The sequence below is a fragment of the Hibiscus syriacus genome, unplaced genomic scaffold, assembly GCF_006381635.1.
Source record: "Hibiscus syriacus cultivar Baekdansim isolate YM2019G1 unplaced genomic scaffold, ASM638163v2 tig00112131_pilon, whole genome shotgun sequence".
Lineage (NCBI taxonomy): Eukaryota > Viridiplantae > Streptophyta > Magnoliopsida > Malvales > Malvaceae > Hibiscus > Hibiscus syriacus.
This window is the reverse complement of record NW_024063261.1, coordinates 608,642-671,647: the sequence shown is the minus strand read 5'-3', so window position 1 is coordinate 671,647 and position 63,006 is coordinate 608,642. Positions and strand designations below refer to the sequence as shown.

General features: G+C 35.0%; 6 protein-coding genes, 1 long non-coding RNA gene, 1 other non-coding gene and 1 pseudogene across 8 annotated transcripts; 6 read left to right on the top strand and 3 right to left on the bottom strand.

Annotated features, from left to right (window-relative positions):
• The first annotated feature begins 12,997 nt into the window (after window positions 1–12,997).
• On the top strand, window positions 12,998–13,855 carry LOC120174944 (osmotin-like protein). Its single transcript, XM_039181672.1, has one exon. It carries the CDS (start codon window positions 13,000–13,002, stop codon window positions 13,750–13,752), a length of 753 nt encoding a protein of 250 aa, XP_039037603.1. The 5' UTR covers window positions 12,998–12,999; the 3' UTR covers window positions 13,753–13,855.
• A 3,758-nt stretch (window positions 13,856–17,613) lies between these two features.
• LOC120174965 (actin-depolymerizing factor 2-like) lies at window positions 17,614–19,544 on the top strand. Its single transcript, XM_039181687.1, has 3 exons — window positions 17,614–17,698; window positions 18,831–19,096; window positions 19,197–19,544. The coding sequence occupies exons 1-3, from the start codon at window positions 17,696–17,698 to the stop codon at window positions 19,345–19,347; spliced, it is 420 nt and encodes a 139-aa protein (XP_039037618.1). The 5' UTR covers window positions 17,614–17,695; the 3' UTR covers window positions 19,348–19,544.
• Window positions 19,545–19,936: 392 nt separating this feature from the next.
• Window positions 19,937–23,015, bottom strand: LOC120174983 (putative pentatricopeptide repeat-containing protein At5g59900). Its single transcript, XM_039181700.1, is given in 2 exon segments — window positions 19,937–21,675; window positions 21,678–23,015. Coding segments are annotated over 2 exon segments (2,736 nt in total). The 5' UTR covers window positions 22,906–23,015; the 3' UTR covers window positions 19,937–20,167.
• Window positions 23,016–29,051: 6,036 nt separating this feature from the next.
• LOC120174926 (probable histone H2B.1) lies at window positions 29,052–29,756 on the top strand. The gene has a single exon (XM_039181651.1). The coding sequence runs from the start codon at window positions 29,147–29,149 to the stop codon at window positions 29,588–29,590; it is 444 nt and encodes a 147-aa protein (XP_039037582.1). The 5' UTR covers window positions 29,052–29,146; the 3' UTR covers window positions 29,591–29,756.
• A 2,384-nt stretch (window positions 29,757–32,140) lies between these two features.
• On the bottom strand, window positions 32,141–32,214 carry TRNAV-AAC. The gene has a single exon. It is a non-coding gene; the product is annotated as a tRNA-Val (tRNA).
• A 120-nt stretch (window positions 32,215–32,334) lies between these two features.
• On the top strand, window positions 32,335–34,384 carry LOC120174981 (THO complex subunit 4A-like). Its single transcript, XM_039181699.1, has 5 exons — window positions 32,335–32,616; window positions 32,721–32,867; window positions 33,185–33,253; window positions 33,351–33,541; window positions 33,967–34,384. Exons 1-5 carry the CDS (start codon window positions 32,455–32,457, stop codon window positions 34,130–34,132), a joined length of 735 nt encoding a protein of 244 aa, XP_039037630.1. The 5' UTR covers window positions 32,335–32,454; the 3' UTR covers window positions 34,133–34,384.
• A 6-nt stretch (window positions 34,385–34,390) lies between these two features.
• LOC120174982 lies at window positions 34,391–35,025 on the top strand. The gene is made up of 2 exons (XR_005521214.1): window positions 34,391–34,555; window positions 34,736–35,025. It is a non-coding gene; the product is annotated as an uncharacterized LOC120174982 (long non-coding RNA).
• Window positions 35,026–36,449: 1,424 nt separating this feature from the next.
• LOC120174980 lies at window positions 36,450–41,264 on the bottom strand (annotated as a pseudogene).
• A 7,555-nt stretch (window positions 41,265–48,819) lies between these two features.
• LOC120174957 lies at window positions 48,820–49,308 on the top strand. Its single transcript, XM_039181680.1, has 2 exons — window positions 48,820–48,991; window positions 49,040–49,308. Exons 1-2 carry the CDS (start codon window positions 48,820–48,822, stop codon window positions 49,306–49,308), a joined length of 441 nt encoding a protein of 146 aa, XP_039037611.1.
• The last annotated feature ends 13,698 nt before the right edge of the window (window positions 49,309–63,006 follow it).

Here is a 63,006-nt window from a genome sequence, read left to right as displayed (position 1 = left end):
TCCCAGATGCTTTCATGGACTTTGTGGGTTCATTTGTATAGAAATCTAAAATCAAGGTCTGCTGGTATAAAAAAGCACAAATGGACATACTGGAAGGCTGTAAAGGCTTATCGGGAAGTGGATTTCAATAAGCATATAAATGTTTAAGACTTGTTTTGCCTCAGTGTGCTCAAACACTAGAAGATGTCGGGTTTGAAAGATGGTCAAGAGTACATCAACTGGAGCAAGATATGGTTTCATGACGTCTAATAGTGCAGAATCAATTAACGCTCTAAGTCGTCATTCCCGGAAATTACCCATTACTATGTTAATGGAGTTTTTCGAGCCTCTATTCAACAGTGGTACTACAAGAAAAGAACCATGCAGGTATTATTTCTTTGAATTACAGGAACATTGGGATATTTTACTAAGTATATTTATTTAAATTTACAGGAACATTGGAACATCGTGTTACACCATGGACTGAAAAAAGATAACGAAACGTGTTGTGAAGTCAACGTCATGGAGAGTTGAACCATGTTCAAACACTTTGTTTGAAGTACTGGATAATAACTTAAATGGGCTTGTCGATCTAAATGCAAGGACGTGTAGTTGTATGAATGGCAAACATCTGGTTATCCATGCGGCCATGTTAAAAGTTGCTCTTCATCTAAACCAAGATGATTCAAGCACATACGCTATGGATTGCTACACTACAGAAGTATATCGACAGACTTATGCCGAGATTGTCTACCCTATTTCACATCCTTCTGAGTGGGACATACCAGATGACTTACAAACAGTTTTGCCACCAACCATGGACAGAAGGCTACCTGGCCGACCAAAAAGTCACGATCGTATACCGTCTAAGGGTGAAGAGAAGAAGAGATCGACATGTAGTCGGTGCAAGGAAAGTGGTCATACAAGGTTGACATGGGATCACCAGTGCCATCACAATCATCTTTTCCTCTACCAAATATGGATCATCATCAAAATCCAAAGCTCATATGGTGTCAAGAAAAAGGCAATCAAAATCGCAATCATCTTTAAAATCCCAATCACAACTGGCTTCACCTTTTGGGTCTGTAACTTAGGTGATTTTTAAATGCAAACGTGTATTATGTAGATTTTGTGTGAACTGTTAACATTTCAGTTAGGCATGTATTAGTAACTTGAGTTTGAAAATTGCTATGATCTGTTCCAGTTGTTATCACTTAATAGGCAATCATCTTAATGTCCATCGCAACGCGGAAATTACTATCGCAATGCGAAATGAAAATCGCAACGCGAATTTAATTTCGCGTTGCGATTTTCATTTTCGCGTTGCGATTCTCTCGTTGCGATTTTCATTTCGCATTGCGATAGTACTTTTTGCCTTCAACATAATGCATATGAAATCAACAAAATCAACCATTACATTTCAATCAATTAAACAAGCACAAATAAGAATTATGTTAACATCAATTAAACAAATCAACTTTTACAAATCACCTTTTACAAATCAATTAAACAATCAAAAAATAAGCAATAATTATTAGAGAAAATAACACTTCTACTATTGAATCAACTTTTGCAGCCATACATTTTCACGCAGCTCACTTCTGAGATTAACCTGCATAAACCAAACATTTGCTCAAACAACACTTTCTACACATCTAAAACCTACAAACAGCAAATTATTGAATTCTAGGTACTTAACCAAACATTTTCAAACCACAAGCCTATAAACATACCAATTGTTTATGGACATTTTTATAACGCGGATGCAGGTAGGCAGCGTCTCGTATATATCGATCTAGCCATATAATGTCAAAACCACAAGCCTACTGCAGCTCTATCTATATCGGTGGGAGGTAGATACTTTATACTTCTGTGATCAAACGGTCCAACGCCAAGCATACGAGAGGACCACAATCCCTCTGGGTCCTTTCGTTTGTTGTGGTGCGGTCTCGTCTCTGCTAACTGTAATATTGAGCTTCTTTGGCTTCTTGTTTCCAGAACGAGTCCAATAATTTATCGCATCCAAGTATTTAGCCAAATAAGAGCTCCATCCCTTAATAATATCTCTTAAATCAGCCAATGATATGTAATTTATCATGCTATCATATACTATTGCCTTAAGGGATGGGATCTGAAGCTCGACGAGAAGCCAATGGTTACGTTCCAAAACAGGGATAAACACCTGCAATCATAAGTAATAATTCATTCATTTGCGCACTTATTTATGAATACCTTAAACTCAATCTAAAATAAACACTAACCTTATCGACCTCCCACCATGCAGGATAAAGTTTAGCTTGTCCATGCCCAACGCAAATGATTCATCTCGTTGATTCTTCAAGTGAACTGCGTTAAAAGCCGTCGGCATTATTGTATACCGTGTATTCTTTTATTTTCCTTAAGTTTCCTAATTATTAGTAGACGTGACACCCACGCATCGATATGCTGTTTTACAAAAAAATACATATATTAGTGAATTACATTAATTTTTAAACAAATTAATCAAATGAAAATATAAGAAAAAATAAGACTTACCCCTCCATCGAAATAGCCATTGTCTTCGACCCCTAATAATACGCCTACCAAGACGATCAAGCAACAAATAGATCATCATTGAGCTTGCATATGTCAGTGAAACACCCCTGGCTTCGCTCGTGTAGATAAAAATCAACTGCGGTCTTAGCCCAAAGGGGTATCCAGAATTGTGTCCGGTAGTTGTTTCCTCCTCTTCAGATACGGTATGGTACTGGCCGGTAACTCATACGAGAGCCAACTTGAATCCATCATGTCCGGCACGTCAGAGGGTTTCTCAAGAATCCTACATATGACGCCATGTGAATCGGGCTCTTGAATGGTGGGAGGGACATCTTCAACGATGACAGTGGCCTCTTGAACGGTGGGAGGGGACTCTCGAGGAATGATAGGGGCCTCTTCAACGATAGGAGTGGACTCTTGATGGATGATAGGCGAGTCGGGCTTCTTCTTGCGGTGTCTTCGCACTATTGGGGATACGGAGACTTAATAGCACGTGCACGCCGTCTGATGCGTGAACTCTGTCGTGCAAGAAAAACCCGACGTAAGCATCCACCTTATCGGTCCGCTAAATAAAAATACAAATATCAGTAAAAAACAGACATGATATTTAAACAGTGAAAACAAAGATAAATATATTTCAAACTTTCAAACAAGACAAAACAAAGACAAATACTAACTTCACAGTGTTAAAGTAAAAAGTTTAGCAGTTTTGGCAGCAACCGAATAAATTTACCAAGCAATCTAATGAAATGGTTAATTTAAGTGAAATTACGAGTAAATTTATCATCAAGTTAAATATGGAAAATCTTAAACTTACCTCGTTGCGTAGAGTATGAACCTCATTCTGCAACGATACTACCATCTCACGTAGAGCGGCAACCTCACCACGTAAAGTAGACACCTCCACACGCCATGCACCATCGTTATCGCGTAGAGTACCGATCTCCTCACGCAAGGCATTGACCTCATCACGTAACTCCCTTGACTCATCCCGTGGAGGTGGAGAACAGGGAGATAGAAGTCGTGGCATCTTTGTCGGTCGCCTATCATGAGGTGATGGTGGAGAAGAGACTCGATGATGTGACGGGATAGGTGATGGCTCTCGTTGTAGAGGTGTATAGTCGGGTCGATCAGGTGATGGCTCTGGGTGAGGTGATGGCTCTCGAAGTGGAGGAAGTGGAGGCTGCTCATCATTCGTGCCATCAAAAAAACGCTGACTAGCTTGCCACCAATCAGTGGCAAGCTCAGCCTCGTGGGTGTCAGTCTCATTAATGGAGTGTTGGCCTCCTAATAATATAAAAACTAAAACAAAGTTAAACGTCTACTATTAATAACTTGTTTATATATGATAGTATTTGTGTTAACTTACATTATTTATTGTCGCATATGGTATTAAGTCTTCCCAATCCAACATACGTTTCCTCTTCCAGGAAATAGCCCTAGGAATATCATCTGAGGATTTTAATGCATATGTCCGCATGCTGGGGAAAGCCTCGAATATCCAAATCTACAAACAATATAATAACAAACATAGTAATTGTTAAATAATTAATTATAATTTTGAAAACATTATATAGAAATTCTTACCTTAAAGGCCCAAACAAGCCTGACAAAGTGTATTTCGACCATCGCCCCGCAAACTTTTGCGGTCATCAAAGGCAGACGACAACTTAGTCCAGGTAGTTTTCCATATATACGAACCCCACGGAAACAGATTCCATGCATTTAGGTCCTCTACCAATAATATTAGCTCCTGAGGAATAGGTTGTCTGGCCTCTCTGCCTAGAAAGTCGGCATACAAAAGTAGTAGAAGGCATACTCGGACAACATCGACGTCATTCATCCGAGTAAAACCATCTTTCTTATTAAACAATTTCTTCATGTCGTCGACGTGTAAGTTCGGCTTCTCTATTGACTCATCAGGAAAAACCCTGGATAACCATGATGGGCGGGTGATATGACGAGTGTACCGGCCTACATCATCGTGTCCGAATCGTAGACCAGTGATTAAGCAGAACTCCTTCCGCCCAAAACAAGTATACACCGGTGGAAATGAAACCATATCTCTTCCTCACCACGTTGTATACTGTCAGGTAGATCGCTAGTCATGGTCTGAAGCCACAAATGGTCAAACTAGCATCTCCCCGGATGCTGTACTCTCAGCCATGGCCCGAAGCAGGTTTTCTTCAAACAATTTTCTTTGTGCAGGTGAAAGCTTCGAAGCAATTGTAGTGGCTAGGCTAACTTTATTCCTTAATGTCAATGAAGCCGAAAAAAATTTCTACAAAAAAACAATAAACATACCAAGTTAGATATACCAAAAATTACACTGTCAAGATATACCAAAAACAAACAATAAACATAAATAGTAGTTTATTCTTGAAACTAAAATTGCAACATTGTTTTGTCTTTTGGTTGAAATGAAATCGCAACGAGATAATGAGAATTGCAACGCGGAAATGACTATCGCAATGAGAGAATCACAACGCGAAATGACTATCGCGACGAGAGAATCGCAACGCGAAATGAAAATCGCAACGCGAAATGAAAATCGCAACGCGAAATGAAAATCGCAATGCGATTTTGGTTTCGCGTTGCGATTTTATTTCGCGTTGCGATAGTTATTTCCGCTTTGCGATTTCATTCTCGAAACTATTCTTCTTCTGCATTACTTCAACCAAAAGACAAAACAAAGACAAATACTAACTTCACAGGCTAAACAGTTTAGCAGTATTGGCAGCAATCGAATGAATTTAATAAGAAATCTAAGTGAAATGGTTAATCTATTATTGAAATTACAGTAAACTTATCATCAATCTCAATATGAAAAACCTAAAATAATGCAAAAATTTCAAAATAAAAATAAAAAAACTAACCCTCGGAGGTTGATTTTCCTTTCTGAATGATTGTGAGGGATTTTTGACTGTGAATGGTTGTGAGGGATTTCGCCGGCGATGGGGACGGAAATCTTCGGAGATGGGGACGGATTTCGCCGTAGAGAGTGAAAGATGGAGATGGGACTGAGTGTTGTGTGTTTGGGTTTGAGGTTATTAGTTGCGTGCGATTACTGTGGACGGTTCATTTTCCGATTTATTAAGAAAAAATATGTGTTTGGAATTTGAAAAAAAAATACGCGTTAATACGAATGGCGCTAAGTAAATCGCGTTGCGAAAGTCAGTATCGCGTTGCGAAAGTAAGTATCTCGTTGCGATTTTTTATTATCGCATTGCGATAGTCAGTATCGCATTGCGATTTTCCCAATTCGCGTTGCGATTTACTTATTCGCATTGCGAATTTCCCAATTCGCGTTGCGATTTACTTATTCGCATTGCGAATTGGGAAAATCGCAACGATACTGTAGACCATCGCAACGCGATTTTCAACTATCGCATTGCGAAAATGCAACGCGTGATTGCGATAATGGAGATCGCGTTGCGAATTAGCGATCGCATTGTGATTTTGTTGGTCATTTTGGCAAATCCGGAAAAAGTTGGTTAAAATCGTATATTATATGGGATTTTTGGTCACTGAGGTTATTTTCTCATTTAAAATTGTTACTGATTGGGTATAGAAACAAAAATTAAGCTTTAGGGTGCTATTGGCTCGTAGGATTTTTCTGATTTGATAGGCTTAAATTGTGTTTTGTTATTCAAGGTCGGGTTTCGCTAATCCTACATAATTGTTTGGTCTTTGGTGTCCATTTTTGGAACTACCTTAGCAAAAGCCATTGACGATTCTGAATTTGTAATTTACGACTAAATCTATATACTTGTCTGACACAGTTAGGTTGGTATTCGCTTATAATATCCGATTATAATGTGTTTTAATTGCATTTTTCGATTATAATCTGTACAGGCCTAGTGCCAACCACTAGTGAGACCCAAAAATTGGCCTAAAGATATGAGCCCAAAACCAACCCCACTATAGCTAAGACTGAATATTCATTTTGGTTAAGCCCCATCCAACAAGCTGTATAATAAGCTTGCATGCTACCTTAGTGCTTTCAATCAGCCCGTTCTAGAGTAGTCCAACAAGTTTGATCAGCCTTGGCCCAAAATCTACATCCGACATATTGGATTCTTACATGCCCATACTCGAGACCAGAGCTATAGCCCAGATGGCCTTAGCTCTATGGAGTTGACCCACCTGACTAGATGTCTTGGACCCATTTAACTGATCAAAATTTGATCCATGATCTGATCCAGTTCTGATCCAACACCATTCGATTGACTCGTTTCACTGACCCATTTGATCAATCTAACGCGTTTACTCATTACCCTATCCGACCTATTGGCCTAACTCGTTGGTCGTTAATCGTTCACCATTGATCGTGGTTGTTGACTCTAATCATTGATTTTGACTTTAACTTATTGACTTCAAATTTCAATATTATTTTATTCGATTTTGACTCAAATGTCTCATATTTTAACCGATTCAATTGTTTTTGGTCTTTCTAAAAGTATAATTTGACATTATAGTGTCTATGCGACTTAATTTGGCCTATCGACTGTTCCGATAATTAAATAAAAGTTAGGAAATCGATGAACCGTAAGAAAGGATTAAACTCCTAATATCAAACAATAAATAAGTGTAATGATTCAATAGATTTCATATATTGAAAAAGGAGAGTTAATGATAGAAATTTTTTCATTATAGTCAGACTTAATCTTAAGTAAAGTTAGTATTTTGTGTGTGTGTAGGTTCTGGCTATGTTGAATATAGTATCATTGACGATAGAGAGAGAACCCCCGTTTCACATTTCAAAAATCCATAAACATTTAAATATGTGTATTATACTCGTGTTAAATCATTTTTCTCACTTTATATGAATTTTATGCATTTTGTTGCATGTTATATTAATCTGTATGTATGATTTATTTTGTGATAACATGACATGATGTTCATGTTATTCTTTGATAGCATAACTTGTATTGATAGCATCACTTTATATGTATGATCGATAAGCACATTTACTTAACTCGTACGTCTAGTAAATATGTCTGTTTAACATGTAAGTCTGACTAATATAATTGTTCAATATGTTTGACTAATAAGAATATATATTTAATATGTATGTGTGTATATTCTTGTATTTGTCATATGGAGAACCTGATAAATCTAAACATAATTGTATGTCATATTGCATTCTACATGAGATTTGTATGTAAGGAGGAAGTTATTAATTATGTAGTACGCATCATACTATTGAATGTTTTTGTAATGCAATTACGTCTATTTCTATAATATTATTATTATGAATTATTGTCTGTTAGAGAAATAATATGATATTGAGTTCGGAGAACTATAACTATATCTACGGTGAATTAATGAATATATGTATAGATAGTGACTTACTAATATATGCCTGCATCTATCTTGTTTATATATTTTGTGAATTAATTTTTATATGTGACATGTTTTATGGTTAAATTTTATAACTTTACTTTTTTATATTTAAAAACTACACTAAATTTCCTATCTTAATCTTTGTTTCCACCTGTGTGATGAATTCTAATTAGAAAATATTTTAATTTGGAAAAAAAATCTAGAATCCAATTTGAGTAAGTGGAGGTAATGGGGTCTGACTTTATATGACCAGAGTTCAGAAAAACGTCAAAACTCAAAAGCAGTCCAATTAGAAGCAAATCAAGTTCAAACCCAATAGAGATATTTAATGGGCATCAATCATCATGACGTGGAATAAATTTATTGGCTGTATAATCCACCGTAAGAAATGCGCGCCCAGGTTCCCTTGGTGGCCATAAAGTGAAGGATAATTCAAAGAACAAAAAAGTACAGTCTCTGCCAATCCATAACCTCATCTCTATATCTCCCGCACTCATGACTCACTGAAAAACACCCCACCCGTCAAAAAATCTTTCATCAAGCAAAATCCATGGCGAGAACTCTAATTCCATCACAGCCGTTCATCGGCTCACCATTTCCATCATCAGAAATATTTCGCCATGGTGATCTCTATATGCTCCCTATACGTAGACTTGCCTCCACCAGAGTCCGACTAAGCTTCAGCGAAATCCCTCCTATTACTTCACTGAACTCTTCCGTCGATTTCCATGCACTTTTTACCAAAACAGAGAGCTTCCTATACACTCTCGCCGACGCTGCTGTTGCGGCCGATCCGAATATTTAGCTCCTGAATTGCTGAGTTTTTTTTGTTGTTGTTGTTTTAGAACCAAATTAATGTATGTTGTTACTTTGCAAATTTACTCCTATTGTGCTCTGAAATTTTTTGAAGACTTAGTTTAGTAGGTAAGCTAAGCATACTTTTGTTAATTGGTTCATGTCAGTAGTTTAGTAAGTCAGTCTTCAAATTTCTCTATTTTATAAATTACAAATGTCCGTGGATTAACGTTTTAACAAGTAAAATTTTGATTGAATTTCATGGACACTAGTTTAGGAATGAAATGGTACGTACCGACAACCGAAGTATCTACTAAATGCCATCAGTTTGGCATTAAAGAAGGCGCGTTTACCGACGCATGCATCCTATCATGAAGCGTCATCATGATTCCATTTTGAGCACACAAGGTTAATACCAACATAATCAGAGATGAATACAAAATTTAATGTTATGATGCAATTTTATAAATGTTTAGAAGATAAAATTATATTGTTAATAAAATATAAAGTTAAACTATATGAAGATTTAATTTTTTCTTAATTGACATCTAACAAGATGGAGTTCAGAACAATATATCCAAAGCCTCTTTCATTATTTGCAAAATGGTATCTTGTTTTATAACAAGAAATGAAAAGGTTGAGATGTGCTTCTTGGAGTCTAAATTAATCAATTTATTCAGTTTTCTTAATTGACATCTAACAAGATTGAGTTCCGAGTTTATATCCAAAACCATTTTTCCTTATTTTAATAAGAAATTAAAATAATGAAACTGATAACTTATAAAGAGATTTCCAATCACTGTAACTTATAAAGATTATTCTACAAAATAGAAAACACTCGACGCTTTAATGCAAATTCTTTTTTCTACCCTCTCATTTTAACAATTAAATTTAACTTTTTTTATTAATAACAATTAAATTTAATGTGCAGGGTTTGGACCTTTGGCCTCAAGGAATTCGTGACTAGATATTCAAATACCAAAAGAAGTCCTTAATTTCACCATATTATTTAAATAACAACCCCAATATTTCTTTTATGCTTAAAGAAAAATTTAACCTCTGCGTTTTACCTTAGTAAGCCCTTATTTCAGGATTAAGGTTGGTTTATATCAAGTGATTATTTGAGTATAATAAAAAAGGTTACAAACTTCTTTGGGTGGAAGCTAAATGTAAGGGGTTATTAGATTACAAGTTAATATGCTAAGAGTTTATTTAAGTATACAGAAAGCAAGACTTATTAAATAGAATAGAAAAAAGTAGAGACTATCTTAGTCGTCGTATTTGTATATCCACATCTAATTGGATGTAATTATAGAATTGTTTGAAAAATTATTATAATTTATGGATATTAAATTAAATATAATTAGACATTCCAATTATTCTCTACAACTTTTAGGAAGAGATAAGAATTAATATAATTATGTGTGATTATAATCTTTATTTTTTATAGACGTTATATTATTGTGTTATTATTATTACTATTACCAGGATCGTATAACAAATAATAATATTTTTACGGTGCATACAATGATGGATTGAAAGAAGATAGAGATAACAATTATCCTCCTACAAATTTTAAATTCGCATATATTTTAGATATATTTTTTTATTTATAATATATTTAAGCTCCTTAAAATTTTATAAATTCATCCCTCCTAAATATTTTAAAAATTCACCGCTAATATAAAATTACATATATACATAACTAACTCACAATTTATTATTAATACAACTACAAACCAGAATTTTTTTATAATATATTATATTAAACCATAATGATTTTTTCACTAATTTTATTAGGTCTAAAGATGCCTCAAAATTATGGATGACAATTTAATTTAAAATAGATGGGTTATGATCCGATTTAATTTAATAGGTCATATTTTAGTTTTAAAAAATTGAGTTCAGATCGAGTCGGATTTTATAAAGGAATAAGGTTGAGTTCAGGTGAAGGGTGAAAAAACTCCGAATCGACCTGACCTGAAGGTAATAAAGTAATTTTTTTAAATAAATTTATAGGTAACTGTTATAATGGCGCCTCTCTATTATTTTTTATTTAAATCTTTTTTTATTAGGTCATATTGAGTTAGATTATAATTTAAAAATTTAAATCAGGTCAAGTAAAATATAAATATTTTTTAAATCAAATTAGATTCAAATGAAATATATATATTTTTGAGACACATCGAATTGATAAAAAATAAACTCGACCTGTTGCGATACCTACTTAAAATGTTGAAAGAAGCTATCGTATCATAATAGTTTTGGAATTTTGGGTTTCGCTGGAGAGTTAGCGGTTAGCCTCGTCTCTTTCTTCTCCTCCGGAGTGACTGTCTTTTGACATCTGTTTCCATCGTGAAATAGACTTTGCACAGAAAAGCGTGACCATCAAACAGGAGAAATGAATTATCTTTAACTTTTCTTTTTGCAAATAAACCCACAATGATCTCATGCACGGAGTTAATTGCGTGACTTTATCTTTTTCCCACAAGCTTCTCCTTTTTTGTTTATTAACAAATATTTATGCATAATTAACATAATACTTTTACTGAATTTTGAAGTTAATTACCTCATACATTCCGAGATCCAAGTTTTAAATAAGTCAAAAAATTTAAAATTTTAAATCATTAGTATTGTATTAGTTACATTTTTTTATTAAAATGTGTTTTAGTGTTTATTACTAAATTTTAATTTTAATTTGATGTAAAACGTATTTATAGTACATGTATATTAGTATATAATTTTAAATCCATTACAAGGATAAAATAAATCTAACGCGTTAAATAACAATGCCATTAAAATTTAATAATTTTATTTTTAAATATAGTAATTAAATTAATTATCAACGTCGTAAATAATACATAATTTGCGAATTAAGTAAACTGAATTGATAGGGTCATCTTCGCCTCTGCAATATAGATCCGGATTAGTTAATTAACAGATCGAATATTGGTGGCTATACCAAAATATGATCAATTTTATATTTGTATTAATATTTAAAGTCTAAATTGACTAATAGAAAACTCTTTTGATATTTTAAGGATTGAATTAAAATATTTTAGAATTAAAATTAATTTATATAATTAGATAAAGTGTTCTTTTATTCTTTTTAAAGCTGTTGCAGTTTATTTTCAAAAAAAAAAAAAAAAAAGCTGTTGGAGTTCAATTTTAGGAGGCCAACTTAAATTAAAGAGAGATATCTTTGTTATTAAGAAAGCAAACATAAGGTTATCTCAAAACATGGACGATGAAGGTAAAAAGTGATGATGTGTAAAGCAACCTTTGAATGTCCAAAATATTTTTTAAAGTGGTCCTATTCATGAAAGTTAAGTGATCCGATAATGATGATTATTTTGTCTCAAAAAAATGTGTAAAATTATATTTTATAAAATTTTATTGATAATAATTATGGATAGAATGATAAAAACTATGTATAATGTAAGATATTTAGAAATGTAAGATATTTTAAAAATAAAAATATAAAAAATAAAATATTGATATTAATATTACTTATATCTTAAAATAAAAATATTTATATTTTTTAATTAAATTAATATCTGATCAATTCATGATCTTAAATTTAAAATTCTATTTAATAATATAAATATATATTTACATTTGATAATATCTACTAAAATCATTTCGTTTTCAGCAAACTGGAATACCATGGTCCTTAGAATTCGAAGAATTTATTGCTTGATTCTAAAAAATATATATACCGAAAATAATTAATACTATCACCTAGAACAAGCATAGTAAAACCGAGGTCAAAATCCTCCTAATCACATCTGAATACATTTTTATTTTTATATAATTTACGTATGAATTATAGTTTATGTTAGAGATATGTGCTGTTTTCTTTTTTCCAAAATATCTTTTTTTGAGATTCAAATATACTTTTTATTAAAAATATAAAATATCTTACTATTAAACCAAATGATTATTTAAATAAAAAGATTAAAAAACTAAAAAAAAGCTAGGTTTAGCTTATCCCTTAAGCAGTCGTATTGATGCCTGACCTTTATCCTTAGGTTTGTAAAATATGGTGCAAAAATATAATTTAAAATTTTTGAACCAACATTGGGACTGTTGGACTAATTTTATCGGTAGCCTAATTTAAGACCAGTAAAGAGGTAACTAAAAATGTAAAGAAAAAATATTAATATTTTTAGTTAAGCGTAACTTAAAATATTATTTTTTTTATTTTTTTGTTGAAGTCGAAAATGTTTTGAAGAATATAATTTTTTCAATTGCCAACTAAGGGTATTTCAGTATTTTCACTGTTGTAATTGTATATATAAGAACCGCTACCTAAATTCGACCTATTCTTGATGCACTCAAACGATGGCTTCTTCCTTTTTCTTTTGTGCGACTGTTTTTCTTTTGTGCACCTTTGCTAAAGCTACTCAGCCACCTGGTCTCACTTTAACAGTTGTCAACAACTGTCCCTTCACCATTTACCCAGCTATCCAACCCAACGCCGGTCACCCTGTCCTCGAAAAAGGCGGTTTCTCCCTTCAAACCTTGACCCACCGTTCCTTCCCCGCACCCACAGCCCACTGGTCCGGTCGTATCTGGGCTCGAACAGGTTGCACCAACTCCAACGGCCAATTCTATTGCGCCACCGGAGATTGCGGCCACCGCATAGAGTGCAATGGCCTGGGTGGCGCAACCCCAGTGACGCTGGCGCAGTTCAGCCTCCACCACGGAGGCGAAAAAGACCTCTCTTCCTACGAAGTCAGCCTCGTCGACGGTTTTAACCTCCCTATGACAGTGACCCCACATGAAGGCAAAGGCGTTTGCCCCGTCGTCGGGTGTAGGGCTAATCTGCTCGCCACGTGTCCAAACGAGTTACAATTCAGGTGGCCGATGGGTAAAGGCCCGGTGGTGGGTTGCAAGAGTGGGTGCGGAGCCTTTGGTACGGACGAGCTTTGTTGTAGGAACCATTACAATAGTCCAGAGACGTGTAAGGGTTCGAGTTATTCAGAATTTTTCAAGCACGCTTGCCCCGCCACGTTTACGTATGCGCATGATAGCCCATCGCTCATGCACGACTGTTCTTCCCCACGTGAACTTAAGGTTATCTTTTGTCACTAGCTTAGCTACAAGGCAACACAAAGATGAAATAAAACTTTTAGACCCATATATGTGTGTGTTATGTTTGTTTTTAAGTTGGATTGAAGAATCAATGGTGTTGAACTGTAATAGGTAGGGTATGCTTCAGTTTAAATGAAATACTTGTTTGTTTCTTTGTTTAGATGTGTGCTTAAGCTTTATTGATATTAAAAAGAAGATTATAGAAGGTTGATTTTCATTCAAAAGTAAAGATGAGAATCACTTTTTGAAAATGCAAAATGGCTCCTTATTCTCTCTTTTCTTTATTATTTGCTGTTTTAATACGATCTTTCATAAATGTGTTACAAAACTTTCATTTATTTCTCATTTATGTTTGATTTACCTTTTGTTTAATTGTATCCATTTAATTTTGTCAAATATTTTTAATGAAATTAACGCAAAGCGGGAAATAAATAAGTACAATCTTAAATCTGAATGAATTTCGACTCACATCACATGCCCTCAACAACTAATTTCAAAAAAGAAAGAAACGAGAAAAAAATCATTAAAAAATGAGCTTGAATATACACCATAAAAATGAGAAATAAAACAATCTACGCATTTGGAGTTAAACTCAAATAAATAAGTGAACAATACAAATGATAAACTACACGCATCCCCCTTCCATAGATCTATTAAATTGTTTTTTCACCAAGCACAAGCGTTTCACTTAAGTTTGATAGAGCTAGAATTTACAGTATTTCCAGTAGTGTCGACGAGATTGCTTTGAAACACCGATGCATCCATATTGAGACATTCCAGCCAGCATCAGGCCCCTTCCATTGCTCGATTACAAGTTGCCTTCATTTCAAACTTTGTTGTATAGGTAGTGCTTGTTCCATGCAAGAATCCTTTGAAAGACAACATCAATGTGATCACCAACCCTCTTTTTTAAATTTTTTAGCTTCCAAATTTGTCACGAAAGAGAAGCGAAAACGATTTTCCAAAGGATCTCATTGGGCAATAAAGAAAAGTTAGAAATTTTCGTCGATATCCATTCTTGAATTGCAGCCGATAACAACATCTTTTATTATTGATACTGTTTAATGAGTTTCTCATTCGTTTCGTTATCGATCGATCTTTAATTGTTAATTGTAAGAGATTAGAAAGTAAAACTAACTTGAATGTTATTTTAATAACCAAAATTCAAAAGCTATCCTTTTAAAACACTAGTCCCTATGTAAATCACCTCTAAAATATCAATCCCAATTTAATATTTTAACCTAATTCATTTTAATTTGTATGGAAAATGTAGGTGCCAGAGAAAGTGCCATAGTCCATAGTAACTAAGAGAATGAAGTAGAAATCAACATCTGAATTAACGGGAACGTCACTAAATTATAGATTAATAAATTTATGCTATAAGATGACAACAAATAATGGTAGTATAAACAAAATAATTAAATTTTTACTGATAGAAAAAAATCACATAAAAATAATTTCATTAATATAAAAAATAAAATGATATAAAAGAATTTATATTTTTTACACATCAGATTAACTTCAAATTTTTGTACGTATTTTACCACGAAATAATAATTATATAATTTTTCTTTTTTATATAATAATCTATATGAATTATATTATTTTATAACAAACTTTGTCTAATAAAATTAGGGTAAACTATATAAATGGTTATCAAGCTTTTAAGACGCTTGCACTTTCGTCCCTCAACTTTTTAAACATACAATACAATCACTAAACTTTTAGTTCATTTTCAGTAAGGTCCCTAACTTTATCTCCCGTTAGTTCTATCTAACGTGTCATGTTACCTCCCGAAAGAATGATGTATTATTTTATCGTTAGATTGAGATTAGAGAAGGCTAAAAGTTAAAAAATATATATTTGATAAATTGAAGAATGAGATTTGAAAAATAGAGAAAAATATAATTTAATTTAATTTGGTATTAAATGAACAAATACAAGAGATGAAAGAAGATGAACGAAAATTAAAAGTTTTATGAAATTAAAAAAAAAGACCCAAATTATAAATATAAAAATTGAGGGCATGAGCAGTAACTTAAGATGCTCCCCTTAGAACTGGCCCTAGATACGATTAAAAGAATTATTGATGATGTTTGAAATATACGAATTCAACATATCTCACGTAAACGAAATCAAGTGACAGACGCATTGGAAAAAATAACTTGTAAACAACTCATAGGAGAAGAGTTATTTGATGTACCTCTAATGTAACAACTATTGTGGCTCATAAGATGATTTAATAGAAGTATTTTTCTAGTAAAAAAAGTTACTGTGCATTCATTTATACCTTGGATTAAATTAGGGGTGTAAATTAATCGAGCTTAAACGAATAATATTGTGCTCGTATTTGTTTATTTATTTTTGAAGGTGTTTGTGTTCGTTTGTTTTGTGTTCGCGAACATGTTAGTTTAATGTTTGTTAACATGTTCGTTTATATATTCGCAAACATTTTGTTTAGCGTTATCGAATATGTTCGTTTAATATTTGTTTAGTATTCGATTATATATTCACAAACATGTTCATTTGTAAGCTAAAATTGATAAAATTACACTACTAGTGCTTAAACTCCTTAAATTTCATAGTTTAAACTCAAAATTTCACCAGGTGTTCGATTTACACCCTATATTCACTAATATTTAAAATGTAAAAAAAAAATTAAACGAGTCAATAAATGAGCTTGTTCGTGAACATAAACTAACCGAACACATCTCTATTCATGTTCATTCGTTTATTTATATAAATTTTTTGTTCATACTCATTTTAAGTTAATAAAATGAACATAAACAAATATTAAACGAAATGTTCACGAACAATTCACAAGCGCTTTATTCATTTACGACCTAGATTAAATCAGACTGCCACTATAAGAAAAGTTTATTTGGGTTTGATCAACATGTTATGTATGCATGCATGTATGTATGTATATATATATATATATATAAAAGTTCGATTAATACAATTATGGATATAAATTTTATTATTAATTAATTTGTTTTTTTATCAAATTAATCAAACTGAATCATTCAAAATACATTGATTTAATCAATTAATTTGATTTTTAACTGAATTTTAGGAACCCTACTGGTACTTTTCAAAGAAAAATTAAAGAAAAAAAGGAAAAACTTCGGTTTCGATCAATGCCGTATGCCAATGTTTTAAAGGGTATATATTGGGCTTGCTTTCCAAGTTTCGTTATCATATTTGTATTGGGCTCGGTTTTTCATATCAGGGGATTACATCCATCTCTGTCGGGGAAAACCGAGCGACCGACCGCGAAAATGACCCTGCGTTAGGAGCATATCGGCAATTCCTATAAATCACGTGTCTTTGTATCATTGGACAGACTATTAAGTCTTTTGTGGTCTAGCACCGCGAAAAGGTGCCTTCGAATTTTTTAACCGCTTGCTTTTTTTTAATGAATTAAATCTTATTAATTATTAAATTTTATTTTTTATAATATTATTATCACATGACATATTATAGTTTTATCAGTGTCATTTGTAGTTATTTTAAAAGAAAAAATATTAAAATTTTAAATTTATTAAGAAATTAATAAAATTTTAAGATATTACATAAATATCATAATATAACACGTACCGCCAATTAATCTAAAATTTTATTATATAATTATTACTATCGATAAATAAAATATAAAAATTTAATTTTGATGAAAAATATCTAGATAATTAATTAATAGCGTTTAGAAGTTAAAGGAATTTGAACAGCTTAAAACTTAAATAAATAAAATGAAACACTAAAGTATCTCACTCAGCGAGAACAGAACAGAAAATGGAAGAGAAATTTTATTTATTTATTTTAAAAAGAAAACTATTATCTCGCAAGGTTTCATTGAGAGAGCCAAATAATTCCCTCTTCCATTTTCATTTTTGGGTACTTTTGTTGCCCTATATTTTCTCTCCCTAAACTACCAAGAGAAGCCATGGTGAGTGTTTTTTTTCTTCTTCTTATTTTTTGGCTGTTATTTTCTTTTCCATTTTCACTTAAAGTCTTTGTTTCGATCTATCATTCCTTGACTTGCTTAGAGCATTTAATTTACTTTAGATCTGATTTATCATGTATGTTGAACATGGAGCTCCATGTTTCGGCTGATCAACGTAGTCTGAATCTTTGAAAAAAAAATTCATTGCTGGATTTGCATTTTGTTTTACTTTTTTTCCTCTAATGGATGATTTTTATGAAAGTAATTTCATTCTTCGATTATTGTTTGATCTCCCGCTTGATGCTGTATTGGCGTTTTGGATTGTTACACTTTGAATGGAATTTGAAGAATTTATTATGGATAAAAAGATTGCTGAACTTAATCTTCGCTGATCAGTCATTTCGATTCCTCTGAAAAGTCGTGTTTTTGGATTGACATATTAATAAACATTGTGAATCACAATGTTTAACTAACTATAGATCGTATTGAATGTAATTTTATTAATCTGTTACACTTTTTGGCTTTTGTTTCAGAATGGGATTCTTTTTTATCAATTTTCTAGTATCCGTAGTTTATAAATGGTGTTTTCTGAATTTCGTTGTATTGTTTAATTATTTTTTTATCCCAACAAACGTATGTGCATCACTGCTGAATCGATTTCCTGTTTCTGACCAATGACATGCCTTCTCAACTACCTTTATTATCGTTGTTGTTGCTGCTTAACTTTATCACAAAGGAAGTAATTAGGTTCATCTTTCTGAGTGGTTGGTCCCAGTTAATTAGTACTCTTAAGATTGGAATATTGCATTTAAACCTGTTAAATGTTTAAGAAGTTTGTGTAATTTCAAATTTATGGTTCATTGTCAAAAGTCAAAACCCGGGGGGAAATGTGGGATTGGATCTATGGGGTTGACCTGGTTGTTTTGAGTCATTGACCTATCTTTTTGTTCTTTTTTAAATGAGAGATTGAGAATGTGTGTTGTTTTTAATCAGCCTGTTTAGTATTTCATTTCTCAGGAATGGTTAGAGAAGGTTAAATAAAAAAAGTGAAGCTGATGGATTATTGGTCATATATAATTTGAAGGGGTCATTGTTGTATGAAAGCTTATGTATTCTATGAACTATTCCTTTACAGGCTAATGCAGCTTCTGGAATGGCTGTCCATGATGACTGCAAGTTGAAATTTCTGGAGTTGAAGGCTAAAAGAACTTATCGTTTCATAATATTCAAGATCGAGGAGAAACAAAAGCAGGTTGTCGTGGAAAAGCTTGGCGAGCCAACTCAAAGCTACGAAGATTTCACTGCAAGCCTCCCTGCTGATGAATGTCGATATGCTGTATATGATTTCGACTTTGTGACAGCTGAGAATTGCCAGAAAAGCAGGATTTTCTTCATTGCATGGTATATATTACATGCTTAAAACTATTAGTACTTTTTTATTATTCTCAAGCTGTATACATTCTAATCTTTGCTGTTTATGTTTTTTGTTGTATATTTCAAGGTCTCCAGACTCATCAAGGGTGAGAAGTAAGATGATTTATGCAAGCTCGAAGGACCATTTCAAGAGAGAGTTGGACGGTATTCAAGCAGAGCTGCAGGCAACTGACCCGACCGAGATGGGACTCGATGTTATTAGAAGCCGCTCCAATTAAATCGGAGTCTCCAAGCAAGAATAATGGAGGTAGTGAAATGTTAATAGGTGGTGGTTGGGGTGTATGATTTTGGTTTGTTGTTCAAATATTACTTTCGAGTCTGTCTAGAACAATTTTAGCGATTTCCATTTAAATCTTATGATTTTGTTATGCATGCGTGAGGTTGACGGAATTTCTTACAGTTGGGTATCTAATACTCTTTTTTTAGGGTTTTTCCCTCATTGCAACTATTCATAATGGATGTTGGTTACTTATATAAATCTTGGTCAAATTACAATTTTGGTCCCTCCATATTTATGTTTGAATTTTATTTTTATATTTAATTTAACATAGATTTATCCTTTTATTTTTATAATGTTATAAATATATTCAAATAGTTATACAATTATTCCAGTTAAAATATTGGCCTAAATTTTCAACAAGAGCGCGTTGCCTTGGTGAAAGCTTATTACCAATTGCCAATAATCTTTTTCTATGGCAATTCATTTTCATTGAAGGTATATGAGGCTCTTTTTGTCGTGTTTGCTACTCTTACATATGAAAAATATGATCTAAAGAATGGCAATGTTTTCATTATCATTGAATGAATGGTGAGGCTTCCGGTGAACCCTTTGCCATCCATCACCCAAAGCCCCACAATCTTCTCAGTTCACAAGGTACACCACACAAAAAGAAATCTAGTGTACTATCTTTTCGAGCTATATAAGACCGAGTCTTCGCCTAAACTTCATGCAGTCGTCTTCTGCTCGGCAAAGAATTAACTTGGTTCTCATCCTGTAAAATGGCGTATCATTCAAAATGAACATGTTTTTCATGCAGTCTACTTGTCAATGTTCGAATATGAATACTTCAAACGAGTTCCACGAACAAGAGTATCATGCGTAGCCTTGTTTGGCTTAACGCCTCTTCTAAACATGTCGTCGCGTAATTCAAAAGCCTTATTCAATTCTCCAGCAACGCAACAACCATATATCAGAAAATTATATGCCAGTGTATCTGGCATTATACCCTTATTTAGCATCGAGTCCCACAACCGAATAGCTTCGTGTAAACTACCTCTTCTAGAGTGCTCATAAATTATAGTTGAATAAGTAATACAATCTGGGAAAATACCGTTGTCAGCCATTCCATCTAAAAGCTCCATGGCCTCCTCAAGTCTTCCTAACTTGCAAAAGCCACGGATAAGTATGTTGTAAGTGACTGTGTTAGCTAAAACCCCTGTAACAATTGCGTTGTGAAGATCTACAGCTTTCTCCATATTCCCTTCCTTAGTGACACGATCGATGAAACATCCATATGTTATCTGGTTCGGAAGCAAATTACTGACCAGCATTTCTTTACAAAGAAGCTCAGCTTTATCGATGAAACCTGCCTTACATAAGCCATTTATCAGAGCAGTATATGTCACAACATTAGGGATGCATCCTTCACCAATCATAATATCCCAAAGCCCAAAAGCCTCCCTAAGATTTCCGGTTTTCCCATTTGCATCAATCATGCTCGTGTATATCACATTGTCAGGGCTCAATCCTTGATCATTCATCTCCTTTAAAAGGTCAAGTAACCTTCTTGTGTCGTGCCGTTTTAGAGTTCCATCAATAAGTATGCCGTAGCATACAAGATCCATATCAATGCCTCGTTCAACCATGTCACGACAAGCACTCAATGCATCCTCTATTTTCCCTTCCTTGCAATAACCATGTAGCAGTGCACTATAACACATCTCATTTAACTTACGTTGATCTCTATGAAGACCATCCATGAACTCTTTGGCTTCGGACACTCTACCAACAGAACAAAGACCACTTATTAAAGGTCTATAAGTATATGTATCAGGCACAAGACCTTTTTCTACCATTTCGCTGAACAATTCAAAGGCTTTTACCATGTTACCATCCCTGCAGTATCCCTCGATCAAAACATTGTATGTCACCTCATTTGGCATAATGTTTCTCTCTACCATTTGACCAAACAATCTAATTGCCTCATCCATCATATTTGCCCGACAAAGGCCAGATATAAGAGCAGTAAATGTATACGTGTTTGGAGCAATTGCCTTCTCTGTCATCTCATGGTATAGCCTAAACGCCTTACACAATTTTCCTTCATTGCAATATCCACTTACCAATGATGTGTAAGTTATCACAGTTGGCTGCAATCCTTCGCTAATCATCTCATAGAGAAAAGACTCTGCCAAATTCAAATATCCCAACTTGCAGTACCCACTGATCAAAGAATTGTAGGGATAAACTGTTGCTTTTATTCCTGCCCCGCTCATTTTACAAAGAAAGCTAAGTGCAACATCCATTTCACCTCTTCTACAAATGAATCAATCAAAATAGAAAAAGTAACATCATTTGGATGCAAGCCCCTTCTTCCCATTTCATTGAAAAGCAACTTTGCTTCGTTAAATTTCCCTTTTTTGCACAATGAATTGATCAATGCATTGTAAACAAACAAATTAGGTGCTAATCCAACTTCCCCTACTTTTTTTACCAAACTAAGAGCATTCTCAAGTTTCCCCTTTCTCCTCAACCCGTCAACTAGACTCGTAACCACAGCTTCACTTGGAACAAAACCAAACTTTAGCATCTCGTTCATCAACTCTACGGCAACATCAAAGTGATCCACTCTGCATAAGCCAAGGACTAATGTATTATACGTGATAACATCTGCTTTCAATCCCCTTTTAACCAATCCATTCTTAATCTCAACTGCCTCCCACACCCTAAGATTCTTACAGAGCCCATGAATGAGCACATTATACACCGCCACATTCAACTCGGTACCATTCGACTCCATTAGATGAATCATTTCTTTAGCTCTAACAAAATCCTTCAATTCGCAAAAACTGCCAATCACCACTGTGTTTATGAAAATATCAGGCCTAACACCAGCTTTCACAATCTCATCAAACACTTCCAAAATAATGCCGAACTGCCTAATTTTTGCTAAGTCGTTCAAAAGAGCACTTAGAGTCCTAATTTGAGGTAGCAAATAACTATTAAACTTCCTCGTTAATCTAAATATCATTAAAGCATCAAGAGCTCTCTTATTCTGCACATAATTTTGGATCAACAAATCAAAACCCAAACCCAAACTCGAAGGAAACTTACATTTCTCATGAGCCTTCGAAAGAGCCTCAAAAACCTCACTCGGACTCAACCCACGAAGCAAAAGCGTTTGTAAAAGCGATGACGCGGGCCAGAAGAGGTTAAAGTTAAGTAAAGCGTGAATCAAGACGCAAAACGACTCGGGTGAGTGGTGGAAGTTTTTGTGGAGTCCCAGGAAGTTAAAGAACCTTAAAGCTAACCTCGGGTCGTCCAAGGTTTGGATCAAGACTTCCTCGACGTGGTGAGTCTTCAGGAAATCGGTGTCGTTTAATGCGACCTTCCAGCTTTGTCTTCCACGTAAAATGAGTTTGAGATTGGAAATAATTTGGGTGTCTTTGGCTTTTTCATCATTATCTTGAACGGGAACTTTTAGTGCAGAACAAAATCTCCGTTTTGAGAACAAATTACGGATTTTGAGAGGTCGATAAGAGGGATTTAAATTCATTTCATAAGGTTCAAAAGAGAGTTTTTCTCTTGGGTTTCAACCATGGATTTGGGGGATTGCAGAGAGGGGAGCTTTTATGAGAATTCGGCTTTCAGTGGTGGAGTTTGCTTGCGAACGTCACGGGACAGCCGGAGAAGCAAAAGATGTGGATCTTGATCTTGAGAAAGAGGTTACTTAGTCCACTTTGAAATTGAACCACTCTAGCCCACTTAATCTAGGAGATAAGGCCTCCTTTGCTTGGACCGGTCTCTACAAGGCTGAAAAGGCACTCAAAGAGGGATTTTTTTTGAGGATTGGATTTGGAGGGTTAACTCGTATTTATTGGCGGATCTAAAAGTTAAAAAATAAAAATTTAAAATTTTAATATTTTTTTTAAATAATGGTTTTTTTTTAAATTTTTTCCCTTAACATGTTAAACTAAATTTAACAATTTCCCCAAATAATAAGATGCACTTGGCCTCTAGGAGGCTTAGTGCATCCGCCCTCACTCGAAAACAGTGACGAATCTAGAAACTTAAGAATAAAGTTCTAAAATTTAAATTTTATTTTTTTAAAAATAAAGGGTATGTAATTCTTTTTTATTTTTTTCTTTTTTCTTTAATACATTAAATTTAATTTAATAATTTTTTTAAAATAATGGGATGCACTTGTACCGTTAGTAAGTATAGTGCATCCGCCCCTACTCGTATTCACGGAGACCGTACATTTTCTTTTCCTTATGTTGATTGCCCAGTTTTGTCTCTCATCTCCAAAGATTTCACGATTCATGAAAGATCAATTTGGAACTCCGCCAAAATTAAAGCAGTTTTCATGGAAAAGGACGAGGTGACCATCATGGACATTCTCATTTCACCTGTTGGAGAAGATGTTCTTATATGGGAGCACCATAATACGGGATATTACTCGACCAAGTCCAGATACAATTAACTCCTATTAAAGGTGGGTAGGGAGAATGATCCCTCGATCATTTGGAAGTCGTTGACGAAGCTGTCAACCCTCCCTAAAATAAATATTTTCGGGTGAAGAATTTGTCACAATGCACTTCCTACCGAGGGAAACTCGTGGAAGATGGACTAAGGAACAAACTTTGTCCTTCGTGTAAAATAAAAAATGAAACAGTTCTGCATGCTCTCAAGGAATGTTCTTATGCACCAACCATTCTCTCTCTCTCTCAGGTTTGAGCAGTTCAGTCATATTAGATCAAGCATGTTCTTGTAAGACTTGGCTCGAACGGGCTGAAGCAGCTTTGAAGCGTGATGATTTTTTTCCTGTTGATTGTTTTGATATGGAACATTTGGAACATGAGAAATAAATGGCTACATGATAATGAACTCCAAACAGATCGCATGGAGCCTTGTAGGTGAAATCAATGGGTTGTCATTAAAAGTGGGTCCCTCGTTGCAGCCAAAATCCTTGGCTGGTGCAAGAAGATGGAAAAGACCACCGATGTGGCATGTTAAGATCAATGTTGACGGGTCGTTCATTGCTAATTCGGGGGAGGCAGCGATAGGGATTGTGGCCTGCCACCATCATGGAATGGTGCTGGATGGATTGGTAATAAAACGTGATCCTGCCCAAAATCCGAAGTCTACGGAGGTAATGGCTTTCACCTATGGGATTCGTTTTGCCACGGAAAACAATTGGGACAGAGTCATCGTCGAAAGAGATGTAATTCCGGTTGTTAATCGCTTGGCTAACCTCCATGCAAGATATTATCTCCACAATTATAAAAATTTACGAGGCTTAGAATACACTCACATATCACCCAAATGTCAAGGTATTCTACGTCAACCGAGAGACAAATAGAGCTACTCACTCGTTGACGCGTTAGGTTTTGTCAAGAACCAAATCTTATTGATTTTATCTTGCTGAATCTAAATAATACTAAATCTGATGCATTATTTGATGCCATTGGTATTGAATGAAAGTATTTCATTTCTAAAAAACAAAATTCAGCATTTTTACCTAAATATATCATTTTAAAAAAATATTATTAAATTAACCCTTAAAATTAATTATTAAAATGACACTCATTTATATTATGGAGAATAAAGATATGTCATATCATTCACATTTAATGGAGGATCGTTGTACTAGTGTATGGTATAAATGAATCAGATATATGAAACTTATTTTCCACTGAATCTGTATTTTATGAAAAAAATGTTTTTTTATAGAAAAAACATCAATCGAAAGATTAAGCAAATTAATCTCAGTGACCATAGGGAAAAATACAGGGGTTAACATATATTTTATTGATGAAGGATAAAATTATTACATTATATGGAAAATAATTATTTTATAGACGTATGGAGAGAAAATGATAAATGGGCAATAAACTTTTAATTTTAATCTTCATAATTTATAGCCTCTTCACATATTATATTGAGTTCTTTAATATTTTGCGTATTTTCTTCTCGTTTTCTATACTTCTATCTTGTATGTTTATTTGCCTACATAATTCGAAATAAGCTTCACCTCACAAATGATTTTTATCTTAAGGGTGCATTTGGTTCACGGAATGTAAGATTACCGGCGAAAATAAGATTACCGGAATGTAACATTACCTAACACATTACTGTGAATGTTGCATTGTTGTGTTTGGTTCGTTTAGCAGAAATGTAAGATTACAGTGTTTGGTTAAAAGAATAAAAATTATTGGAATATATTTTACCAAATTGTCCTTATTATATTTGTTTTTTAACAAGTTGAATTCTACTATAATTCTACTATAATTAATTTATATATTTTCTATAAAAAAAATTTAAATTCATAAAATTTATATAATTTTTTTTACAAAATTGAAAAGATAAATAGGTTTAATGAAAGGGTAAAATTTTATTTTAACCCCTAAACTTCATATAAAATTCTAATTATAGACTTTTTTTGTAAATCTAAAATAGTTTAAGGATAAATTTGTAATTTAACCTTTGTAAAAAAAATTTATTCAACGACATAAGAAGAATATTTTTGGGAAAAAAAATTTAAGGGTAATTTAGTCCAAAACGTCGGGAATGTAACAATACCTAAGGGAAGGGGGAATCACATTCCCGATAATAAGCCCCCAAAATATCACGGTTGAGAATAACTTATTATCGGGAGTTCGGAATGCTTACAATCTAAACGGGGATTGACAATTCATTCCCCCGATAATCCAAGATTACCTAAACCAAACTCCCCCTAAATACACGAATATCCATATAATAATGTGAAATGTAAGTTTCAAATCAGCATACCTTTTGCTAAGATTTCTTCTCCTGCTTTCATCTCTAGCTTCCTTTTTTTTCGAAGGCTTAATCATAAAATAAGTGTCTAAATTATAGTGTTTTTCACGAATAGGTACCTATAGTATTTTCTTGAATAATCTTAGTGCTTAACATTACAAACGTTATAACTTTAGGTACCCGAGCCGTAATCGCTGTTAATTTTCTCTGTTAAGTGACACGTGTCACATTCGAGTATTTTTAAAAAATTTATTTGGAATTAAAAAATTAAAATTATATATTTTTAAAAACACACAAAAATTTGAAATAACCCAACACTTTGAAAACCTTCATTCCAACCTTTAAACACATGTCGGATGTCGCCCTTTTCCATCGACGAAGCTCCACCCAACCTCACTATCCTCATCAATAAATACCCCTATGAAATTGCGACCGATCGACGATCAATAGACGTTTTGTACCTCGCGAACCCTATGATAAAAATCGCGATTCAGACAACCAATCGACGACAACTACGGGGGCGTATGACTAGTAGGATGACAGAGACTAAGTCGGTATCGGTAGTCGTGGCCGAAAAGGGCAACGAGGCGGGTTAGAATTATGATTTTTATGAATTTGAGAATTTTTCGTAATTTAAGAGAAATTAGAGTTTTCTTTTATAAATATAATATATTTTAATTTAAATTACCAGAATGTGACACTTGTCATTTAACGGAGAAAACTAATGACAGTTACGACCCGATCACAGAAAGTGTTAACGTTTGTAACATTAGACATCGAAATAATTCAAACAATACTATATACACATATTCGTGAAAAACGGTATAATATGAGGATTTATTTTATAATTAAGCCTTTTTAGAATAATGGTATTTTTTTTTCCTACCATATTCCCTCCTATCCCCATATCTCTATTCAAGTTAAAAAGGTGTCTTTTAGCATGTATCTCTTGTCCTTATTTCACTTTAGGTATCCCTTATTTTGAGTACCTTTGTGTTATGAATTCCAATGTGGCCATATTCATGTTGAAGTAATAAGAAAAAATCTTTCATTTTAGAATTAGTTTACTTAATAATTATCATTAAAATAAATAACATCATTGACACACACAAAAATGAGATAAAAATATGATTACATTAATAAAAGGTGCATGGGAAAGAAACAGTGTTTTGAAAACTGGATCGGACCAGTCGGTTCAACCGAAAATCGCCGTCTGGTCCGGTTCATTCTACACCGTTTAAACCACTACTAGTGAATTAAAATAAACCGTTGAACCGACTGTAAACCGTTCAAACCGGATCGGACCGTGAACCGGTTGAAAACCAGTTTTGTTTTTTTTCTTCTAAAAATAATTAAATCAAACGACATCGTTTGTTAAACGAGCCGAGTCGAACTCGAAAACTTTAAAAGTAAGCTCAACTCGACTCAAAAACTCACGAGCTAAAAATTATCAAGTTCAACTCGAACTTGAAATATAATATTGAAACTTGAACTCAAAAAGGCTCGAACTTTAAAAAAATTTAGAAGCTCGATTGAAGCCTGAAATTCGAGCTCGATTGAAGCGAAAGAATAGTTCGCTCTGTGCTAATCAAAATGCTCCATGATTTTGAATGCCAAATTACCTCTATTATTTATAGAAGTCAGTTGGGATGTTCTTCTATGTTTCTTAGTCATGTGGGATTGTTTTGTTTTCATATCTTTACTCTTTAGACTTTTGTGATATTCTTATATGTTTCTTAGTCATGTGAGATTTAAAAAAAAAAATAAACCAAACGACATCGTTTGTTATGATTTTTTTAGCCCCAAATTTATTTTTTGATTATAGTTATATAATTATATTTATTATTTAATATGTTTTACCTTAAATATTATGTTGTAGTTGATTTAAATCATTTTGTTTCTCTTGATTTTATGGTTTTTAATTTATATATGTTATAACTTGCTTTGAATATGACTTGTGATATAAAAATTGTTTTTATTAAATGTTTTTTTATATATTTTTATTTAATTTTTTTAAATAATTAATTAATTATGACGTCGTCCGATTAAACCAATAAACCGGTAACACGATCGGTTTGCTGACCTGTCGGGTCCTGAAAACCATGGAAAGAAAGGTTCAAGAACATAATTTCAACAAGAAAAATAGAAAAATCTCATTGAACAGCAATAAAGTGCCCTAATATTAAATGTGTAAACATTTCTACACGGTTTGTACAAACTCGAAGCTTTATTTTGTAGATTGTAGGCCTTCATAAATATTCTTAGTGTGTCATATTTCTCTAATTTATTGGGTTTTGTGATGATCGTCTTTTATACATCAGTTGTTTAATCTTTGGTTTAAAATTAATCAAACATAAGTTTAAATATAGTGTTACAAATTTTAATCTGATGAATCAAAATAAAATTATGAAAATAATTATTTTTATTAATTTAAAATAATTAAAATATAATATAATTCAATTAACATTTATAATATTTGAATCTGAAACTTTTGAAAATATTGATAATATTTATATCGTTAAAGTCGTTGATGCAATTATGAAAATAGTCGAATGACTCAAGTTTATTTTCAATACCCCTCGGTAAAGTTAAAACTTTGAATGCAATATCCATTTTGATGGAGGGTAATTCTTTTTCACTTGAATGACTTCCAAAATCGTTTCGATATTCGATATTCGAAATTCGAAATTCAAGACTCTATCCATCTGTGCTCAATGATCCGAGGCCAATAATGCCTCAAATAAAAGTCCGCCACGTATCAACCTTAGTTTCCCACTCTAAGCTGTTATTGACGCATATTTCCAGGCGGCCGATCCAAATTAAAAATCCAACATCCACAAAAACTCCACGTCATCGATCCGAGTCCCTTTAAACCGTCCAACCAGACTGTTCCGTTTTCTCCTATATTTCCCAATCTTTCAAACCACAATCAATCTCCACAAAATCTTCAAAATTTCCTTATCTTCCTTTCACTCAACTTTCGTTGCTTTCCCAATCAAAAGAGAAGTGAATTCCCCATGGCGCCCAAAGCAGAGAAGAAGCCAGCTGAGAAGAAGCCGGCCGAGGAAAAAAAGACAACTGTCGCCGAGAAAGCCCCAGCGGAGAAGAAGCCAAAAGCCGGGAAGAAGCTTCCCAAAGAAGGCGCCGCCGCTGGAGACAAGAAAAAGAAGAAGGCCAAGAAGAGTGTCGAGACGTACAAGATCTACATCTTCAAGGTCCTTAAACAAGTCCACCCTGATATCGGGATTTCAAGCAAAGCCATGGGAATCATGAACAGTTTCATCAACGATATCTTCGAGAAGCTTGCTCAAGAAGCCTCTAGACTAGCGAGGTACAACAAGAAGCCAACGATCACTTCCAGGGAAATCCAGACCGCTGTTAGACTTGTACTTCCCGGAGAACTTGCCAAACACGCCGTATCCGAAGGCACTAAGGCAGTAACTAAGTTCACCAGCTCTTAAAATTAGGAAATCAGGTTTGCTGTAATCTGGGTGAATTTGGGATTTTAGGGTTAGAGTTTTACGAAATCTCAGATTGTTAGTGCCTTTATGTTTCGCTTAATGTTGTTTTGTTGGTGTGAAGTAAATGTCAATGATGGAATTCGGAATAAATCTCTTTGTTATCGAAGTGGCGTTGTCCCTTTCGTAGACGTGTTGATAAATAACTACGCCACTTGATTAAGCAAATGATTATGCAAATGTTGGGCTGCTTGATATCCTCCCATTTTCTGGTTTTAAACCACAAGTGAAGTCTTTTGGTTATGATTGTAAAGCAGACTAATATAGTGCAGCACTCGATTGATATTTCAATTAAAATTTTACAAAATTATATGGTACATAGATATGGACATTTGGTGTTAAAATATTCACTTGATCGAATCCTTCTCCCCAATAAGAGTCAAAGCTTAAAAGGAATCCACTATCAGACTTTGTTTATTGTTGCTAATGCTATAATGGATTGTTAAAGTTGCATTTATATCATCTCTAATTAGGTTTGTGCCCAGTTTTATTACCAGTTTCAAATAATTATTCGAGAAAAGAAAGCGTTGCACAACCGTCAATTTGAAGCGGTCAACGACGTCACAAGAAGTTTAAATAAACGTGCTATCAAGTCCCCCCATTCCGGCCTTAAAAATCTGTAACGGCAAACGAAAACCAAAATCATCATCTCACCTGTCACCACCACGATCCCCTTCATCAAAACCATGTTGTTCCCTTCTCTCAACTCGATACAGCGGCAAATCATGGCCCGGTGCCCCAACTTACTCCACGCTCTTACATGGACTGCTCTGTTGGCGTCAATGGTAAGCGTAGCATCGTTTTCTTCAGAGGTGGCCTTTGTATCAGCGATATCTCCATCATCTTCCTTCTCTAAATCCTGCAACCTAGAAGGCCTTGTAAGGATTCCTTTAGACTTCCCAAGAGAGAAAATTTGCTTGCCTGCTCACATGGTGAAGAGATCAAAGGTGGATTTTTTTGTGCCTACCGTCTTCGCAGGCCTCGTTGTTGCTGGTTCTGCCTGTGTGGTTCGATCTCTGGCGTTGTGGGACAATGAATGAGTTGTAAATCTTTAGGAGAATAAATAGTATTTTTCTGATTCTCGTTGTATTCAACAACACTGGGAATGTTATAACATACATATATACTTTACCAAGGACTTGTTGATGTAACTGAACTCCATGAACATTTTTTTTAAAAAATTTGCTGCATTTTCTGTATTTGCCTCTTCTTTTTTTTCTGCAGGAAGAACTTTTGGTTGGCTTGAAATGACGACTGCCCATTTCCTAGGATTAGAATCACTGTATAAAGATTATAATAATTTTTGCAATGAATCGGCAGGAAAATTTTGGGATCCTTCAATTTTTGTAAAGTAAACAGATATGGATTTCAAGCTTTAAGGGTGTGTTTGGTACATGAAATGTAGCATTATCCCAGGAATAGGATTAGCGGAATGTAATATTACTTAACACATTACTGAGAATGTTGCATTGTTGTGTTTAGTTCGTTTAGCAGGATTGTAAAATTACAACGTTTAGTTAAAAGAATAAAAAAATTATTGCAAAGTATATTTCACCAAATTGTCCTTATATCGGTTTTTTAACAAATTTAATTGTAAATATTCAAATGAAAAATATTTGTATAAAATATAATAGAAAATATATAATTTTACTATTTTTAATTTATACATTTTCTTTAAAAAAAATTAAATTCATAAAATTTATATAATTTTTTACAAAATTTAAAAGATAAATATATTTAATGAAAGGGTTTAATTTTATTTTAACCCATGAATTTCATATAAAATTCTAATTATGAACTTTTTTTTGTAAATCTAAAATAGTTTAAGGATAAATTTATAATTTAACCTTCGTAGAATTTTTTTATTCAACGACAGAAGAAGGATATTTTTGAGAAAAAAATTCTGTTAAGGGCATTTTAGTCCAAAACGCCAGGAATGTATCAATACCTAAGTAATTGGGGGAATCACATTCTCGGTAATAACTCCCAAAATGGCACTGTTGTGAATGACTTATTACCGAGGGTTGAGAATCTTTGCAATCCAAACTGGGGAATCACATTCCCGAAAAAAATATTCCCTTCGATAATCTCACATACTCCCATCCAAACGCACCCTAAAGCTTTTATTTTATTACTCGTTGACTATACACATAGGGTTGAAATGATAAAATTACTCTTAAAAAATTGAGTTTTTTTTAATTTAAAAATAAAAATAACGTATAGATTATTTATACTAAAATTTTTAAAATGACCTTTCAAATAAGATAATTTAAAAACATAAAAACAACAACACAGAACTGGTAAGTACTTATAAGTTTTGTAGTTAGTAAAATTCAACAAAGAGAAATAAAAACAAAATAAATATTGACGCCAAAAGGACTCGAAACTGGTGACCTACAGATTGTAAGTCTTAACTCTTACGTGTTAGCCCCAATTACACAAAAACCCTATACTAGCAAGCTCTTTCATAAAATTCAATTAAAAAGATAAGAATGGCGTCGCCCGGGCTCGAACCGGAGACCTTCAGTGTGTTAGACTGACGTGATAACCAACTACACCACGACACCTTATTGTCTAGGGATTCACAATTAGTTTTAATAAATATATAAAGTATAAACATAATAATGTGAGTAGCCGACTTAATCCTCCGCTGCTTTTTCTTTTATACTTTGGATACAAATCGCTTCTTTGTTCTTCCTTTTGGCGGAACCCTATCTCTGCTCCTTCCATCTTTCTCTCTCTCCTTTGTTCTTTTATTTATCTCTCTAAAGTGTTTTCTTCTTTTCTAACTAAAAGAAGATTAAAATATGTCAAGTGCTTTAGAGATGTCACTAGATGACCTCATCAAGCGTAACCGTAAGTCCGGATCCGGTAATCCCCGCGGTCGAGGCCGTGGATCTGGAGCTGGTCCCGTCCGTCATTTTCCTAACCGAGGACGAAGCCGCTCGGCACCGTATGCCACCGCTATGGTACATAGCTAGGGATTTAGATCTATTATGCTTATCTGTGTTTTTGTTTGATATTTTAGTTTTTATTCAATTTTTGTCAACTAAGTTTGTTTAATTTTGTTCAGGCGCCGGAGACGACGTGGAAGCACGACATGTATTCGGATAAGGGAGCGGCGTTCCAAGGTCAAGCTGATCGGGCCTCCGCAATAGAAACTGGAACGAAGCTCTACATCTCTAATTTAGATTATGGAGTTTCTAACGACGACATCAAGGTATTCTTAGTAGCTGTTTTCCGCTGTGTTATTATTCAGTAGTAATTGCAGTATTTCTCTTCTGTTTTAATATGTTATTATGTTACCGGCGATATTGATTTGGATTTTATTTCTCTATAACTTATATCGTGATTCTAAGGCTTTTCTTTTTCTAGCGAATAGTTATAGTTTTTAAATTTGAATTTTTTACTTTATTTGAATAAAGTCTAGATAGACTTTGTGATACTTCAAAAAAGAAAAAAAATCGTTAGGATCAATATTCTGCTCTTGTTAGAGTTTTATATTTGTCTTTCTAATGTAGACGTGTTCATGTACAGGAGTTATTTTCCGAGGTTGGCGACCTGAAACGATATGCAATTCATTATGATTGGACTGGTAGATCGAAGGTATTTAAATGAGTTTTGGTATTAACTAGTCCTTTTGATGAAATTCTTTGAAACACAGTGTAAATGTAATTTAGAACAAAAAAAACCCTTCTCCCAGGGAACAGCAGAAGTTATCTTCTCACGGAAAGCTGATGCTATAGCTGCAGTCAAGAGATACAACGATGTTCAGCTCGATGGGAAGCCAATGAAAATTGAGATTGTGGGAACAAACATTGCTACTCGTGCAGCTCCTGCTGCACCTATATTTGCTAATGTTGCCTTCGGAAATTCAAATGGAGTTCCAAGGGGGTATGGTTTTTAATAAGTTATACGACCCTTGTTTTATTCAATAGTTTAGATTCTATCAATGCTTATGCTTTTTCTTTTGATTGCCAATATTTTCAGTTATCTAGCGTTTCTGAAAGTTTCTAAATGTAAAATTTATCTTTGGATTAATTTAGGCAGAAATTCCATCTTAAGTATGAATTTATTTGAAAATTCCAGTTTTGTATTAGCAGTAGTGTGATGGCCAGAGAGATGTTTTCACTTGATGCTTCATACAGCAATTCATATTTTGCAAGTGTCTGTTCCTTTAGTGTTACTGTCTGACAAATCGGTACCAAACCTACATTTATGTTGGTGAAATATGTGTGGTGGTCATTTGTTCCATTTCATTCTTTTCTGTTATAAACAGTTTTTGGTTACTATCTGATCTTTATGTGCTTATTTTACAGTGGCCGTGGCAGGGGTGGAGGATTTCGTAGGCAACCTGGTGTTGCTGGAGGCCGTGGTTTTGGAAGGGGCCGTGGAAGGGGAAGGGGCCGTGGAGAGAAGGTTTCTGCAGAAGATCTTGATGCTGATCTAGAGCAGTATCATACTGAAGCAATGCAGACAAATTGAATGAATGCTCATGTTCTGTTGGTTGGCTTCAAGTCTTTTTCTACTATGGACATTATGTGCTTGATGCTCAATTACTTTGTGTATCTCTGCTAAACTCACTCTTTAGAGGAACTAGTCATGGAGAGAACTGTTAGTGTCTTGAGTTTTATGGAGTTTGGGCTTTTACTGTTGATTGTCCCTTTGACTTGGGTATAAAGAACGTGGATTAGTGGAAAGCTATCATTTTGTAATCTTCAATTATGCTTTTGGTTCCATTGAAATTGACTCGTACCATAAGCGAGGAATGAAAAAACTCTCTTGGTTTTCCATATGCAAAGGAAACTTTGGCTGCATACTGTGGGGGGAGTAATCTTGCCGTCGCCCAAAGCTTGTATTGCCATTTGGTTGCTCCCGCATTTTGGAACAGGGGAGACTGCAACCCAGGTAGATTCCTTTTATGTTCTTATTTTAGCTTTTCTTAATTTTGTCCTTATTATTGGGATGGATTGGTTTTCCTATTTAGGCTTCATTCTATTATTGCTAAGGTAATATTATTTCCCCCATAATCTATGAAGTCTGCTGGTGTTGCATATCGTAGTCGACCGTTGTTACATGTTTCTTCAGTTCAACCAGTTGGTTTCTTGGTGGAGCAAGGCTGTTGACTGCTTTTTGCATATAGGAGCTTGTTTTCAAGTTGAAATGGTTATAGAAATTTGTTGGTACACTATTACTCAAGTTTTTCTTACAGTTTCTATAGAAAGTGAATGAAGTGTAGCTTCCTCGATGTATATGCCTCCATTTTTTTTAGGTTTGAGGAAGTCGAAGAGTTTGAAAAATGGGTGTTAAAAACTGGAATTCACTGATCTTTGTAGTTAGGGGTTGAATATACTTAAAGAAGAGCTAAGATTTAAATGGTGTGAACTTTCATGACTTTTTGTCATTCTGTGAGTTGCAATGCTATTGCTCGTAGTAAATTTTTAATTCAGCACGAAGAATCAATACTTACTCTGATTCAAGTTTAGAAAATTGAGAGTGAACAGTGCTTATTTGGTTCTCATTGTTGGTATCCCCACGAGTCATTGCTATGGAAGCTAGCCCCCCAACCCTAGGACAGTGAAGATGGTGAGAGCTGGTTTCCTGTTTTACGGATTGCTTATTTCTTGAACCTGTTAGTCTTGTCTTCGTCTTAATTGATAGCCCCTAAAGATTATTGGTTTCTAGCCATTTTTGTTTTATATGACTAGGCATTTCTATGTTACCAATTTAGAAGTGCGTCTCAAGGAATGTTGTGTTAATTCATTTGGTTTAATAAGGGTCTGTTCCCGTTATTTTTTGAAAGGTGCAATTTTTAAAATTGTTTGTTTTAAATTTTAAGTGTTTTTAGTAAATAAAATATTTATTTTAGATAGTCTCTCGTATAAATGTACGCTTCTGTTTTACAAAATGATAAAATTATGAATTTTAACTTTTATAAAATTATGAATTTTAACTTTTAATACTTACTTTTCAGCCTAAATTAAAAAGTATTTTAACTTAAAAGATCCTGTTTCTTATTGAGATTCTAAGTATACAAGATGGCATGAACTAAGGTGGTGATTAAGGGATTTGTTATCTCTTGAGATTCAGAAATTGAGCACGAACACCACGTATGGTAGAGATATAACCGTTTATTGTCAAAGGGTATGGTAAGGATATACCAGTTTATTGTATAAGTGTTACAAATCTTGATGATTAAAAGATTTATTGTTATCTCTTGAGATTTTAAATTCGAGCGTCGCATGTGATAAGGGTATGTATGTTTATTGTTCCGTTACCAATTTTAGTTTTACATGATGTGATTTTGAACCCTCTCATTCTCTGTGATCTTACATTTATCTTCAGAAGAAGGATATTCTTTCCAATTTGGCAAAAATATTTTCGGTTTAATCTTTTATTAATAGGATTCTTTCCCGAAACAATATCCTATGGGGCATTGAATTTCAGGGGATGCACTCATGAACTGATTGTATTGGATTCAGAGTTTCATGTCAAATCTTGCATTGAACTGAAATTGGTCTCTTATTAAATAAACATACCGAACGAAGAGGTTAGTAAAACTGTTGACGTATTTAAATCTGGATTAGTCGTCTAATGGTCAAGGCAAATCAATCCATGGAATTTCTAGTCAAGGATACCAGGCAGCTAAGTCCAAGTTCGGTTAAACCCTCTTTCAATACTATTAAGAAAAAAAAAGATTAACGATTCTTATATGAATTCAGTTATTTCGGAAACATTAAAATTAATTAAAACACGTACTCATAGCAAAAAACATTTTATATACAGGAGGACCAGGACTGGCACTTAACACATGTAATCATACAACCTAGAGTTGAAAGCATAACTTGCTGCATCAATGTTCCAAATACTAGAGAGGATGGGGATGGATTAAGCCGTTCTGGGCGCTCTAAGTCTCTCCCACCTAGAATAGACAAACCCCAACAAGGAATAGAAGACGGCCTTTATAAAAGACACTATAAAGTTCCAACATGAAGATGGCCAATACCAGGGATATAACAGTCTAAAGAAAAAACTTATTAGATGTCGAGGGTAACGTCCTACCTGCAAAACTAACAATAACAACTGTCGTGATATGCCTAAAAAGAAACATTTTCTGTTACCATTGACGCATACCATAGACTTATCTAGGTTTCGCAAAATCACTGAACCTGCTGCAGCCTGACCTGATCTTATAGCTATACTCAAATAAACATCTAAAAGGGTTGTTCAAATAAAATCCTAGCATTTTAAGACGGTCAAATAAGGGCTTAAGGTTTTCAAATCTGCTTAAGTACGAGCCTAACTTTCAGTCGAATAAGAGCCTACCATTTTTGAATATGCGCAAATAAAGAACTAAAGTTTTTTACATCAATATTTTTCAATTATTCTTTGACAGATTTGAAAATCAAGGGTGAATGAGGTGCGGAGTGAATTTTCAATTAAAAGTTTCAAGTTCAAGTCAAGTTAATTTATTCTTTTAATAATGAATAATATACCATTTTTGAATATGCGCAAATAAAGAACTAAAGTTTTTTACATCAATATTTTTCAATTATTCTTTGACAGATTTGAAAATCAAGGGTGAATGAGGTGCGGAGTGAATTTTCAATTAAAAGTTTCAAGTTCAAGTCAAGTTAATTTATTCTTTTAATAATGAATAATATAAAAAATATACATATAATATTTTTGGACGGGTCGAGTTGGGAATTGAGGATTTTTCTTTAGAGGTTGGGGGTCAACATGACAAAGAAACCACCCCGCCCCATTGCTCTTGCCATCCCTGGATTTGCCTAATAAGGCAGATGACAAACAAAAATCATATCCCAATAGAAGCATCTTGTAGGAGTCTACTATAAGATTCTACATACATGTAAACACGAACATCTTATAAATATGCATCAGAGAAACTTTGATGCAAGTGATTGGGTACTTAGATCATTTATGGGTTACTACCGTCCATTAGCATACCATTAAGGCCACGGATAGCTCAGTTAATAAAGTCTACTTAACACAGTTCATTCAACCAAGTCCTGACAAACTCTATTTCAGAAGATGAAGAGCAATGTTTGGTTTGTTTTCTTTCAGAAAGACGAGTCTCTGTAAAGAGCAGTTCAAAAGGGTACTCACAGGAAAAAGGAAATCTAAGGCACCCCAAGATGCATGACGGACATCCCTTGTAGGATATATTGGACCACCAGGTGAAGTAAAGCTATACAGACAGGTTTTCAGCCTTGTACTTGTCGCCATTCTCAGTTCCATGCCTGCAGAAATTAAAAATTAAGGTCATATTTGTGTATTCAAATACCCCATAATCTTAGAAGAAGTCAATGGTAATAATTAATACCTTGGAGAACCTTAATCTGCGAAAGATAATGCAGTAGGACTGGCTCCACCTTTAATTTTTGAAGCAGGCAAAAGAAAATTTTCCAAAATGTGAATATGTTGATCATTGCAACGGCTTTCAATTAAGGTGATAATGTTAAATAGGATCATTAAACATATGCCATGCAATCATGGAAATATGAAATTACCTGGTCAGTTAGTTCAATAACTACTATATCTGCTGGTCCACCAACCAGGAAAGCATTTGGAAAAGCAGGGCATTGCTTAACAAAGCTTTCAATTTGTCAACTGCATAGAATAACATGTCATAAGGAATATCCCTATGCAAATTATATTTCAAAATCAAGGTTCCAAAGGGGGGAAATCCAACCTGAGTTGTAAAATAATATGAACCTTGAAAGTAGAAGGTACAGATCTCGCTGGGCCTGAAAAATCACACAAATTCTAGAGTCAGTTTTAGATGATAAATGTCGCTAAGGAATCTTGATTAGAAAACAGAAAGTATACAAAGATCCAGAACTTGGCATTATCTTCTTTCTGATATGCCAAAACAGGAGAGCAAAATATTTGACCTGTACTGGAATTTTATTTAACTGTGCTGACTCCAATGCTACTTCGTCAAGGAGGTACTAAGTCTATAAAAGAAGAAAAGTGTTGATAGATAGATTCTCCAAAATAAAAAATGAACAGAAACATGCACTTCAAAGAGCTATATGTTTCTTTTAGGTTTTACCTGAAAGAGAGATTGAGAACGCCTTGTATTGGATTGCGCATCCATCATGCATACAAGCACAAAAATCCTCACCGCCTTGTAAGTGATGCCACTTTTTCAACAAGCATGACCATCATCATCCAAATTCTAAAAGTATTGGCATTTGGAAACATAACAAAAATCGTACTTAAGCATTACCGATTTGCATTCATACCAGAAAACATTTGTTGCACCCTCAACAAGTGCAGAGGAATAACCTAGTTGTATGTCTGCATTATCCAGTTGAACTTCGAATAACTGTAGAAGAAATATATTGTTCAATGTAAAGAACCTCATCAAAAGTGAACCAAAAGATCATTCACTGATTTAAAACAACACTTGCTCAGTCAAGAATGTTATGATATCTTAGTTGAAGAAATAAATGGAAAATAAAACGGCAAGTATAAAAATGAGTAATAACCAGTTACTAGTAGAAGCAAAAATTATTACTAACTAGCACTACTTCATGATATATACAAATGTGACATAACTAGATCTTTTATGGTAATTTTAAGCCACAGAACTCTTGATACATAGACTTCCATACTTGGAGTACATCAAAACCCCAACTACATTTAGAGACTGTTAGCAGGAACTATGTATTAGTAGGGAAAAACAGTAAGAACTACACTATAATGTAGATTTTTCAAATATAAATTAGTTTGGTAACTTGTCACATCTCTATTTTGCTTTATTACTTTATCTGGTTAGGAAAACTCAAAATTATACCTGGCCCAGCCACCAACCAGGGGCGGAGATTAGTGAGGATTAAAATTTGTATATTCGGTATAATTTTGGTCTATTAATATTTTGGTTCATGTAAAAATAAATATTTAAATTAAAAAATATAAGAATTTATTAAATATTTAATCAAGTAAGGAACGAACTAAAGAAAGATATTCTCATGTTCTCAAAATTTTTGGTCTAATAACAATTTAGGTCATTATAAGTTTAAATATTAGACAAATTAGGTGTTATCTTGTGAATTTTGAGTTTTTTTTTGTTTTGTTTTTATAAATCTATGGTGAATACAAGAAATATTTGTACGAAAACTCTTAACTATTGGACAATGAATGCTCATACCCCTACATGCGCAGTGCTCGAACTCGAGACCCCAAGGATAATAACAATCTCTTAATCACTAAGATCGCTTGATTCGTGCTGAATTTTGAGTTTAAATTTCTAATAAGTATTTATATTTTCTTAAATATTCTTATATTTTAGCCCCTTTCAATATTTAGTTATGGCCCCGTCTTGCCACCAACCATCCACAAAGTTGATAGCACCAAAAATAAGCAGCGGCAACAGCTAAACAACTTATATTCTCATTAAACTATCATTATACAAGCAGAATAGTCTCCAATAAGGCAAGAAATTTGAGTTCCACTGATTGAGTAATCAGATTGTAATTCCTGAAAGCTAGGCTGAATTCCATATCTTTCTTTATCATTATAACTTTGGGGGAAGGGAGTAGGTGACACAAGTCTCAAATCCTGGTCTATGATGCCAGCAAACAGCTTTTATCCGGAGAAAAACTAAGTTCAAAGGAGAAATTCCATGATGAAACGCAAAAAAGAACTATGAACGAATCACAAGCTTGCTTACTCATTTATGGAATAGAAGGGAGAAAATGTGAGATGCAAATGACTGGCTCCATAGTTGCACAATCAAATCAAGGATCGGCTTTCCTCTCTCAGGCACTCGAACATAAAAATCCGCAAGGACATCATAAAAGCATAATCGAACATTAACACCGTACTCTGCAGGAGATATTGCACCTTCTTGTCTACTCAGAATTATATCTGTTTTAAAAATCAATACAAAACAAACATTATGATATATCCTCAAATCAAATAAAAAACGCAGGGCAACTTGAAAATTAGCTATTTGGTGGATGCAATTCTCAATATGAAAAGGAAAAAAAAATTAAACGATTTAATGAATCTTAGCTAACCTTTGGCTCGATCATCGACTTCCAAAGCTATATCGGCGAAAAATACTTGTAATAAATTGCGTCTCTGAGAGGGAGACGCTAATGACTGCAATAAATTTGAATATACATAGATCAAGAAACTCTTAAACGCAATATTTATGATCAACTTACTAACCGGGAAGAAAAAATAATATACGACTTTCCAGAGTCCAGGATGTTAACCTAATCTATGCCTCTCTCTATTTTAAGCAAAAAGAAAACAAATTAAAAGAGAGATTTGGAAAGGAACATGATAACGTGAAAGGTCAAAACTAAATCCCGCTTTACGTTCCATTATATCCAGAAACAAAAAGAGGAAGAGAGAAAACAGAAAACGAACCCGCTGAAGCTTTTTCTGGATTTCTAGGGAGAGCGCGTTGAGATAAGCGGAGCTTTGAGGCCTTGAGGAAGCATCTTGCTGCTGCATTTTCTTTTCTTATGTAAGATCTCAACTGGACAAGAAGAAAAATCTGTCATTCGACAGCGAGGGATTTCAAATCGAATTTGAATTTGATCCAATCAAAGAGCAATGAAGAGCTTTTCGTTTCTGGTATTTTCTTCGATAATTTGCCGTTCTGGCCTTTTACCGTATGGAAAGCAAGGCACGGAATTTCATAAAATAATATAAATATAATTATTTTTTTTAATAATGAAGCCAAACTACGAATCTCTGATGATAAGCAGATGTCGCGCGGTAACGTTCTAAACTTTTCCACGTGTCGGCTTCATTTTGTGACATTTTCGCGTCTCTCTGTTTATACTTTATACTGTTACCCGGCAATGGAAAGCAAAGCTATCGATGATTAACACAATGGGCCACGTGTAATTAAATTAAGCCATTGAATTTTCATACGTGCAATCTGAGAGTTTCTTGCGTTTTAGTTTTTACGCATCTCATTATAGCTGCAAGTGCATTTCGTTTTTTTGTACACTAAAAAGAGTCCGTTAATAGAAGAAAAAAATAGCGAATAATTTTATTTAGTGATATTGTAAAGAAATAATGCAGTATAATCATCAAATTTATTATTATTTAATTTAAATCATTTCATTATTAAATTTTAATTAGGTTATAATATAATAATCAATAATGTCGAATTAACCTTTACATCAGTGTCACATTATTCAATCAATTTTTTACTCCATAAAAATAATCGATTTGTTTTCAATAATTACAACATCGATCAGTTTACTGAATTAGCATATTTATTTTCAACTTTTACAATAACGATCATTTTACTTATTTTCCTAAGATATATAGCCTATTTTCTCATTTCAGAAGCACATAAAACCAAAATACAATTCACACTGTAATACAGTACTCGTATAATAGTTTTACCTTTAATTCCTTTACACGTGGATTGAATTATGAAATGCAAAACTTTAAAAAAATAGATATAAAATTTTATATTAAAATATAAATTTATACTCAACATAAATTACTACATAAAAGTTTATTTGAGAACACAAATCTAATGAGAGACCATCAGAGATTATTTAGTTTAATATGTTACAACAAATAAAAAAAAAAGAAATTTATGTATCCATTTTTTTAGAAAAAGTGCATTTGCATACCACAATGCCTTCTAGAATGGACATATAAACTAAACCGTCTAGTTTGAAATAACAAGTATTGCATCATTTACTATAGTAAGTTTGAAATACTATAATGGTATTAAACAATGCCTCCTAGGATGATATTAAACTAACAGGTCTACTGGTAGAGTGTCCTCGTTTTAGACATTTATAGTGAGAGAATATCCTATCCCTTCTCTCTAGAGGTCTTCCTTGTTAGTGGGTGTCCTCGTCGGTTTTTCTTGGTCTCCTCCATGTTAATCCATGGAAACAAGGTCGTTGAGATCTCTTGGTGGATCTCAAAACGGTTGTGTTTAAACGGTGGTGTCAAGGATCTAGGATTGGGTAGAGAGTTCTTCGTCTAATGTCATTTTAGTTCGTCATCCTTAATGGAAAAAGTTGAAGGTAAGAGTCATTTGATTCTCTATTGGTGTTACTTAATTGATTTATGTGTTTTGCAGGATCTCCTTAAAGGGCGTCGGCACTGAAGAGTGTTAGAGAGAGGTGTGGTAGATATGGTGAACACTCAAAAGAGTCATCATAATGGAAGATTCTTCAAGGTAAGGTTGGATAGAGGTATGAGGAAGATAGTTAGTAAGGAATGGTATCGAAAGTGCAACAAGGGCAGGATATGGCTGAAGTGTTCCAGTTAAGGGGACAAAACGTGGTATTTTTTGGAAGTTTTGGTGTCGGCGATCGTGTAAGGCGAACTTCGGGCCAGGAAAATAGAGAGATTTTCGATAGAGGGAAGAAGGACGATAGAAGAAGTACATATTCCAAGAGAAGATTTGGAATATCGAGAAGGTACACTAATAGGAAGATTCTAAAAGATGTTGTTGTACTGCTCTTCAAGGTGTTTCCTTTTTGGTGTAAAAATTTTACGCTGCCCAAGGTGTCAAAAAGAGCGTGGAAAGAGTATTTAGGAAAGAACTATTCAGCTCACAAAGTCAAAGTTAGAGAAGGAGCTACGAGGATCTTTGTTGAGATAAGAAATGGTAGATTTTTAGGGTTGTCAACGCACTATTTTTGTGAAAGGGATTTGCTCAATTCTCAAAGGGGGATTTTCTAAATCTTATAGGATGTATGGCGATGGGTTTTGAGAGACTCAAGGTACGAGAAAGTATGCTGAAAATACTGCTATGAAGACTGATAAGGAGATAGTTCAAGGCGGGAAAGGGTTGGGATCTTGGTATCGAGGAAAGATGGGAGTATATGAGGTTGTTCTACTTTACCGAGATACGACGGCCCATGGTGTTGTTCTGGTATTAGAAATAGCCAGCTGGAATGGAAGCAGCTGGAATACAGAGGTGTCGTGTCACATGCAGTAGGATTTTTATAGTAGCAGCAGATGCACGGTGCACGAAGACAGTAGAATGCTAGAATATGTACGGGATATATGTTTCTTACACGAAAAAATAAACCTGTGATATGATGAAGCATTTTGCATGTTGGATAAAAGAGCTTAAGGAGGTTGGTGAGAAACACTGATATCCAAAAAAGCCAAAGGCTGGAAAAACTGTTCAGATTGGTTGGAAATTGAGTCTTCAGAGGAGGATATGTCTAAGTAAGAGAGAGACGCTACACCTTTCACACCTTCACAAAGAGAAGTATTTTTCTCTAGCCTTGGAAATTTGATGCAGTGATCTGTTAACTGAGAGTCTTCATACGCTATTCACCTTCAACCAAAAATCCACAACCGCTCTGCTCGATCTCATAATGTCGGAAGAAGTCGCGCATCTATTGCAACAACTGAATTTTATAGAGGAAGAATCAGAGGACATCTCCCCGCCGAGAGTCATTTCTGAGGATGATCTCATGGAAATGGACAAGTGGTTAGTTGCAAAAATCATCGGCTATAAGAAGGTAGATAGCGAGGTTGTCTTATGAGTCTTCCACTTCATATGGGGTAACAATAGACTAATGGATTTCAACATACTGAAAGATAATATGTTTCTGTTTAAGTTTAAGACTCTAAGTGACAAACAGGTCATCATGAAACGAACTCCCTGGAGTTTCGAAGGGACCCTTATGGCGTTAGCATATTTTGACCCCACGTTAAGTTTGGAGGAGTTTGATTTTCGGACATTAGCAGTATGAGTTAGGATTCATGAGCTCCTTTTGGGGTTGATGCGGAAGGAGACGGCGAAAAAAATTGGAAATAAAATTGGTAAGATAAGAGCTATTGATACGTGGTCTGGGGAGGGCAGGATGGGTGACTATCTTCGTGTTAGAGTTGAAATTGACTGCTTGAAGCCGCTAAGACAATGTACGAAGATGGGCCAGCTCGCTAATGGTTAGCCTCGAAAGTACCTATTGAAATACGAGAGATTATCGTCTTTCTGTCACATATGTGGGATTATTGGGCATGTGTTAACCAAATGCCCGAGCTTCTCGGAGCATATCCAACAACCCCTTCAATTCGGTGAATGACTACGTGTGGTAGCCAACAAACGGACTGAGGATACTAGCCGTAATAGAAGGGAGAGCATAATGTATGTTGAAGTTAGAATTAAGATAGATCAATTACGAGTTCGGGTAATAGTCCTCTATCGGACCGGCCCGCAAGGGTAGCTCGTGGAAGACCGTGGGCTCCGGGAAGGGACTTGTTGCATTCGTCTAGCACAAACCAAGAAGATGACTCCGATCTTATCGACCCCATTGGCCCGAACAACTTGTCCCAAATGTTTACTTGGTTCGAGATTCTTTGAGGGAAGAGGACCAACAACTGAACCGGACCCCTAGCGTGCGTGCTGATGTGGAGTCTTCAAGCTCCGGAAAAAGGAATGGCGGAGAGTCTAGTAAATGAAAGAAAAAGTTCAAGCAGATGGTTTGCCATGAGGTGAACACCACAAACTCTACTATGAATTCAAGAGCTAGTACAAGCGAAGAAGAGGATCCGAGAGAGGCTCTGACGGAATAATCGGGTGACATTTTCATGACGGCAGTGGCTGAGGTCCAGCCTCGCCAGTCGTCGTGAGGATGTTGTGTTGGAACTGTCGGGGGCTTGGGAACCCTACGACAGTTCGCGAGCTTCGGAGGATCATCTCCGAAAAGGACCCGCTGCTCACTTTTTTTTCAGAAACAAAGCTTAGAAAAAATAAAGTCGAGTCTATATGACTTGCTACTCGGATGTTCAGTTGTTTTTCTGTGGACAAAGCGGATGACTGTGTTGGGTTTATATTGCTTTGGAAGGAAGGAATCACTGTTACACTACAGAGCTATTCAAGTCTTCATATAGATATGGAGGTTCAATGGAAAGAGCATCTGTTCAGATTCACGGGGTTTTATGGTCGAAGCGTGTGCATTGATAAGAAGCATAACTGGGAAATCGTTTCACACCTGTCCTCCACCTCTTCACTCCCATGGTGTATGGGAGGAGATTTTAATGAGATTATCCATCCATCAAAGAAGAAATGAGGTCAAAGACATGTAAGGGTGCACATGAATGACTTTCAAATGTGTCTTTAGATGCTGACTATGGGACATTCGGCCCAAGGCTGGTTGGTATACATGGGCGAGTGGAACTCGGGCACATTCTTTTGTGCAAGAGCGTATTGACCAGTTTGTGGCCAAGAATGATTGGCGACTTATGTTTCTTGGTTGTTCAGTGTTTAAGATCGTGATCGCTTCATCAGACCATTGTGCTCTTCTCCTTATGGTGGAAAGTGTATCTCTAAATCAGTCTCACATGGCTGACTATTTCAAATTTAACGCGTGTTGGGTGAGTGAGAAACAGTGTCGAAATATTGTTCGAGAGATTTGGGAGAACAAAGATGATTTATTTTCTAACAAAATCATGACGGTGGGTGACAGACTCGGGAAATGGCAAAGGTTGCGAAGAGGGCAAGCAAAGCGTGATGAGAGGCGTCTCCGAGACCGAATCCTTTATTTTGATTCGGCTCAGATTTTGGATGGTGTCTGTGAGAAACGAAGTAAAGCCTTGGCGGAGCTTAAGGACCTTATTGATAATGATGAGGCATATTGACATCAGAGATCACGGGTATTATGGCTGAATGATGGAGACCGGAACTCAACCTTCTTCCATGCAAGAGCGAATGGTCGACAAAAAAGAATTGGGTGGAGGGGTTGAAGAGTGAGGGGGTATTTGGTGTGATCAGATGGAAGACATTTTTGATGTCGCTACTAGCTACTTCACCTCTCTCTTTTGGACTTTAGGTGCTGCACCCGATGAGGAGATTCTGCAAGCCATTGATCATTGCGTGACGTTGATGGATAACGAGATGCTCAGCTGCAACTTCACCGCCAAGGAAGTCACTCAAGCTTTTTCGCAAATTAACCCTTCGAAAGCACCAGGTTATGATGGTCTATCTGGTCAATTTTTCTGTTGTTTTCGGTATGTTATTGGTTGTGATTTTGTTGAACTCTATTTAAGTTTGTTGAATGGTTCATCAAACTATGATTTTGTTAACCGAACTATAATTGTTCTAGTTACCATAATAACCAGTCCAATTTAGACCGATAAACCTTTGCTCGATCATTTATAAGGTTGTCTTGAAATTCATTATTAATCGGTTAAAGCCTTTGATGCCTGTTTGTATTATTGAAAACCAATGTACCTTTGTCCCCGGTAGGCACATTTTCGATAATTTCTTAGTTGCCCATGAGCTTATCCATTACCTCAAAGGCTAAAAAAATGGCCCTAATTAAGTTAGATATGGAAAAAGCCTATGATAGATTTGAGCGGGATTTCGTTCTTAATGTCATGCTTCGTATGTGATTTAATGTTTCTTTAGCTAATCTCATATGTAAGTAACACTGTTTCCTTTTAAGTTCGTATTAATGGTGCATTGTTAGATCCTTTCACTCTGGAAAGAGGGCTCCGATAAGGTGACCCATTGTCCCCGTATTTGTTTCTTTTTTGTGCACATGGACTTTCAGCATTACTTCTTGCAGAACAAAGGAGGAATGAGCTTAAGGGAATTCGTGCTAGTCTTCGTGGGCCGAGGATCTCATACCTACTTTATGCCGATGATAACATCCTGTTTATGAAGAATTTTATTGATGAGTTGAGAAGAATAAAGAGTATATTGTCTCAATACGAAAAGGATTCAAGGAAAAAGGTAAACTTTGAGAAGTCTAACATCTTTTTTAGCCCCAATACACCTGTTGTGGATCAGATGATTTTCTTAAATGAGCTGGGAGTTGTGGAGTCTTTTGATCCAGGGAATTATCTTGGGTTACCTCTTGCTGTGGGAAAAGGCAAGCGTGCGGCATTCAACTTTATTAAAGATATGACGGCGAAGAGAATTCAAGGTTGGACAAAGCGAATCCTTTCTTTTGGAGGTCGAGAAATTTTCATTAAGTCGGTTGTTCAAGCGCTTCATGTTTATGATATGTCTTGTTATCTGCTCTCGGAAGGGGTTATTGAGGATATCAAATCTCAAGCGAGGTCATATTAGTGGTCAGGGAAGCAAGATTCTAGAGGATGGGCTATGATTGCCTAGGAAAAGTTGTACTGATCCAAAAAATTTGACGGGATGGGTTTTAGGGATCTTAAATTGTTTAATATTGCCCTCTTAGGCAATCAGGTGTGAAGACTCATTCACGACGAAGAGTCATTTGCCTTTAAGGTACTTAAAGCTAAATACTTCCCATGCACGAATTTTCTTGATGCAAAACTTTGGGAGAGGTATTCTTATGTGTGGGAAAATATCATGAAGGCCAAGGATGCGCTTAGGGATGGATTTTTCTAGAGGGTGAGGATTGACAGCAAGGCTAGATTGTTCTCAGATAACTGGGGGGAGTCTGGACCAATTAGGTGGAAGGAGAGGTACTTGGACAGTGCAGACCAACCAATAAGGGTATCAGAATTCTTGCTCCCAGGATGCCCCAGATGGGACGAACTCAAAGTAAGAAGAGTACTTTCCAGTAAAGATGCATCACAGGTGATCAACACGTTGATTGCACCGATTCATGGTGATTAAATATTGTGGTGTCATCATTATTCGGGCTCTTACTCTGCTAAGTCGGGCTATAATTGGCTAAAGATTCAGAACAACCCATCCTTGATCGCGGATGGCATTTGGAATGCAGTGGCTAAGGCAAATGTCCTCCCAAAGATTAAAATTTTTGGTTGGAGGCTTTTTCATGAAGCTATTCTAACGGGAACAAAGCTAAAACAAGCTAAACTTGGGGAAAGTATTTTTCAAGTCTGTAATTCGGAACTTGAGTCGGTGTTGCACGCGATTAAAGACTGCCCCAAATCGAAGACGATTCTTTTGTTGCCGGGTCTCCCTCAAGAGATTGTTGACTGGGAAGGAAATTCATGCCTCCAATGGATAAGCGTGTTCAGTCCAAGTTAAATCGCGAAGAGTTTGATTTGTTCCTCACCTTGGTATAGAATATTTGGAACCATATAAATAAATAGATTCATGATGCGGAGCTACAATGGGACAAAGACATTATTTCTAAAGCCTGAAATCTTATTGGGGAGTTTAAGCAGGTCTCTAAACCGCTTGGCTACATAAGAGGTGAAAACCATCCCCCCACAGACTTCGAAAGTGGAGCAAGCCGATGCAGGGTGTGATCAAGATTAATGTGGATAGAGCGTTTAGTAATAAATTGCACTTATCCTCGGTTGGAGTTGTGGCCCGAGACGCACATGGAATTGTCCTTGGGGGATTGGCAATGAAGATTGATCCTCCCTTTACGACCGAATCCACTGAAGCTACGACGTTCTCTCAATGTATTCACTTTGCTACTGAGAATGGGTGAAACAATGTAATTATTGAAGGCGATGCTATATCGATAGTGTACAGGTTGTCTAATCAGACCCCGAACAAGACCGAGGATATCTCTACAGTTAGATTGTTGCTAAATGAGGCTAGATCACTTCTTGCTGACTTCCCGTCTTTCAAAGTGCTCTATGTAAGTAGGGAAACTAATATAGTTGTCCACACGTTAGCGCAATGGACCTTATCAAACCACAATCCAATATGGTTTTTCCTGGATGAACCTGATTGTATTAAACAACTTGTCATTGATGATGTTATTGGAATATAAGTTATTCTTCCTTAAAAAAAACTAACAGCTAAAATTTGGCAGCTTTTCATTTCATCGTAACTAAAGAATTTTTATAGCTCTACATTCACTAGAGTATTTATACCCTTTTAAATTAGAATGTTTAAAGAAATCATATTTATTCTCAAATTTGAAATATGTCTCACATCTCTGAGTGATCAAACAATTCATCAAACATCATAAACTTGAATATATGAATACCAAAGACCTTACAGAAAGATATTATTCTCTAAAAAAAAGTCATATATATACAAATTTGTACGTCGTAAATCTATCCTAACAGAACTAGTAACAATTGTTATTAGAATCAAGAATTCATTATTCACTTGCTATAAAACTTTCATCAAAAGCAACTAAAAATTCATAATCATCGTAGTTATAATAAAGAGGGTGGGCTCAAGATCAGTGAGAACATGTGTGACATCTAAATCAAGATCATTACCACATTAGATTCAAGTATGCACACAAAACCAAAAAGAACACACACCCATATTAGTCAGGGTTGTAAAGGAATTAACCTTAAATGAGCTTTTAGTCAATCTATAATCCACCTTACAACAAATCCTTGATGAACATAAACAAATTAAAATAAATTGAGGGGCATTTAATTGGAATCATGATTATCGTGTACCAATCCTTTCCAGTTGAGGCAAAAGAAATTCAACAAGTAAAACGGGGGAATCCACAGAGTGCGAAGGATTATTCAAGTAAAATGTCACTAAACATGTAACACCCCCAACCCGTATCCGACCCGGATCCAAGTCCGAGGTGTCACATTGACTTTTCAAACTGTAACTCTTAAAGAAAAGCATGAAAAGTTTAAACTTTCATTAAAATAAAAGATGCTAATTTATACAAGTTGAACCCCATTTGAACCAAATTAATCAGAGCATTAGAAATTCACAATTTTATTACATGCCAACACACTATAAACAACCAGATACATACACTTAACTATAATTTTGATCTGATTTGTGGAAAGGAGAGTCTGACCTGTGTTGCTTCAACTCACTTCTCTTCTCGTTTATCCAGAACCTACGTGTGAAACACTCACACGCTAAGTCGATGACTTAGTGAGGCATGAAAAAACATATATATATATAAACTCTAATTCGGAACAATGCATGAACATTTAATATGATTTTATCATTCATAACCATATAATATTTCATATAACATGCACATACATGCACCTGTATATTATCATCTTCCCTAAATGTGCACATCATCTATCACTTAGAGCAATTCATCAAGAATCAAATATAACAGTGTAATTCATGTTTATCTACTAAACTATAACACATATGATCATATTATGCACATGTGAAAATAATATTCTGATGCAATTTCATTTCAATTTATCTTAGAATTGCCCATGTATATTATTGAGAACAGAAGGTACGTGAGTACACTGAGGTTGTGCACGAATGCTGTCACCACAGCTTGAATAATTCCCACTAGGGGCACTGAATATTTGTCCCGAAGGACCGCTGATATGTCCCGAAGGACATTATATCCCGAAAGACCACTGATAATCCCTTGACTTTTGGCATGCCAATTATGCCTACAACTCTTATATTAAATGACATGGGCTTAAATGTGGATACACTTTACATTTTCATATCTCTCTTATCATTCATCATATAAACACATCATTCACTTCAAATATACAAATATGGTCACTCTATCTTTTCATATATCACTTAGCATTGTCCTTTGGTAATACCGCTCATTACACATAATGTCATATTAAAACATGGATAAATTATGCATGTAATCACTTGCAAGTAGAACAATTCCATCTAAATCACATATTACATGACTTATAACTTATTCTTATATTTTATCATAAACATATACTCTTATAACTTCTTAATTCTTAATTTCATATACCTCAATAATCACATGACTTATCTTATAAACATATATATTCATATACTTTATAATTACATATTTTACTCCATTTCACACATAATCACGTAATTCACTTACACATATATCATTTTCATACCTAAATCATATAACCCCTAAGTCTTCCTCATAAAGTTATACTATATGTTCATATAATCTCATTTTATCCTATAAGTCAATACTTATCTTATCTCTTATTCTCATATGTTCATATTTATCATATAACACATAAGATTTATTGCATATTTATCTCTCATTCCTACATCACTAATTCATAATATAATTTATAGAGAAAATCGCCTCAGTGACCAAAAATGCCTTATAATATACGATTTTAACCAACTTTTTTTGGATTTTTCCAAAATGACCAACAAAATCGCAACGCGAAATAAAAATCGCAACGCGATCCCCAGAATCGCAAATCAGTTTCCAAAATCGCAACGCGATTCTTAAAAATCGCAATGCGATAGTACAAATTCGCATTGCGATTTTCCAAAATCGCAACGCGAATATGAAAATCGCAACGCGAACACATAAATCGCAACGCGTATCCGTAAATCGCAACGTGTATCCGTAAATCGCAACGCGTATGGGTAAATTCCAATGCGTATCCGTATATCGCAACGCGTATCCGTAAATCGCAACAATAATCCGTAAATCGCAACGAGAATCTGTAAATCGCAACGATAATCCGTAAATCGCAACGAGAATCTGTAAATCACAACACTAAAATTTTGGGTATATAACACTGAAATCATAAACTAAATCCCTAAATCGCAACTCATTCCATCTCCATCTATCACTCTCTCCGGCGACATCCGTTCCTATATCCAACGACATCCTTCCCAATCCGGCAACAGGTTTTAGTTTCGCAGCTCGTCTGTTTAGTAAATTAATTTACAACCATGAAATCATCTAATGTTGATCATGTTTGGATAGATTTGTGTTTTGGAGGGTCATGGGATAATGTTCATGGTGTTTTACAATATATGCCTTTACCCATGAATCTTCAACTAAAATTGTCTTTACAAAAGTTAACTTATGAAACTCTAATGCTACGTGTTTCAAATAAATTGAATTTAGAGCCCCTAAGTGGATTTAGGCTATCTTATCAGAGAAATGGTAAAGTTTATTTGTTAACCGACAATGAAGATGTTGAACGATTCATTGCTTACATTAGTGTTTCACAAGATGATGTTACATTGTATGTTGTTGAACCTAGAAGTAGTATTGTTGGGTCAGTAGCGGGTAGTAATCAACTAAGTTTTTCTCAAAACCCACAACCTGTCTCTAATCCAAATCCCAATCAACTTTCAGCACCAAATTCCGGTTTTCGTATTGACCAGTTAGACGATGATGAGCCAACAGAAAAAATTGTGAGTACTAGTCAGTATTCGAAATTTGGTCTTGGTCAATATCCGGACTTTGATATTGGTCAATACACGGATTTTGATGATGTTTCAGAAGAAGAAACAGACCCTGCGTGTAATGATTTTGATATTGGTCAATACCCGAATTTTGATGATGAAACAGCCGTTGCCGAAGAATGTATTGTTGATGATAATGAGGAGGAAGTTACGACTGTGAATGAACATGTTGAACATCCATTCTGTAATTCATATAATCCTGAAGAAGAAAAAGAAGAAGAAAAAGTCCCCGAAGAAAAGAAAATGCCACGGGCGTATAACTGGAATATGCCAGAATTACTTCAGATACCGGAAGAAGAGTTGATAAAGAAAGCAGTTGATTGTTACACAAAAGTTATTCGTATCAAGAAAGATGATTGTTTTGATACAAAGGAAGACTTGAAGATAGCTTTGTATACGAAATGTGTGGAAGATGGCTATCAACTAAAAGTTAACAAATCAAGCAAAGATCGTTTCGAAACAAGGTGTATGATTGACAAAAACTGTACGTGGCGTATGATTGCAAAGAGAATAAAAGATTGCAAAATGTTTCAAGTTAGGACTTTTATTGATAAACATACATGTTCAAGAACCCAAGTTTTTCCTCACCATAGACAGGCAAACAAAAAGGTGTTGGGTGGTTTTCTGGCTGAGTTAATGTTTTTGAATGGCAGGGTATATCGGGGACATGAAATTATGACTGACATGAATGCTCGGTTCAAGATTAGTATATCATATTCTCAAGCTTGGAGAGCCAAATGTTATGCCTTGGAATTGTTGAGGGGGTCGCCAGAAGCATCGTTTGCCCAACTGCCGGCTTATTGTCACAATTTAAAGCTGAAAAATCCTGGGTCGGTAACTCATATCAAAACAGATAGAGATGGACGCTTTGAGTTGCTGTTTATCGCCATTGGTGCTACGGTTAGTAAATCAATATAATTTTGTTGACTCATTTTGTTAGTTACATGCATTTCACATTTAAATGATTATATTTCTTGTGTATATTATTTTGTAGATTCGTTCGTTTATTACTTGCATGCGCCCAGTTATTATAGTTGACGGAGCACATTTGAAAGGTCGATACCTTGGAGTAAACTTATTAGCAGTAGCCATGGATGCTAACAATGGGATATTGCCAATAGCTTACGGGGTTGGCAAATCTGAAACCTCTGATTCATGGACATGGTTTATGGGGCATCTTAGGGATTGCATAGGTCCTATTAGCAATCTGACAATCATATCCGATAGGGCAAACTCAATTGACAACGCTGTTAGAAGGTGTTTCCCAGATGCTTTTCATGGACTTTGTGGTGTTCATTTGTATAGAAATCTAAAATCAAGGTCTGCTGGTATAAAAAAGCACAAATGGACATACTGGAAGGCTGTAAAAGCTTATCGGGAAGTGGATTTCAATAAGCATATAAATTGTTTAAGACGTGTTTTGCCTCAGTGTGCTCAAACACTAGAAGATGTCGGGTTTGAAAGATGGTCAAGAGTACATCAACTTGGAGCAAGATATGGTTTCATGACGTCTAATAGTGCAGAATCAATCAACGCTCTAAGTCGTCATTCCCGGAAATTACCCATTACTATGTTAATGGAGTTTTTTCGAGCCTCTATTCAACAGTGGTACTACAAGAAAAGAAACCATACAGGTATTATTTCTTTGAATTCGTAACTTATCATATTTATATATTTTACTAAGTATTGTTTATTTAAATTTACAGGAACATTGGAACATCGTGTTACACCATGGACTGAAAAAAAGATAACGAAACGTGTTGTGAAGTCAACGTCATGGAGAGTTGAACCATGTTCAAACACTTTGTTTCAAGTACTGGATAATAACTTAAATGGGCTAGTCGATCTAAATGCAAAGACGTGTAGTTGTATGAAATGGCAAACATCTGGTTATCCGTGTGGCCATGTTATAAAAGTTGCTCTTCATTTAAACCAAGATGATTCAAGCGCATACGCTATGGATTGCTACACTACAGAAGTTTATCGACAGACTTATGCCGAGATTGTCTACCCTATTCCACATCCTTCTGAGTGGGACATACCAGATGACTTACAAACAGTTTTGCCACCAGCCATGGACAGAAGGCTACCTGGCCGACCAAAAAGTCACGATCGTATACCGTCTAAGGGTGAAGAGAAGAAGAGATCGACATGTAGTCGGTGCAAGGAAAGTGGTCATACAAGGTTGACATGTGGATCACCAGTGCCATCAAAATCATCTTTTCCTCTACCAAAATATGGATCCTCATCAAAATCCAAAGCTCATATGGTGTCAAGCAAAAGGCAATCATCTTTAAAATCCCAATCACAATTGGCTTCACCTTTTGGGACTGTTAACTTAGGTGATTTTTAAATGCAAACGTTGTATTATGTGGATTTTATGTGTGAACTTTTAACATTTTCAGTTGAATTAATGACTCAGGCCAACCATTTTAACTTAACCAACTCTTGTTATTCAGTTGTTATCACTATTAGGCATGCATTTGACTATCGCAACACGGAAATTACAATCGCAACGAGAGAATCGCAATGCGAAATGAAAATCCCAACATGAAAATCGCAATGCGGAAATGAAAATCGCAACGAGAGAATCGCAATGCGAAATGAAAATCGCAATGCGAAATGAAAATCGCAACGAGAGAATCGCAATGCGAAATGAAAATCGCAATGCGAAATGAAAATCGCAACGAGAGAATCGCAATGCGAAATTAAAATCGCATTGCGATTCTCTCGTTGCGATTTTCATTTCCGCATTGCGATTTTCATTTCGCATTGCGATTCTCTCGTTGCGATTTTCATTTCGCATTGCGATTTTCATTTCGCATTGCGATAGTCATTTTTGCCTTCAACATAATGCAGATTGAAATCAACAAAATCAACCATTACATTTCAATCAATTAAACAAGCACAAATAAGAATTATGTTCGCATCAATTACACAAATCAACTTTTACAAATCATCTTTTACAAATCAATTAAACAATCAAAAAATAAGCAATAATTCTTATTTCCGATCATCTAATATTGAATCAACTTTTACAAATCAATTAAACAATCAAAAAACAATCAATTAAACTATTAAATCAACTTTTGCAGCCATACATCATTTTCACGCAGTTCACTTCTGAGATTAACCTGCAGAAACCAAACATTTGCTCAAACAACACTTTCTACACATCTAAAACCTACAAACAACAAATTATTGAATTCTAGGTACTTAACCAAACATTTTCAAACCAAAAGTATATAAACTTACCAATTGTTTATGGACATTTTTATAACGCGGATGCAGGTAGGCAGCGTCTCGTATATATCGATTTAGCCATATAATGCCGAAACCACAAGCCTACTGCAGCTCTATCTCTATCGGTGGGAGGTAGATACTTGATGCTTCCCGTCGTCAAACGCTCCAACGCCAAGCATACGAGAGGACCACAATCTCCTCTAGCTCCGCTCGTTTGTTGTGGCGCGGTCTCGTCTCTAATAACTGTAATATTGAGCTTCTTTGGCTTCTTGTTTCCAGAACGAGTCCAATAATTGATCGCATCCAAGAATTTAGCCAAATGAGAGCTCCATCCCTTAATAACATCTCTTAAATCAGCCAATGATATGTAATTTATCATACTGTCATACACTATTGTCTTAAGGGATGGGAGCTGAAGCTCGACGAGAATCCAATGTTTACGTTCCAAAACAGGGATAAACACCTGCAATCATAAGTAATAATTCATTCATTTGCGCACTTATTTCATAAAACCTTTAAACTCAATCTAAAATAAATACTAACCTTATCGACCTCCCACCATGCAGGATAAAGTTTAGCTTGTCCATTGCCCAAATCAAATGATTCATCTCGTGCATTCTTCAAGTGAACGGCGTTAAAAGACGTCGGCATAATTGTATATCGTATATTTTTATTTTTCTTAAGTTTTCTTATTATTAGAAGACGTGTCACCCACGCATCGATATGCTGTTTTACAAAAAAAGACATATATTAGTGACTTACATAAATTTTAAAAAAAATTAATCAAATTGAAATATAAGAAAAATATAAGACTTACCCCCCCATCGAAATAGCCATTGTCTTCGACCCCTAATAATACGCCCCACCAAGACCGATCAAGCAACAAATAGATATCATCGGTGAGCTTGCATATGTCAGTGAAACACCCCTGGCTCCGCTCATGTAGATAAAAATCAACAGCGGTCTTAGCCCAAAGGGTGTTATCCAGAATTGTGTCCGGTAGTTGTTCCCTCTCCTCTTCAGATACCGGTATGGTACTGGCCGGTAACTCATACGAGAGCCAACTTGAATCCATCATGTCCGGCACGTCAGAGGGTTTCTCAAGAAGCCTACATATGACGCCATGTGAATCGGGCTCTTGAATGGTGGGAGGGACCTCTTCAATGATGACAGTGGCCTCTTGAACGGTGGGAGGGGACTCTCGAGGAATGATAGGGGGGCCTCTTCAACGATAGGAGTGGACTCTTGAGGGATGACAGGCGAGTCGGGCTTCTTCTTGCGGTGTCTTCGCACTATTGGGGTGTACGGAGACTTAATAGCACGTGCACGCTGTCTGATGCGTGAACTCCGTCGTGCAAGCATAACCCGACGTAAAGCATCCACTCTATCGGGCCGCTAAATAATTAAATACAAAAATCAGTAAATAAACAGACATGATATTTAAACAGTGAAAACAAAGACAAATATGTTTCAAACTTGCATTGTATTCACCCAAGTCATTATTCTATCATAGTTCACAAAATGCATCAGATAACAAAGAAAAATATGTTTCAAACTAATACCCTGAAGTTAGTATTTGTCTTTGTTTTGTCTATTGGTTGAAGTAATGCAATCCATTCAAGTTTCAATTTGCAGAAGAAGAAATAGTTTACTTTCGCAACACGAAACTTAAAATCGCAACGCGAAATGATAATCGCAACGAGAAACCAAAATCGCAACGCGAAATGAAAATCGCAACGACAGAATCGCAATGCGAAATGAAAATCGCAACGAAAGAATCGCAACGCGAAATGAAAATCGCAATGCGATTTTGGTTTCGCGTTGCGATCTTGTCGTTGCGATTTTGGTTTCGCGTTGCGATTTTGGTTTCGCGTTGCGATTTTGGTTTCGCGTTGCGATTTTAAGTTTCGTGTTGCGAAAGTAAACTATTTCTTCTTCTGCAAATTGAAACTTGAATGGATTACATTACTTCAACCAAAAGACAAAACAAAGACAAATACTATTTCACAGTGTTAAAGAATACACAGTTTAGCAGAATTGGCAGCAACCGAACAAATTTACTTTCAACCAAAAGACAAAACAAAGACAAATACTATTTCACAGTGTTAAAGAATACACAGTTTAGCAGAATTGGCAGCAACCGAACAAATTTACTTTCAACCAAAAGACAAAACAAAGACAAATACTATTTCACAGTGTTAAAGAATACACAGTTTAGCAGAATTGGCAGCAACCGAACAAATTTACTTTCAACCAAAAGACAAAACAAAGACAAATACTATTTCACAGTGTTAAAGAATACACAGTTTAGCAGAATTGGCAGCAACCGAACAAATTTACTTTCAACCAAAAGACAAAACAAAGACAAATACTATTTCACAGTGTTAAAGAATACACAGTTTAGCAGAATTGGCAGCAACCGAATAAATTTACTAAGCAATCTAAGTGAAATGGCTAATCTAAGTGAAATTACGAGTAAATTTATCATTAAGTTAAATATGGAAAATCTTAAACTTACCTCGTTGCGTAGAGTATGAACCTCATTCTACAACGATACTATCATCTCACGTAGAGCGGCAACCTCACCACGTAAAGTTGACACCTCCACACGCCATGCACCATCGTTATCGCGTAGAGTACCGATCTCCTCACGCAAGGCATTGACCTCATCACGTAACTCCCTTGACTCATCCCGTGGAGGTGGAGGTGGAGAACAGGGAGATAGGAGTCGTGGCATCTTTGCCGGTCGCCTATCATGAGGTGATGGTGGAGAAGAGGCTCGATGATGTGACGGGATAGGTGATGGCTCTCGTTCTAGAGGTGTATAGTCGGGTCGATCGGGTGATGGCTCTAAGTGAGGTGATGGCTCTCGAATTGGAGGAAGTGGATGCTGCTCATCATCCGTGCCATCAAAAAAACTCTGACTAGCTTGCCACCAATCAGTGGCAAGCTCTTCCTCCGTGGGTGTCAGTCTTTGTAATGGAATGTTGGCCTCCTAAAATATAAAAACTCAAACAAAGTTAAACGTCTACTATTAATAACTTGTTTATATATTATATGAAAGTATTTGTGTTAACTTACATTATTTATTGTCGCATATGGTATTAAGTCTTCCCAATCCAACAGAGTTTTCCTCTTCCAGGAAATAGCCCTGGGATTATCATTTGACGTTTTTATTGCATATGTACGCATGCTGGGAAAAGCCTCGAATATCCAAATCTACAAACAATATAATAACAAAATTAGTAATTGTTAAATAATTAATTATAATTTTAGAAACATTATATAGAAATTCTTACCTTAAAGGCCCAAACAAAGCCTGACAAAGTGTATTTCGACCCATCGCCACGCAAACTTTTGCGGTCATCAAAGGCAGTAGACAACTTAGTCCAGGTAGCTTTCCATATATACGAACCCCACGGAAACAGATTCCATGCATTCAGGTCCTCTACCAATATTATTAGCTCCCGAGGAATAGGTTGTCTGGCCTCTCTGCCTAAAAAGCCGGCATACACAAGTAGTAGAAGGCATACTCGGACAACATCGACGTCATCCATCCGAGTGAAACCAGCTTTCTTATTAAACAATTTCTTCAGGTCGTCGACGTGTAGGTTCGGCTTCTCCATTGACTCATCCGGAAAAACCCGGGATAACCATGATGGGCGGGCGATATGACGAGTGTACCGGCCTACATCATCGTGTCCGAATCGTAGACCAGTGATTAAGCAGAACTCCTTCCGCCCAAAACAAGTATACGCTGGTGGAAAATGAAACCATATCTCTTCCTCACCACGTTGTATACTGTCGGGTAGATTTGATGTCATGGTCTGAAGCCACAAATGGGTCAAATTAGCATCTCCACCCGGATGCTGTACTCTCAGCCATGGCCCGAAGCAGGTTTCCTCAAACAATTGTCTTTGAGCAGGTGAAAGCTTCGAAGCAATTGTAGTGGCTAGGCTAACTTTATTCCTTAATGTCAATGAAGCCGAAAAAAATTTCTACAAAAACAATAAACATACCAAGTTAGATATACCAAAAACTACACTGTGAAGATATACCAAAAACAATAAACATAAAAAGTAGTAGTTTATTCTTGAAACTAAAATTTGCAACACTGTTTTGTCTTTTGGTTGAAATGAAAATCGCAACGAGAGAATGACTGTCGCAACGAGAGAAATGAAAATCGCAACGAGAGAATCGCAACGCGAAATGAAAATCGCAACGAGAGAATCGCAACGCGAAATGAAAATCGCAATGCGATTTTGGTTTCGCGTTGCGATTCTCTCGTTGCGATTTCATTTCGCGTTGCGATTCTCTCGTTGCGATTTTCATTTCTCTCGTTGCGACAGTCATTCTCTCGTTGCGATTTTCATTTATCTCGTTGTGACTCTTCTGCAAATTGAAACTTGAATGGATTGCATTACTTCAACCAAAAGACAGAAAAAAGACAAAGACAAATACTAACTTGAAAATATCAACGAGAGAATAGCAACGCGAAATGAAAATCGCAACGACAGAATCGTAACGCGAAATGAAATCTAAGTGAAATGGTTAATCTATTATTGAAATGACCAGTAAACTTATCATCAGTTTCAATATGAAAAACCTACAATAATGCAAACATTTCAAAATAAAAATAATTAAAAAAACTAACCCTCGGAGGTTGATTTTCCATTTCTGAATATTGTGAGGGATTTCTGACCGTGAATGGTTGTGAGGGATTTCGCCGGAGATGGGGACGGAAATCTTCGGAGATGGGGACGGATTTCTTCGCCGTAGAGAGTGAGAGATGGAGATGGGACTGAGTTATGATTTTAGGTTTTAGGTTATGAGTTGCGATTACGGGATTTTGTCTTAATATTCGTTTTTGTAATTTGAAAATAAAATACGCGTAGCGATTATAATGGCGCTTTAAATATCGCGTTGCGATTTTATGTATTATCGTTGCGATTTACGGATACGCGTTGCGATATACGGATACGCATTGCGATTTACCCATACGCGTTGCGATTTACGGATACACGTTGCGATTTACGGATACGCGTTGCGATTTATGTGTTCGCGTTGCGATTTTCATATTCGCGTTGCGATTTTGGAAAATCGCAATGCGAATTTGTACTATCGCATTGCGATTTTCAAGAATCGCGTTGCGATTTTGGAAACTGATTTGCGATTCTGGGAATCGCGTTGCGATTTTTATTTCGCGTTGCGATTTTGTTGGTCATTTTGGCAAATCCAAAAAAAGTTGGTTAAAATCGTATATTATAAGGCATTTTTGGTCACTGAGGCGATTTTCTCTAATTTATATCATCTATCTTATTCTTTATTTCTTAGTATGCACTTACATTACATAACCTATATTATAATATATATATATATATATATATATATATCACTTCTATTATTTATTGTATATACAAATTAAGCGATTTACTCAATTCAATTCCATATAACTTCTATAATCTTCTCATATCACTCCATAGCTTTTATCATACAACTAATGTATCATAATTTTATTTAAGCATATGAATCATTCCCATCTATCTTATCCTATATGTTTATATTATCACTTAATTGATCATACTACTATGTACTTGCCCAACTCACCTCCTTATTATTTATGTAACCTTTACCTTTACTTACTTAGTTCATATCATTTCTCATAAAATCACTTTTACAATATTCTCATATTATTACTTAAGTTATCTCATATCATGTATTCACGTAGCTATATTTCATTTCTATATATAACAAAGATCTTATCTTTTATATTCATATAATTTATTATCATATCATATGGTTTATATCATCATAACATATCATATATTCACATCAACCATATAATACATATATACAATAACATGTCAACACATATAATGCATACACATATGTACTTCTATTTATGAATTCATGCATTTTACTATTGGAAATAGACTTGTCGCAAGTCTTATTTCCATTTAACATCATATACTACTAATATACACTAACCTTGACCTCACTAAGTTCCAATCCACTTTTATGATTTCCTTTCTTCCGATCGAATCTTAACTTGATAATCGTTCCGGAACTTGCTCGTTCTCGATATCTACACAATCATGTATTGATACTTATCAGGTTCCAATTGATATACTATAATATATAATTTCATAAACTAAAATAACGATTTATCCCATTTCCCATTGAAGTGCATCGGTACATTCTACAATGCATCGATGCACTACTCATGCATCGGTACACAAATCACATTCGATGTTTTAATCTTAAGGGGGTGCATCGATGCACTCCTTATGCATCGATGCACTAATTGCATTCGATGTTCCTTTATTTGAGAGTTCATCGATACAAATTGAAGATGCATCAATGCACACTACCCGAAATTACATTTTAAGCATGAATATGTCTTGTTTTGACCCCAAATTCTACTTATTAATCATTCCTTATACCTTAAAACTTATCTATACATATTTAAACCTTCTTATAATACTATAACACTTCACCATATCTCATAATTCACCATAATTCTTGAATCAAAGAATTTCATCAAATTTTCCATGTGTTCTAAATTCAATTATATCACCTCTAACTTCTTAATTAACTATTTGACAAGTCAAATCCATCTTTAGAACTTCAAAAAACTTTCTATAACAAAAGTTTATTTCTACACCCTTCATATAATTTCCTTTTTAATTCTCTATTCTTGATGTTTAAAGCTTATATAAGCTTTCCTTAAGCTTATATAATACTCAAAGAATCAAAATCAACTTATAAATCCAAGAATTAAACATATGAAATTAAACTCACTTTTAACTAAGGCTTACGGGGAGAAGAAGAAGCTGAAGAAGAAGACTCTTGATAGATTTCCTCATTTCCCATGTTTTTATATTCCTTAAAAATAGAATAAAAAATCTTCTCTTAGAAAAGACCATAATACTCTTGTTACTTTCCAACTTACTATTAAATCCAACATCAAATTTCTTCAATTAAATATATGAACTTTTAACTTATTTCGAAATCAAGCACATAGTTTTCAAAATTTGCAATTTAGTCACTGACCCTGAATTTTGGGATGTTACAAATCTCCCCTCCTTTAAAGAAAATT

Bases quoted from the DNA above. Each gene is read 5' to 3' on its own strand.
- LOC120174944 (XM_039181672.1), top strand. From the start codon at position 13,000: ATGGCTTCTTCCTTTTTCTTTTGTGCGACTGTTTTTCTTTTGTGCACC.
- LOC120174965 (XM_039181687.1), top strand. The intron at 19,097-19,196 runs GTATATATTACA...GTATATTTCAAG, and splicing joins AGGATTTTCTTCATTGCATG to GTCTCCAGACTCATCAAGGG.
- LOC120174926 (XM_039181651.1), top strand. From the start codon at position 29,147: ATGGCGCCCAAAGCAGAGAAGAAGCCAGCTGAGAAGAAGCCGGCCGAG.
- LOC120174981 (XM_039181699.1), top strand. From the start codon at position 32,455: ATGTCAAGTGCTTTAGAGATGTCACTAGATGACCTCATCAAGCGTAAC. The intron at 32,868-33,184 runs GTATTCTTAGTA...GTTCATGTACAG, and splicing joins TTTCTAACGACGACATCAAG to GAGTTATTTTCCGAGGTTGG. The intron at 33,542-33,966 runs GTATGGTTTTTA...CTTATTTTACAG, and splicing joins TCAAATGGAGTTCCAAGGGG to TGGCCGTGGCAGGGGTGGAG.
- LOC120174957 (XM_039181680.1), top strand. From the start codon at position 48,820: ATGCAGGGTGTGATCAAGATTAATGTGGATAGAGCGTTTAGTAATAAA. The intron at 48,992-49,039 runs GTATTCACTTTG...TAATTATTGAAG, and splicing joins AGCTACGACGTTCTCTCAAT to GCGATGCTATATCGATAGTG.